At 32.7% G+C, this 67011-nt stretch overlaps 11 protein-coding genes across 15 annotated transcripts; 2 read left to right on the plus strand and 9 right to left on the minus strand.

Annotated features, from left to right (window-relative positions):
- Positions 1–237: 237 nt before the first annotated feature.
- Positions 238–4105, minus strand: LOC101218365 (protein DETOXIFICATION 16). The gene is made up of 8 exons (XM_031881824.1): positions 3678–4105; positions 2982–3526; positions 2805–2891; positions 2669–2725; positions 2285–2523; positions 848–966; positions 637–723; positions 238–544 (listed from the first exon to the last, which is right to left on the minus strand). Exons 1-8 carry the CDS (start codon positions 3972–3974, stop codon positions 485–487), a joined length of 1491 nt encoding a protein of 496 aa, XP_031737684.1. The 5' UTR covers positions 3975–4105; the 3' UTR covers positions 238–484.
- A 7128-nt stretch (positions 4106–11233) lies between these two features.
- On the plus strand, positions 11234–15448 carry LOC101218599 (alpha-dioxygenase 2). Of its 2 annotated transcripts, XM_004137287.3 has the most exons (11): positions 11234–11591; positions 11711–11852; positions 11951–12211; positions 12414–12563; positions 12789–12922; positions 13087–13300; positions 13512–13657; positions 13842–14069; positions 14416–14618; positions 14717–14960; positions 15083–15448. In XM_004137287.3, exons 2-11 carry the CDS (start codon positions 11760–11762, stop codon positions 15306–15308), a joined length of 1899 nt encoding a protein of 632 aa, XP_004137335.1. In that variant the 5' UTR covers positions 11234–11591; positions 11711–11759; the 3' UTR covers positions 15309–15448. The 2 variants fall into 2 exon arrangements, with proteins under 2 accessions (XP_004137335.1, XP_031745320.1); XM_031889460.1 differs by lacking the exon at positions 11234–11591 and having other exon boundaries at positions 11955–12211.
- A 665-nt stretch (positions 15449–16113) lies between these two features.
- On the minus strand, positions 16114–17346 carry LOC105434581. The gene is made up of 2 exons (XM_011650795.2): positions 16699–17346; positions 16114–16579 (listed from the first exon to the last, which is right to left on the minus strand). The coding sequence occupies exons 1-2, from the start codon at positions 17289–17291 to the stop codon at positions 16471–16473; spliced, it is 702 nt and encodes a 233-aa protein (XP_011649097.1). The 5' UTR covers positions 17292–17346; the 3' UTR covers positions 16114–16470.
- Positions 17347–18214: 868 nt separating this feature from the next.
- LOC101218837 (actin-interacting protein 1-2) lies at positions 18215–24083 on the minus strand. 2 transcript variants are annotated; one of them, XR_968672.2, is made up of 7 exons: positions 23520–24083; positions 22902–23063; positions 21918–22104; positions 19796–20218; positions 19109–19516; positions 18543–18951; positions 18215–18459 (listed from the first exon to the last, which is right to left on the minus strand). XR_968672.2 is itself a non-coding variant. In XM_004137288.3 (6 exons), exons 1-6 carry the CDS (start codon positions 23915–23917, stop codon positions 18694–18696), a joined length of 1836 nt encoding a protein of 611 aa, XP_004137336.2. In that variant the 5' UTR covers positions 23918–24083; the 3' UTR covers positions 18217–18693. The 2 variants fall into 2 exon arrangements, 1 of the variants encoding a protein (XP_004137336.2); XM_004137288.3 differs by having other exon boundaries at positions 18217–18951.
- A 1754-nt stretch (positions 24084–25837) lies between these two features.
- LOC105434582 (uncharacterized GPI-anchored protein At4g28100) lies at positions 25838–28003 on the minus strand. Its single transcript, XM_011650803.2, has 2 exons — positions 27076–28003; positions 25838–26364 (listed from the first exon to the last, which is right to left on the minus strand). The coding sequence occupies exons 1-2, from the start codon at positions 27739–27741 to the stop codon at positions 26026–26028; spliced, it is 1005 nt and encodes a 334-aa protein (XP_011649105.2). The 5' UTR covers positions 27742–28003; the 3' UTR covers positions 25838–26025.
- A 5535-nt stretch (positions 28004–33538) lies between these two features.
- Positions 33539–34942, minus strand: LOC101219306 (AT-hook motif nuclear-localized protein 16). Its single transcript, XM_011650811.2, has 2 exons — positions 34412–34942; positions 33539–34169 (listed from the first exon to the last, which is right to left on the minus strand). The coding sequence occupies exons 1-2, from the start codon at positions 34870–34872 to the stop codon at positions 33794–33796; spliced, it is 837 nt and encodes a 278-aa protein (XP_011649113.1). The 5' UTR covers positions 34873–34942; the 3' UTR covers positions 33539–33793.
- A 1301-nt stretch (positions 34943–36243) lies between these two features.
- LOC101211575 (pentatricopeptide repeat-containing protein At4g02750) lies at positions 36244–40524 on the plus strand. Its single transcript, XM_031884048.1, has 3 exons — positions 36244–37807; positions 38333–39926; positions 40038–40524. Exons 1-2 carry the CDS (start codon positions 36284–36286, stop codon positions 39137–39139), a joined length of 2331 nt encoding a protein of 776 aa, XP_031739908.1. The 5' UTR covers positions 36244–36283; the 3' UTR covers positions 39140–39926; positions 40038–40524.
- Positions 40525–40779: 255 nt separating this feature from the next.
- LOC101219068 (mitogen-activated protein kinase 9) lies at positions 40780–46595 on the minus strand. 3 transcript variants are annotated; one of them, XR_968678.2, is made up of 12 exons: positions 45970–46595; positions 44051–44459; positions 43845–43972; positions 43654–43713; positions 43232–43381; positions 42830–42985; positions 42599–42736; positions 42441–42514; positions 42085–42186; positions 41463–41697; positions 41107–41314; positions 40780–40969 (listed from the first exon to the last, which is right to left on the minus strand). XR_968678.2 is itself a non-coding variant. In XM_011650818.2 (11 exons), the coding sequence occupies exons 1-11, from the start codon at positions 46384–46386 to the stop codon at positions 41240–41242; spliced, it is 1944 nt and encodes a 647-aa protein (XP_011649120.1). In that variant the 5' UTR covers positions 46387–46595; the 3' UTR covers positions 40780–41239. The 3 variants fall into 3 exon arrangements, 1 of the variants encoding a protein (XP_011649120.1); XR_968676.2 differs by having other exon boundaries at positions 40780–40980; XM_011650818.2 differs by having other exon boundaries at positions 40780–41314.
- Positions 46596–49286: 2691 nt separating this feature from the next.
- LOC101211814 (golgin candidate 2) lies at positions 49287–55772 on the minus strand. The gene is made up of 10 exons (XM_011650832.2): positions 55546–55772; positions 54188–55285; positions 53664–53774; positions 53442–53501; positions 53140–53197; positions 52887–52939; positions 52662–52751; positions 51780–51905; positions 49973–50020; positions 49287–49887 (listed from the first exon to the last, which is right to left on the minus strand). The coding sequence occupies exons 1-10, from the start codon at positions 55597–55599 to the stop codon at positions 49531–49533; spliced, it is 2055 nt and encodes a 684-aa protein (XP_011649134.1). The 5' UTR covers positions 55600–55772; the 3' UTR covers positions 49287–49530.
- A 638-nt stretch (positions 55773–56410) lies between these two features.
- LOC101219787 (ras-related protein RABA6a) lies at positions 56411–59543 on the minus strand. Its single transcript, XM_004137291.3, has 2 exons — positions 59232–59543; positions 56411–56993 (listed from the first exon to the last, which is right to left on the minus strand). The coding sequence occupies exons 1-2, from the start codon at positions 59447–59449 to the stop codon at positions 56555–56557; spliced, it is 657 nt and encodes a 218-aa protein (XP_004137339.1). The 5' UTR covers positions 59450–59543; the 3' UTR covers positions 56411–56554.
- A 5700-nt stretch (positions 59544–65243) lies between these two features.
- LOC101220025 (probable calcium-binding protein CML27) lies at positions 65244–66154 on the minus strand. The gene has a single exon (XM_004137292.3). The coding sequence runs from the start codon at positions 66078–66080 to the stop codon at positions 65514–65516; it is 567 nt and encodes a 188-aa protein (XP_004137340.1). The 5' UTR covers positions 66081–66154; the 3' UTR covers positions 65244–65513.
- Between the last annotated feature and the right edge of the window lie 857 nt (positions 66155–67011).

Consider the following 67011-nt stretch of genomic DNA (forward strand, 5'->3'; position numbering starts at 1 on the left):
CCATATTCAAATCTCAAAATTATATGGGTGGAAATTACAAAATTTATTGCTCCTCATTCCCATACCTACGTGAAATTAATCATATTGATATGAAAGGATTGAACCAATTAATTTTTAAGAGATTAGAATTAAGTACTAATCAATGTTATAAACATTTGGTTGAGCAATGCTCATATGTTTTATTTTTTCTTTCAATTATATCAAATAATTTTAGGAACATTTTTAAATATAAGAAAATGGACACAACTATTTATAAGATAAGCTATAGCAAAATTTAATATATTTTTTACTGTCTAGATAGACGTCAATAGAAGTCCATCGACCATCGATATCTATAAATGATAGAAAACAATACAAATCTATCAATGATAGATGTTAATGCAAGTCTATCAATATCTAACGATGATATTTAACTAGTTTTTAATTAAGAGCGCTTTCAATCCTGTCAATCACTAAGCTCCTTCACCAAGAAAGTACTATAGTTTCATGAAACAACATTACTTGGAATTACAGTGTCGTATACTCGTTCTGTAGCTTTCTTTGCCTGAATAGCAAAAAACCGAATGGGCATTAGAAAGTTTAAGTAATGATTTACGGAACAAAACAAAGTTAAGAGATTTGGGTAATGAATTGTACTTCTTGGTCCCAATTGGTGCGGATGGCAATGATACCAAGAGAAGATGTTTGTACTATGAGTGCAGACATGATGCCAAACCACAGCCCCTATCAAGGATCGTTTACAATAGATCATCAGGAACAGAAGGACATTAAATTTATGAGTATATGGTATAATTTAGTCTAAGAAGGAATGCTACGTTTATCATAATTAATTATTGTTTTTTTTTACCTTTCCACCGAAGTGAAAGCCAAAAGCAAGCAAAATTGCAAATGGAACTCCCACGATATAATACGATCCAAGATTGACAAATGCACCGATCTTCTGCCACCCACATCCTCTAGCAATGCCTGCATTGAGTATATGTGGGACACCAGTAAAGTTATAATGTAGGGTAGGCATGTAAACCCAAGTCTAATATGAACACAAAATTCATTTGGCCTATACTACATACCTATTTACCAATATATGCAGTAAAAAGTGTGATATCCTGATAATACTCAATTAATTCTTTTATGGTACAAGTACTCGTCACAAGTGGGGTACTCTTAATTTGTCTTTGTTTTTTATGCATGAGAATGCATATCTGAGTACTGCCTGAACAAAAAATGATATCTCTAGACAACATGGTTGTTGGAACAGATATCAATTGTGGAGACTTAGTCACCATCACTTAGTTCTATCTCTACAAATTTCATTCCAATGCTAGATGAAGTCAGACAAAATAAAACATATAAAGTGGAATATATATGATACACACACGTATAATTGTAGTTAGGGGTGTATTCAATAACTCGGACTACCAAAATTATATGATAAGGGTTGGCTTGTATTACTTTAAATTTTGGGTTGGGTTGAAATTTCATTTTTAGTTGGGTTCCGACTTGGGTTGAGGGTTAATGAAAAGTTGATTAATAATATTAAATATATTTATATTAAGTTTTATAATAAGATGGTTTGGTTTGAATATTGAGAATTAAACATGTTTTAAATAAATAAGTTATATGTGAATTGATTTAGGAGAGTTGTTAGAAAAAAATTAAAGGGTGTGTGAGTTAAAACGTTAGAGTTTATTTAGTAAGAGTTTCACATTGAATTAAGTGTAGGATTTAAATTGTTGTGTTTAATTATGATATAAGTTATGCCATCACAATTCTATAAGGATTGAATGTTGTAATCTAAATCATATGTGCAAAGTAGAATACACACAAACATGGTTAAAGTATTCCAGTAATTTTTTTTCTCTCTCAAATATTCTATTTGGTGATTATTAATTTGGAAAGTTAATCATACACTTCCAACAAAGTGATATCAGAACTTGAGTTTGGAAACTAAAAAAATTGCTTTTGCAAATGACAAACAAACAATTTAGTTCAGTACCTCGACTTACAAAAGAAAAGTATAGTAGGTGATTTTAAAACTTTTTGTGAAGTAATATTAAATTAATGTTATACTTTATTGATTTTTTTTATACGTGGATTTATGTATATGATGTTATGGTTAACTTGATAACCTAACCCGTAATTTAAGAGTTCAGTCGAAAATATTCTTAGGTTATTTTGGAGTTGGCAACCCAAGTGAGTGAGCTGAGAAGCATTTCTAACCTCCAAAGTATCATAAACCTAGCCAGTTTACACCCATAATTGTAACATAGGATAGAATGATAACCTGAAAGCACATTTTGAAGTCCTGAGAAAAATTCAGAAACTGCAACTATAGGAAGCATCTTTGCTAAATATTCAACCACTTCTTGTTCGTTGCTAAAAGCATAGCCCCAAACATTACGTATAAGAATGAAGAAAGTTCCAACAAGCATCCCCTGAATAGTGACCATTGTCATAACTACACACCCAGCTAGCTTCGCTGCTGAAGGATGGCCGGCTCCTAGTTCGTTTGAGACTCGCGTGCTAACAGAATGAAATACAAACGAAGTTTTTAGTTTTCAAATTCAGGCGAGATAGAAGAACATGTGAAAGTGATCGTATATAAGTTCTTTGTAGAGAGTTAGAGACAATAGTGATTAATTCTACTGAGAAATTGTATGAAATGTACCTTCCTACACCACTCATGCCCAATGAGAAATTCCAAATTACTGCACCTGTATTAAGGCTGGTAAAGAATATGTGTAAGTGAAGTTAGAGGTGGCTAGATATGAAGAAAAAAGAACTGATGTCTCTCTGTTATTTACCTTATTGAAAGTACTGATGTCTCTAATTTTGGATTTGGTAGAAGCCCAGATAAGATAACCATCAACTCAAATGACCACATTTCCAAGCTGTTGAGAGCATTTTGTTGAACATCATGTGATAAATTAATACAACTTCATGATGATGATAAAAAGGAGTAATAGTAAAGAGAGAATTACCAAACCATGCAAGCTGAAGGAATTGCGAGTCTAAGGTAAGTTGGGATGTTTTGAAAAGCCTTCACTGAAAAGCCTGTCCAAGACTCGGAACATGAAGAAGAGAACTTAACATAAAGCATAGTTATCAACACATTGAACGAATAAGAGATGGAGCTAGCGATAGCCGCTCCTCGAAGTCCAAGTCCTACTTTATATATAAAAATCCAACAAATGGGGATGTGAAGAAAAACAGCTGCTGCAGAACACATCACCATTGGTAAAACAATGCTTTGGGTTTGTAAGAATCTGTTCAAACATTGAAGTAAACCATACGCAAAAAGAGTTGGAATCATCCAAATGGCATATTTCCCAGCTTCAGCTGCAATTTCATGATCTTGGCCAAGTAATTTCAGAATCTCTCCTGTGTTAGCCCAAATAACTGCAAGAGGGACGCTCACAAGTAAGAGAACAACCATAGCTCTCTGCATATGAATTCCCAGCATATGATACTGCTTTGCTCCATAAGATTGACCACAAAATGTATCCAAAGCACTAGCCATCCCCATCTATACATACATTCAAAATAAGACCATTTTAAGTAACATGACTAATTTTAAACTCAAATAACAAAAAGTCAATCATTTTAAATATCCCCATAAATGAATATTAAGCAATACAACGAGTTTTTCACGAGAAACAAACAGAAACCCAACTCACCAATAAGCTGAAACCAGTGACTGTTGCGAAAGAAGTGGCCATAGAAGCACCAGAGAGAGGCAGTTCCCCGAGATGACCAATGAACATGACGGAAATCATCTGCAAAGAGTATTGTAATAGACCAACCAATGTTAAAGGCCCAGCTAGCCATAACTGCCTCTTTAGTTCCCTCGCTACTTGTTGCCTTGTATGATTTTTATCATTTGTTCGTATCACCCCATTAGAAGAAATCAACCCACCTTCAGAAATGTGAAGAAGGGGTGAGTTCAACGACGAATCGGCACCTTTCTCCACCATTTCTCTGCTTGCGTAGAATGTGAAAGGACGTGGCCGGAACGATGCATATAACACGAAGGAAGGAGTGGAAAATCTCTGGAGATCCGTTCCTACATTACTATAATAATGATTTGGATCTTAATATGCACTTTTGCTTTGTTTTTATACTTGATTTGGTTCAATCAACTGGTCGGTATTCAACCATATTTCTAAAAGTCAGAAAGTTTTAGTTTGTGTCCATATTGTCACCCTACTTTTCATCAAATTCATCTTTTGTTTGGTTATTTATACCATTTTTATTATAAATCTCAATAAAAGATATCCATATCATTATTCTTATTGTTTGCATGAAAATTATTCTATATAAGTGATTATATTTAAAATGAGCAAATTATATAAAAAAAAATTACAATTATATAAATTTGAGAATCCAATTAATGTTCACATATTGGTCATCTGATTTGTTCTATTCACCTATTTAATATCAAGCACGAGTACCGAAATTTAATAATTGAAAATGTAAAAGATAAAAATTTAACAAATTTGATGAAAGGATGAGTAAAGTGGGGAAAGAAATTTGATGAGTAATATGGGTCCGTCGTTGTCTCTCAATGTTACATCAACCACGTTTCTAACGTTAAGTATAAACAAAGGAGTTGTGTATTTGCAATTTGCATTCACCAAAGTTTATTTTAAATTATATTTCATTAAATGCTTTCAACTAATTATTTATCATTAGAAAGAATTGGAAGAAATCTCACATCTCCCATCAATCATTTTGTCTTTTCAAAATTAAAAAACTAAAACTAAACTTAGATACACAATCTAACTTACACAACTAAAAGTTGTAATAGTTACCAAACCGACGAGGCCCGAGGTAAATATAACTTTTATAAATACAGTTTGACTAATCATCAGTGTATTCTATTGTACTTTTTTAATTTGTCTTTAATCTTATATCGTGACATAGTTTTATTATCGTAATTTCCTTTACTATTTTGAAATAAAATATGCACAAATAATTTAATGCTTTTTACGTGAATTGATTTTATTGTCCTTGTAATTTTGTTCCCAGAGTTTATGTTTTTAATCTTTATTCTCTCCCTTTTTCTTGCATTTGTTCATAGGTTTCTCGAACATTCATATACACCAGTTCGATTGAGTTACACGTTAGTTTTAGCAATGATGATTATTTATAAAAGTATTGGAAAAAAAAGATGTAAAATAAAAATAGAGTTAGTAGCAATAATAATAATTGAACAAAAAGAATATTGAGTGAGGTTTTTGTTTGTTGTTTGATTCCATTTGACCGTTCTTTTCCCTTTCTTTGTGATATAGGATTCCTTTCGTACTTCTGTCAGTTTCCTTTTTCTTCTCCTTCCATATTATTTCTGGGTGGAAAGGCTATATATGCTTTACCACTGACCATTCCTTTTTTATGTTACCCAACACCAACTACGGCTCCCCTCTGGAAAGCTCCAGTACTGATCATTCCCCTTTTATGTTTCCCAATACCCAATACCAACTGCTGCCTCATCTGCAAAGCTCTCTCCATATATACCTTGGGTAACCAACCCCATTTTGTTCTTACATTACAACTTCAATTTTGGTTCTGCAATCTTCTTTCTAAAACTCTCTATATTTCTTACAATTTAGATAGACGTTGATGAAGGTTTATTGACTGATAGAGATGTAGAATTTGTTGTTATTTTAGGTTTGATTGGTTATAGTTACAACTAGGCTAATTGAGTCTTTAACTTTTTTCAACGATATTAATTATTTAATTTTGATTTGGACGTACAGAAAGTTGGTAAAAGAAATCCAAATAACTATGAAATATTATTTGAGCTGGTCCATGAAATAATATTAAATTAAATAAAGAAATGGTAGAGTGTCTCCCAAGTATGTTTAGAAAAATGGGAAATATAAAAATAGATATAAATGTTGGAAAAATGTTGGGTGTGGATTTTGTGGATTCCTTTGGCACAAAAGTCTTGTTTATTTTCTATTGTGTAATTAATTACCATTGCAATTACCACTGAAAAAGAGAATCAAGTTCTTATACTTTAACTTGAATTCAATGCTAATATATTAAAAAGCACTCCATAGTCCTCATATCATAATCTACTTATTAAAACTTTAATTGATATGTAGAGTTTAATAGTACTCATGGATAGACATTCATTGTGTCATGTTCCATTCGAGTTAGGTTATTGGAAGTTTACCGTTTGTGAGTTAACCTATTTAATTAGGTTGTATGTGTACAAAGCATGAGGTTTTATATGTGGTTTGTGAGTTTTCTTAGTGTGCTTGACCAAGCTAACATGTTTGTGAAATGTTTTATTTACGTTACCAACTTGAAGTTAATTGGGCTATGGAGATATTCATGATCATATCATCTGTCCTTTGATGCTACAACTTTCATTTGGGCCGCCCCTAAAAAGGGGCATTTGCATGCATACTGCTACTCATCTGCTTGCAACCTGAAGTCCTCTTTATGAACTGCTACCATCGTCTGGGCTTCTTTCAGAGTTTGTATTTTTAGGCCCAATTCCTGAATGTCTCATGTTAATTAATTACCTCCTCCTATAAATACACTTATACTCCAACTCTATATGTTCATCATGGCCATGCCACCAAAAACCAACAGTGAGTCGCTCTCCCTTTTAGTCCCATATTCCATCATCTCTGGACGCACCCATTGAAGCATGTGTTCAAACGACACTCACACAGACTTAGAAACAATATGTTTGAGAGTAACGTACTTTGATTCATTGAGTTGAACCTAACAAGTGTTCCTAAGTTGCTTTTTCTATCAAATAATTTTCTTTCAAAGGTTTTGGTTTTTCTCGGATATGGGTTTTGATCTATAAGTTTTTTCAAAGTTTTGTTTTCAATGATGATTCTAGAATTCCATAAGTTAAATTATGATGTATGGTCGATCTTTTGTATTGCATGCATATAGTATTTAATTTTTATTAACATGTTAATATTTTCATGGTCGCATTTTCATGAGTTTGATATCAAACGTAAGAGATAAATCGATATTTTTATTATATCTAAAAATAATAATGTATCAAAATGTGAATCGATATTGTTTAGTTATTTGATAATAAAAAAAGTTTATTTACTAGTTTAGATTTATTTTTATTTGAATTCTTTGTTTTTATAGTTTTTGTAAAAGTATTTGTGGAAATCGATACTTTATGGATATTTTGGTAGAAGGAAGAGATTGATATTTTTGTGAATGTGATATAGTTTTTATTATATCTTGTTTTTTTATACCAAAGGTTTCATTCTTAATTAATAATTTCACAAAAATGAATATTGACCTCCAAATAAATAGTCTATTTCATGATTGGATGGTTTTTAATATCAAATGCAAACGCAAAAGTTGGTTCCATGCATTAATTGATTGATGAACTATAAATTTGTCCCAACGGGCAAAAGTTGCTATCAACTTTGGAAAATGAATAATCAATAATGGTAGCATGTGGATCTTACTACAAACATACATACATGCATACACACATATATGTTTTTTTAATATTAATAATTCTATTTTTCTTTTCCGTCATACGAGTATATATCATGACCTATCACTGTTTATCATTTATGTCACTTTTCTTTCAATATTCAATATCAAAAGACATTTTTCACCTAAAAATTCTCAAACTCTCTACTATCTTTTTAGTCGTCCAATATATCGTTCCTTCTCAGTTTTTCTAATGGACATGCTAGAGCATGTCTAGTAATGGTAGGGTAGATTGTTTACTGTTATCATCAACATATATTTTATATGTCGGTTGAATTGTATTCACTTAGAAAAAAATTAACTGAAAAAAAGACAGTTTTTAAAAAAAAAACGAAATTGAAGATTGTATACACATAAAGTCAAAATTATTGATTCATATATGTTCCCTCACATCCACGTAAAAGGAGAATCTTTTTGCAGATAGGAAAGCAGAGGTAAATAACTTTAAAAATAAATAAATATAAATGTTTGATGTCAACAAGATGATGATATCTATACGTACCATAAAGTCTTCGACAATGATACCCTAGTTAAGGGCATGATAAAAACTAGCACTATGGAAAGATGAATTATTTACCCTTTTCATTAAAAACATGTGTTGAAGTTATCTTTCTTATAAGTCTTAAATTAGGTTTAATGCATTTATCGTATCACCTAATTTTATCATCGTAACACCTAATTTGTTGAGACAAGTAATTATTTTATCAAAAGTTACACTATCGCGAGTGATATCCAAAAGTGTATGGTTTTTTTTTATAATAAATTTTATGTAACTAAACCTTACAAAATTATATAAATAATGGATCTAATTGTGATAACATTGGAAGACTTTTTCTTTCTTTCTTTCTTTTGTAGTTGGGAAGATAAGGTTTGAGATTTGATGGGATATTTCATTAAAGGCAATTTGAGGAGTCCAAAGAATGGCTTTGACTTTGGAAGATAATTAATAGAATGGGCCATTGGTGTTTTTATGTGAAACCTAATTTTCAAGAGTTTAGGTCCAATTTGGTGTGTATAATAGACCTTGCCTTTAATTTTATTATGTATAAAACAATAAATGTAAATATATATATATATATATATATATATATATATATCATGAATAGAAAGAAAAGCTGACAAAATATTTACGTCTCATACAAAATCTATCTTTAGTGGTTTTGTTTGATAAAGTACATTAAAATTAAATGAAATTTTAACCTAGGATAAAGATCCCTTAATTTAACTTAATTAAGAAAATAAACCCTAATTTGAGACATGAGAAAAAACAATTGTACTTTGGGGATGACATAAAAATCTAAAAGTTATTATTATTAATGAATAAAAAGAAAGTTGGATTCTCTCACGAGATACCAAGGATTTAAGAAAAATATACTATAATTTCACTCGAAACTTGTAAAAAATAGAACATTTTACAAAATATTTACACTTTATAAAAAAATTAAGTTTAATGAATTTTGTTTTGTTATAGGGAGTAAATAGTTTGTCAATTTTTTTCTATTTTTTTTAAATCTCTAATTTAATCTAAACAGAAAATAATCTCATTAAAAATATTTATTTTCATGGATCAAAATTAGTCAAATCAAGACAAAATCTATGCCTAAAAAACAAAACTTATTTATAAAATAGATTTTAAGGGTTGGTTTGAATTGATCAAAGAAAAATGTTTTTCAAGAAATTTACTTTTGTTTAAACTTTTTTTTCCTAAAAATTGTTTAAAATACACACAAAAAATTTATTTTGAGTGGCTGTTTGCACGAGGTTTTCAAAGGAATTTGATTCGTGGTGTTGTATTTGTGTTGAGTTGATGCGACGTGTTTCGGTCCCTAGAATTTGATTCTTCGATTCTCTCTCAATTGAATGCTTACATTTCGTTTAAGGAAGCAATAAAGTTTCCTACTCAACAGTGGCTTCTAAACACTTTGATGTTTTTTTAAAATAACTCACTTAATAAATTAAACACTTGAAAGTGTAATCAAAACACACCGTTAATTAATTTCATAAAATTTGTTCATTATTTGATTTTAAAAGTAAATAGATCTAATTCTTCAACTTCAAATTACAATGTATGAAATCTTTTCTTTTTTGAAAAAAAAGATCAAACCTTCATACAACATTAAACCTTTGTTCATTGACGCAATATTCTTTGCACATTTTTGTATCTATCCAAAGGTGTCACAAGTTAATATGGATAGGACTGAGGACGATCCGAAGACGCAATTCAATATGCGTGGAGCGTTGAATCTTTCTTTTTTCATTGATCCCCAACTTCATAACCACTATGATATGCGATATGCTTGACTCTCTTGCTCTGGGCAATGAATCAGTTAAGACAGCAGGAAAGGTATAAGGCTCGTAGTTTGAACCTCTAACTTTCCATTGTTGAAGACTATATATATATATGTTATTATTTAAGCATGGTTCGATCTCGTTCGTACGACTATTTTGTTTTTATTAAAACAATTCAAACTATTAATCCTACTATTTACTTTGAAGAAGATATATTTGAGTGTGTTTAAGAAGATATAAAATGTTTTTGTTTTCTTTTACAAAGCTTATAAATGCTCTTCTTTGTAGGTGGCAGAGGCAAACAAACAATCCCACTTTAGACATTCTCATTTTGAATTTGTCACCTACACCTACACATATAATATTAAATCCAAATTTAAAAATCAACCCTTTTAAATAAATTACTATTTATCCATTTCAATTTAGTTGAAAAAGTTCACAAGAAACAAAATCAAAAATGAAAAAAAGAAAATATAATTATATTCATTTAAATCATGAATTTTTATAAACTTTTATTATATTTTATTAGTGAGATATACAATTTTTATAATAGTTTCGAATATAAAAAAAATAATATTAAAACTGGTCGAAAAAATTCATCTAAAAAATTCTTTAATATATATATATAAACAAAAATTTAAGAAGGAAAAAGAAAAAGAAAATATATAGAATAGAATACATTTCTTACTTAGTTTCTCTATCGTTGGAGTTTAGAAGGAGACATTTGAAGAGTGGGATTGGAATGCCCAATGCAACCTTGGGGACAATGCTATAAATGAATCTCACTTACACACTATCTCATAATACAAACAAATAAAGTTGCACATATATATATTTCTAGTAGAAAAATAATACATTATGATGTTGCTCGTGCTACCCTCTTTTTTGTGTAGCTAGCGGACCATTGACCATTTACCCTACCTAAATATTTATGAACTTTATATATTAATGTTAGTGAAAAATGTGTTGACGAAACACTTAGTAAGTGTCAAGCGGTAGTAGTATAGCAATTAATTTGATAACAAACGCGTAAATAAGATCTCTATGTTATCTATATGTATTTAGATAAATTATCAAATATGTCTTTCAAATTTGTATCCATTAGTTATTAATTTTTTTTTAGCTCTAACACAAATGTTAAAGTTAAATAATAAAGTATAGGAATATAATTGAAAACTGTGGTAAGTATTTTGTATAATTGAACAAAATAAAACTTTTAAAAGAATACTTTTTTTTTTCTTTTACTTTAATAAAGATGGAAGAATTTGAACATTCAACCAGTGGCCCAACTAATACCTTTACTATAAGTTGATGATGATGATTAACGAAGTTTTTTTCCTTTTTCCTAAAATGATATCACCATTTGTAGTCATTTGTGATAAAGAAAAGCAAAATTATCGACAAAACATTAAGATATTTTTTGGACTTTAATTGAAAAGATAATTCAAAAACGTGGACAAGGGACTACACATTATCACGAAATGAAACTACATCATCTCATCATCAATGATTGGAATTCCCTACCACAAAAAATTGAAGAGAAAAAGAAATAAAAATGAGAGTGAATGAACGAATGGATGAGAGTATCTAAATTTAAGTGCAATTTCAATTAAGAAAACCCAAGTGGGTGTTTGAGAAAGGCCATTTTTATCACTCTTTTAAGCTTAAACGTCTGATTCTGATTGATTCCCTTCTCAAATACGGAAGAAGAAAGTGGTTAATAAGTTCTTGAAAATGGGAAAATGAAGCCGTGTGAAATTGCAATCAGAGCAGTTATGAATGAGCTATTAATGAAGGCCAATGGCGGTGGACAGGTTTTGCATGATTTCTCTTTTTTTTTTTTCAAAATATATTATAAGTCATTATATAAGTACATTCAACGGTTCATTGCTTCTCAAATCGAAAAGGGTTCTGAAAATTTTCTGCTTTACAGTTGATTTAGTGGAGATTTGAGGACGAAAGCTTTCTCAAAGAGGGGGAAAATGGGGTTCGCTTTGTTTTCTTCTCCTTTTGTTCATCCTCAACTTCAACAGATTGTAGCAAAGATGACTCTTCTGGATACTCTATTGTTTTATGTTAGTTTCTCATCTTTGTACCATACTTTTTGGGTTTTCCTTATAGGAACTTTGGGACTGAAAATTACATTTTGGGTTTGTGATTGTTTTCTTGATAGGTAGTTCATTTTGTGGACAAGCTTGGGTTGTGGCATAGGTTGCCAGTGTTATTGGGGCTTGCTTATTTGGGGATGAGAAGGCATTTACATCAGCGGTATAATTTGCTGCATGTTGGATCTATGTATGGACAAAAGTATGATCATCAGCAATTCTGCTACAGAACGGCTGATGGAAGTTGTAATCACCCTTTTGATAGTTTGGTTGGTAGCCAGGGAACTTTCTTTGGCCGCAACATGCCTCCATCAAATTCTCCTTATGGGGTAATCTACAAACTTTTGTGTTTGATTTCTTGTAGCATTAGGATTTTAAGTATACAATTTGGATTTTTTGGTTGCCTGGTGGATTTCGAAACGGTCGGTAGACTGATATCTCGATAAGCATTTTGAAGAGGTACGCGATGGATGGTACATTTTTGTGATGCTGTCTAATGGATGTTTGGGTGTTATGTGAACTTAATTGCAGGTACTTGATCCTCATCCAACAGTGGTGGCCACAAAGCTATTGGAAAGGAAGAAGTACATAGACAATGGCAAGCAGTTCAATATGATTGCTTGCTCATGGATACAGTTCATGATTCATGACTGGATTGATCATTTGGAGGATACCAAACAGGTAAGCATGCACTCATATTTAGGTAGATAAGTAAAACACTTCAAACCTGATCATAACTTAATTGGTTAAGACATTTACCCTTGACTACTCGAGTAGTCACGTCTCCACTCCCATATTTTGTTGAACTCATTTAAGTAGGGAAAAAGTCAAGGGAACTTCAACCCGACAAAGTAATTTGAGTTTGAAGAGAAGGGTTATTGAAGCTGATGGCTTTGAGTTGGACAGGTGGAACTTACAGCTCCTGAGGAAGTTGCAAATGGTTGTCCACTGAAGTCATTCAAGTTCTTTGGGACCAAGGTGGTTTCAACAGATTCCCCTTACCTCAAGACTGGGACTCTAAACACAAGAACACCTTGGTGGTGAGTATTAATGATCTCTCGAGTCTTATATTTCAGTTGACCTACTTTGAGATTGTGCTTTGATTGATGTTCGAAAAGGGCTATAAAAATAATGGTAGTTAAGATTTATACTTAAACAAAGTCATTTCAATTGAAATACGTGACTTCTGCTGTCTTTTGAGTAGGGATGGAAGTGTAATATATGGCAACAACGAGGAGGGGATGAGGAGAGTAAGGGCATTTCAAGATGGAAAAATGAAGATTGCAGGAGATGGGCTCCTTGAGCATGACGAAAAAGGCATTCCCATCTCTGGAGATGTTCGGAATTGCTGGGCTGGGTTTTCCCTCTTACAAGCTCTGTTTGTGAAGGAGCATAATGCTGTTTGTGATATGCTAAAGGTAAGTTTATCTTCTCACTCAATTAGCCCATATAAACAGCCTATAATGATGCCGATACTTTTTCTTCTTTTTCCAACGTTTTCTAGATCTGCAGAAACACACACTCCTGCTTGTGAAATCCTATCCATTGTTTCACAGATCTTTTTCGATTAATAGAAACAGTACGATATATTTCAGTTAACAGACTAGAGTTTCTGCACTTGCTTCTTAGGAGCGTTACCCGGACTTAGACGATGAGCAGCTCTATAGGCATGCCAGATTGGTGACTTCAGCTGTAATTGCTAAAATCCACACCATTGATTGGACTGTGGAACTTTTAAAGACTGAAACTCTTCTAGCAGGAATGAGAATTAACTGGTAAGACAAGTGAGGAGATTTATACAAGTCAATCTAGCTTAGAAAAATTTCTCCAAGTGCTCTGAAAATCAGAGGTAAACTTTCTTGGGGAATTTCTTCTACAAAAAGTCTTATTTGTGCCACTTGTTTAGATTTTTTTCGATGTTAAATCTGATAGAAGAACTACTTGTCATCTTCTACACAGGTATGGATTTCTGGGAAAGAAGTTTAAGGATACGTTTGGACACATTTGTGGGCCAATACTGAGTGGATTGGTTGGTCTAAAGAAGCCAAGAGATCATGGAATTCCTTATTCACTAACAGAAGAGTTTGTAAGCGTCTACCGAATGCATTGTCTTCTACCTGACACATTAGTTATCAGGGACTTGAACTCCACCAACTCAGATTATAGTGACCCTCCTATCATTGAAGAGTATTTCTTTTTTTTCCCTACACTCACCTATGCCTCTAGATTGTAGTTTAAGTTCATAAAAGCAAAACTTAGACGTCGATATAGTTTCAATCATGGAAACCAATTTCCTTCTAATTACTATCGTGAATATCATAGGTTTCATTCAACAAATCATTTTTTAATTATATGATTCTCTTGTGCTGTGAGATGCAATCAATGAATACAGCTGTAAGGCTCACTTTGGCCAATGTTGACATCATTTCTTTCTTTGGAACTGTATTTTGTATTATATCAAAACAAGGATAAGTTTCTATCCAAATTTTCACAAACTTTGAATGCTAATGAACTTCTACTTTTCTATGATTAGGGTGCCCATGGAGCAATTGGTGGGAAAAGACGGTGAGAAAAGATCAGCCAAATTAGGAATGGAACAAATGTTGGTGTCAATGGGCCATCAAGCATGTGGAGCTCTCTCTCTCTGGAACTATCCATCATGGATGAGAAAACTTATTGCCCACGATGTTGACGGGGATGACAGACCAGATCCAGTCGACATGGCTGCCATGGAAAGTAAGAGTAACGCTTCCTTTTTTGTTCATTTTGCTAGTTTATGCCACTTATAACCAAGCTTTTCGATGCTAACATCTAGATTATGTAATGGTGATCAGTCTACAGGGATCGAGAGAGGGGTGTTGCAAGATACAACGAGTTTCGTAGGAATTTATTAATGTCCCCCATAAGCAAATGGGAAGATTTGACTGATGATAATGAAGTTGTGAGTGCCCTTGAAGAGGTGTATGGAAATGATGTTGAAAAGCTAGATCTACTTGTTGGATTACATGCTGAGAAGAAGATTAAAGGGTTTGCAATCAGTGAGACTTCTTTTTTCATTTTCCTCCTCATTGCTTCAAGGTAAGCTGCACTATACTCTATTTATCTCCACAATGAATTAGTAATGAAAAACGAAAACGACAGAGATGGTTATAGCTGTTAACTGGTGTCGACCTTCGCTTGTGGGTGCTGCTTATGTGCAGGAGGCTGGAGGCTGATCGATTCTTTACGACAAATTACAATTCGAAAACATACACAGAGGAAGGCCTAGAATGGGTAAACAAGACAGAGACACTGAAGGATGTAATTGATAGGCATTTTCCTGATATGACAAAGAGATGGATGAGATGTTCAAGTGCTTTCTCTGTTTGGGATTCTTTGCCTAACCCAACAAACTACATTCCCTTGTATCTCAGACCAGCCACTTGAACAATATCTGCCTTTCACTAAACTATTTCTAAAGATGAGAAGAATGCATGAAGTGCATCTATTTTTATGTATGTACATACATAGTGAGGTTGCAACATTTCAATGTTAAATATTTATTTTGTAAGCAGTTAAGTTAAAAATAAGAACTCTTAAAAATAATAACAAATAATAAATGTTGAAATTCATTTTCAATAAAAGGAAGTAGAAAGAAAAAAGAAAAAGAAACATAATCTTATCAAAACTTGTATCATTTTTAGCTGTGATCTTCTTTAACAATTCCTTCGTACTTGAATGGTGTTAGTTTCTGGATTGTTAGAGAACAATTGCTCCCATTGCATTACCTTGCCCTGAGGATGGAACAATCCATGACATACCCATAGGGGAAAGACGATAACATGTATGGAGGTGATAATTGAAGTATTGACTTTATTTCATATATTTAGATTGGATTTTCAGTTTGGTTTCAAAAGTTGAGTTACCCAAAAAACAGTATTTGGAGTAAAAATTATTTAACTAGATAGCTATAGTACTATAATTATGATAACGATTTGTTTCTATTTATTTTATTGCTGCATAGCATAGTTAATATATGTTTATATATAGATATTGAAAGAAAATTCAAGACCAATTTAATTATAATCGTTAATGTCTGTCATCTTTTTCATTTTCAAAATTAGAAAAATGATTTTTACAAGAAAAAAAATGATTTTGGTTATCTCAAAATCACTCCCGCACACACCTTAAATGGTGTAAACAATTACTCTTGTCTAACGATGAAACGGTGAATATCAAGATCTAACCCATCTCAAGAAATTTGGATGAACTCATTAATAATTTCAACTGAGAATGATCATATAGATTGAACAAATAACTACAAAATTGATAAAACAAAAAATCACCAAAGCCAATTCTATTCAAACTAAATCATAAATGAAAACCAATATAGAAGAAGAAGAGAAAGAATTAAACCATGACAATATGATCATGATCCTCTTCATTTTCCACCCTAACAAAATCCCTCTTTCTACACTCACAGTAAAAAACCGTTGTTACCACGTATCCGAAAATAATTACCATACCGTACAAAGAAATTAACCCGATCTTGTCCCCAACGCTCACCGCCACATTCGTCGTCACCGCTGCCGTTGACCTCATCCAATGATCAACCCCATCCATAAGCCCCTCCATCTCCGACGAGATCAAACTCGACCCAACAAGAAACATCGCCGTAAGAATCGAACCACTCAATCTCCGATCCGCCATCAACCCCGCTGCATAACGAATTGCGTCAAAACCAAATCTCTCTTCGGCAATCGAAACAACGAGTCCTAAACTCGTAATCGAAATCAAATACACCTCGAAGACAAGGCCAAACACCAAAACCACAAACCTGAAAGCTGGAGATGGGGAAATGGAAGCGAGGGTGTTAGGGACAATAGAGTAGGCTACGAGAATGGCGTAGATGCAAATGGTGGTAACAAGAGGACGAGTCCAGGAGGTTTTGAAGCCGGAGAGAGAGGATTTGAGAGAAGGGCGTTTGGAATGGAAGGAGAGAAGAGTTGAGGAGACGGTGGAGACAGCGAGGAAGAGGGAAAAGGCGTAGATGGGGAGGAAGAAGGCGGCACGAAGACGGAGGAGGGAGAAAGCGTCGTTACGGGACTCGGAGAAGACATGGCGGAATTCGAAACGGGTGGGGGAATGGCGGAGGACGGATTCGAGGTGGAGGATATGGGATTTGAGAGGGTGAGAGGAGAGAGAGAGGGTGAAGAGGAGGAGAGAGAGAGGTAGGGAGAGGAGGAGGAAGATGGAGAGGAAATGGCGTTTGTTTCTGGAGAAGATTTGAAGGGAATGGAAAAGGATTTTGAAGAAGAAACAGAGAGATTCACGAGGAGAAGGAGGAGGGAGATGATGAAGATGATGATGAAGATGATGAAGATGAGAAGGAGAAGGAGAAGGAGAAGGAGAGTCTTCTCTTTCAGACATTTTCTTTTTCCTCCGATTTTCCTTCCCTTTCTCTTTCCTTTTCTAACCCTTTTTTTCTTTTAGGTCCAATTGAAACAAACCCTAGAATTCTTCAATTTTTTTATTTCATCTAATTTGATTTTACTTTTTCATGATAATAGTAATCTTTAGGCGAAAAAAAAATAAACACCAACTTTACCTTTTAATTAAAAAGATTAATTTGACCAAAATCAATTCTAAAAATACATTAATTGGAGAAATTAAGTAATCACAAAGTCACAATCATGATTCACAAGCAAAGTTGAACAAAAACCCTTCAAGCATGGAGTGAAAATGGGACCAATTACCTTTTTCTTACCTTAACCAAGCATTCCCATAATAAATTTCACCAGAGGAAAAGCAGAATTTGAGATCAACTCCACAACTTTATTGAATTTGAGAGGATTCTTACAAGATTTAAAGTAAATTTTGATGAAGGAAAGAATAAATGATGAACTAAATGTTACTAATTTCAATATCGTATTTCTAGAATTTCTCATTTCTTGATTGCAATAGATTTTACTCATTTAACTCTACACATATTACTTGTCATTTCAAATTTTGCAACCTTGCATTGCATATTCATTATTGTATATCGCACAATCCTACCTGCTATTTGCATCTTTCAAATGCAGTCTTGTCAAGGCCTAATGAATGGGTCCTCAACCCTTGCTATTATACTCTAATTATATATTCTTAAACTTGTATGCCTTTTTTTTAAAATCATAGGTTGTATAGGTGAGAACCATTCCAAAGAAAATAGTTTTTATGTAACAGTAAAAAAAAAAAAAAAAATTCCAAGTTTTCAGTAACTCAATGAGAATTAAGACATTTTCATATATATATAATATATAATGAATGTTCTACTAATATATAACAAAGGTTCTATGAAAACTAAAAGAAAATGTTAAAATGAACGTGGCTTATATTTATTTATACACTCAATATTTGCATAAAAAAGTCTGCACTCCAACAAGAGTATTCTAACAGTAAAAATTTCATACCACAGTATAATAATAATCCTAAGGAAGGTCCATGAAAAACTAATTGAAAACCAAAAAGTTGTATCAATCATCCGTGGCTCACTCAAATTCTTGAAGACACCTTTCCAATAATTTATCCATCATACTTCATCATAATCACCATTGAACTGTACAAGAAAAAAATCAACTTTAAACAACAACGGAGGAAAGCAAAACCAATTCCAAGCTGCAACCAAGCTCAAAGCATTACCATTCTATCAAAACAGCAAGGTGTCTCAACTCAAGGCTCTTAAAACTCAAATTTTAGTTTTAAGCTCACAAAAACAAAACCCACCGACTCAAAATATTCACCCTGAACATCATATTTCTGACATCCATACTCTCTCCTTATCCAGTAGATATCACTGAGGAACCAACTTCCAAACACGAACACAAGCATCCTCACCGGAGCTCACGACACTAAAGTCGTCGGTGAAGGCCAGTCCGTACACCCCACCCAAATGAGCTCCCTTTACTGTTAGACGGTTGGATGCGGGCTTGTCAATTTCATATATGATGACACATGTATCTAATGATCCAGTCGCAACCTTAGTGTTATCAGGAGACCAAGCGAGGCAATTTATCCGAGCAGTATGATACAACATATTCTTAAGTTTAACCTGCAAGGTAAATAAATACTGGTATAAGAAAAAGGCCACATCCGAGTCTTCCACTCTTCCACTTCAAGCAGTCAAGCTATAAAACAATTTAAATCCGGAAACCTGTCTAAGTCATGCCAAGTCTAGAGCGAAGTACTTTAGGAAGGCCATAAATTACCTCTCGGGATGCACGATCCCAGACGACAGCTTCTCGGTTGAGATCTCCTGATGCAAACATTGAAAGATCTGGGGAGTAGCGTATCACACTAATAGCTCCTCTGTGTTTCTCAAGAGTTACTTCTTCAGTGAGCGAGTCGCCATTGATGGAATAAATATGTAACTTACCATCTTGTCCACCTATGATAGCCTCACTTCCATCAGGTGCAAGTACAGATGCTGTCACGGTAAAACCAAGGTTGATGGTTGACACTATGCTTGAGCCACGCAGTAAGACAACTCCCGAATCAATTGAAACTAAAGCAAGTTCAGGAGAAACAGCAGCAAGTGTCAAGTCCTTTGGTTGACTTCCAACATCAATAGCCTCTGCCTCCCCACACTGACCATCCTTGATAGAAACTCTCCATACCTGGAAATTAGAAAGAGGGAGAACAAAAAAAGGATTTAGATGAGTTGATTACAGAAACTGCATAATCATTTAAGTTGCAGAATAGGATGAAGAGTCCACACACAGCCAGAATTTTAATTGAACAACAGGCCTTCATTCAATAAGGAAGAAACAAAAAGACAGGAAGTTATAACACCTTCATTTATAATTCCCTACTTTCGACCATTTCTAAGATGGGAAGAACGAGAAAAAAAGGAAACTGGCAGACTTGATATGTATTGCTCGTTTTAATGTAATCACCTTGTTGTCAAAACCGGAAGTAACAAGTTCATCTTCAAGAGCAGCAAAACATTTGATTTGAGAATTTTCTCTTCTTTGCAACTTGCCACTGTATCCAATGCCTTGAATCCATTTAATAATCACCCCATCGTAGCTAGTGGATAATATAACTTTAGGGTCACTTTTTAGAACAACTAATGAAGTGACATTCTTCATATGTCCAGATAAGATGACAGGGGACTTATCAAGATCACTAGCTGAAAACAAACTAATAGTTCCACCAAGAGAAACTGTGACAATATGTTGATTCTGCCATAAACACCCAACCAGCATATCATCAACTCCACCTGTGCCAGGAGAAGTCAAGGTTTTCTCTAACTTCCCATTACCATCATCAGATATCTCCCATACTTTTGCTGTCTTGTCGGCAGAGACAGTCAGCACCTAAAATATAGGTTCAAAACTGAACATCAGTAGATATTATACAAATATAGGTGACTGAAAAATAAAGCAACGAATAAAGAAAGAGCATAATATAATATCCTGTGTATCACAATATAACAGACACCAGAGAGAGAAATCTCAAATCTGAACTCTCACTTATGAAAAATATCTCTACCGAATGCAAATGTCAGACAATGGTAAAAGGCATAATTTATTTTTCCAGCAAATTATTACGTCAATCATAAATATAGATACTATCATTCACAAAAACACGTACCATGCCAGCGAATAACATAAGACAGAAATCTGCATAAATCCAATGAATCTCATTAATTCAAGTTACATTACCTTCCAAAAAGCTCACTTTTTTTTTTCAAAGGAAACAAAAATTTTCATTGATAAAATGAAAGAGATTAATGCTCAAAATACAAGGATACTTGAAAAGCTAGAAAACTGAAAGAGTGCAATCTCAAGAGAACCTTGCACTAGAACACAGAATTGCAGAAAAGATTGAAGTCCCCAATTAAACAAGTAATCTGGAGAGAGAAATTCACATAAACCTTAGAACGAGATCCAAATGGTTCTTACTTGAAATTGATAAAGTAATGTTAACAGAAATGGATACAAAAATGTACAAAAGTCAATGGTAAATTACCACTATAGATTGGCATAGTAGTTAATAAGAGTTAGCATAGATAGTAAAGGGCATAGATGGAATGTGTTCAGGATATGGTGGTTACCAACCTGAAATTTAATATAAGTTTTGTTGGTAACTAAATGTAGTAAGGGTTATGTCATTGTCCCGCAAGATAGTTGAGAAACACAGAAGTTGACATGGCAACTCTCAAATGTAAGAAGAATATTCTAATCTCATTGCAATTGGAAGCATAATTTTATCGGACATGACTGGCTTATTTTCTAGTCTAAAGAGACGGCGGGGAGAAAATAAAAAAGAAAAGCTTAAAGCATTTATATATCCACTGGTATAATATCTCTTATTAAACTACCAATTCACCCAAAAGCTTAGGCTGGTGGTTGAAGGCAAATTTAATTATATATCACCAACACTCTCCCTCACTTGTGGGCTTGAAATATTTGAAAGGCCCAACAAGTGAAAATCCATTTTAATTGGAGAGAAAACGACAATGCAGGGGCTTGAACACAGAACCTCTCTAGACCACCTACTCTGATACCATATTAAACTACCAATTCACTCAAAAGCTTAAGCTGGAAGGCAAATTTAATTATATATCACCAACATCTCTAATTACAAGAAAATAAGTCAAGAAGTATATAGAGAGATTAATCATCCTATGAGACAAAGATGCATATGCAAATATACTTAATTCCAAAAAAAAATGACAATAATAACATTCAAAGTTCTTTGCATTGTTAAAGTTCCAAGGGAAACTAGAAAACCGGAATAAATATTAAATGTCACAATTGATAGGAAAAAATTATGTAGAAAAAACGAATAAAACACCTATATCCAACTATTTCAATTACACAAAGATTCAGATATTGTGCAATTCTATTTCAAAGTCTAGTACTTCCAATTTAGTATTTACTTTCAACTTCACTAAAATTTCAAGAAAAGCTTGAGTTTCTCAAACAGTATACTATGAAGATTACAAACTGTCAACTTGAGAATTTATCAGTATTATATTTATAATCATACAGTCAAAAGATCTACACTAACCCGCTTTCCATCCGAACTCCAGCTGACAGCATAAATACTGCCTTTATGCCCATCATCGGAAGAGAGTTCTCCCATCTTATCCCCAGTCTTCGCATCATATATTATTCCCTTCTTGTCGGAGCTTACAGTAATAAACTTGCTGCCATCTGGAGAGAACCTTAGACAGTTGACAAAATTTGAATGGTCCCTGAAGACATATCCCAAAGGTTTTCATTGAGGGCCTTAAAAATGGATTTAAAAAAAGACATGAATTTTCAAATTACGATTGATAATAAAATCTTATCAAGAATAAACATATCACATTACAAAGTAAACACTAAATATCTAAGAATAAAAAAGAAATATGTGCATTGAACTAGTAGGGGGGTCTAAAGATAGCTGAGAGCATGTCCCGTAGGATTGGTCAAAATGTTCTCAACTAGACTTAACAACGTTTCCACAAAAAAGAAATATTAACGACAAATAAATAAACAGGTCATCACATATCTTTCAAACTTAAGAGCAATAATGTACTCATCTTTGTTCATCCCATTCTTATCACACACACAAAGAAAAATGAAGATTTGTATGTCCATCTTGGGATGCACAAAAATGAGTGTATTCTAGGATACATCTAGGTATTTTTCTTTTTTGGGTAAAACTTCTTTGTTTCTTGATCAACTCCACATCCACACTTCGGCTGCAGGAAAAGGGATCGTTAATACTACTTTTTGGTTGCAACATCCATTATTTTAGCTCCTTACAGTCTCGCCTAAAATATTTCAATATTAGATAACTATAAAGAAGACAAGACTACAAGCCAAAAGCACTACTCTAGAAACTAGCAACACAAACTTTCATGCTTCAAATGACCATTATCAGCACTAAGTTTCAAAAGTAACAGACTCCAGCTCAATGCAATTGAAGTTCGTTATAATGTCATCAATCAATATGGAAGGGGAGTACAGACGGCCTGCATTTAGAAAGAAATAACAATCAACAAACCTGAGAGATAGCTTAAATCTAAATGGTGGTCCTTCATAAAAATTCACTAGGAAATCCTCTCCGCAGGTGGCAATGCGAAAGGGTCTTGTTGGTTTAAATGCACAACTTAAAACCCGCCTAGAATGACCATCAAACTCGCCAACATTCGTACCAGAATCCCACCTAATCAAGTCAAGTGACAGTAGGTTAGCCAAGAAAGAAAGCTAAAACAATTAAGAACACTTTCAATTCCTCACAAGGTCTTTGTATCCTACTATAGATGAAATCCAACACAAGATCAGACATTCATTACTTGAGCCAATTAAAGAAGAAGATATATCAGACATGTACCAATATAGATAAAAAAAAATTGGGAGAGTGATGAACAAGAAGATTTCAAATTCATGGGAACCTTCCAATTGTTAAAGAAAATAAAAGGAATACGAATAAAAATTCATTTCAGTGAATAACAAAAACTGGTTGCAGATAAGCATGACTAAAATTTGCATCCTAGTTTTGCAAAAGCAATTTGTAAAAAACCAATGCCCACGGAGAACAACTACATGATTCACAAGACTCTCATCACTTATCAACACAAAAAATATTAAAAACCAAATACAAAAAAGGCAACAAACTCACATAAAAGCACGCACGAACGATTTCCCCTTCCCTTCACCACAAGCCACAATCCTCATTCCATCAGGAGACCACTGCAAATCATCGATCCGCCCAGACAAAACCTTAAACTCCTTCTTGAGCACGAAACCAATATGAGTGCCCCAAATCCTCACAGTCCCAGACACGTCAGCAGACGCGATCCACTCACCATTGGGCGAGTACCTGGCAACCGTAGCCGGATAACCGTGCTCGGCATAGACAGAGACCTCGAGAGGGTTGTCGAGATTAAGGATCATGACAGATCGGCCATTGGTATAAAGAACGGAGTTGGTTTTAGGGTGACCGGAGATCAAAATTCCTCGGCCTCGCTCGGTGGATGGCACACAAGCATAAGTTTCAGAGAGCTCCGGCGTGGCCATGGTCGGAGAGAAGAAGAAGAAGCAGAAGAGAAAGTAAAGAAAATGGGGAAATGGAGAGTCAATTTGAAGAAGTTAGCATTTGGAACTGTGACCGTGAAGCCCACGAAGGCGACGATAACGGTGATGAAAGGGATGACTTCCTTACACAATTGCCGGTAAAGCCGACGGAGTCGCCGCGTTTTTTCTTTAATATTTAATTTTTAAGCAGTTGTTCGATTGCTGACACGTGGCGTACTATTAGTGATATTTTAGTGGATGATTTGTGTGTTACATTATTAATTAAGGTCATTCTTCTACTTCTATATCATATTTTAATCCAATCTAATTCTTAAGCTTTCATTGTGAATTCAAAATCAAAATTAATCAAAATAAAGCCATTTTTCAGATTCCTACATTTTTATTGATATCTATTAATATATTAATATACTAATAAAAAATTTAGACGTTCTATCGTTTTGCTATATTTTATAAATATTTTCATGAATTTACTATTTATAATAATTTCCCTTTAAAAAGTCTAATTTTGTGTGCATGTATTAAATATTATAAACTAGTCTTTCAATAAAAAAAATAAAAAGTTGACGTTTCATTAAATTATTATTTCATTAGTATAAGTGGGCACGAGATATATCACTTAAAAACAAATGTTTTTTTTCTTCTTTTGTAGTAAGTGGAGTTAGAGAATCGAATGTTTGACTTTGAAATTGATAGAATACTGTGCTAGTTAAGTTCTTGTGATCTCGAGTTTTGAGCGCTTGTAGAAATTTGAATCTTCAATTCTTCAAAACTTCAGTACTTCACAACTTTAATTCTTCCTTCAACCCAAGACCTTTCAAAGTGAACAGAATTTTCATGAGGTTTAGGTAGGCTTGAACTCATTTGCTTGATGGGTTTGGACCTATTTGTCTATTGGGTTTGAGTCCATCCGCTTGTTGAACTTGGACTTGAACCCATTTGTCTTATTGGACTTGAGCTTGAATTAGACGGAGTAAACTTAATTATTCAAATCTAAAAAAATAATATAATTATCTTAATATTTGCTGTGATGATGTGATATAATTTAATTATTGCAAGATAAATAGGTAATTGTAATATATAGTAATTTTAGGAATAATGGTAAAGTATATAGCAATATTTTTAAATAATTAAAAAAAATGATAGATTTTGCTATATTTGTTATTTTAAAAAAAATTTGCTACATACGATAAAATTTTAAATTTAATAACTATGTTTACAACTATCATATCATAACTATAGGTCACAAACATCTAAACTTCTCTTTTTGGGTATATACCATAAGCATTATACCTTGGTCTCTATATAAGTCAAATGATTTTATACATTCTAGTGATACTAGAAGAAAAGCTGATTGAATATTGTGTCGATACAGAACATCATATACTCTTTATCAATATTATATATCTTGCCAATTGAATTATGCACAAATTTATTCAACTAATTCGAATGATGATCCCAACAAAATTTAAAGACTAAATTAGTGTGATTAATTTGCATTATTTCATATACCCAAACAAATGAAATAGCTACGCAAGATACAATTGGTAAAGTTGTAAATCATAACCACTATATTAATAGTTTTGTAATCATCAAAGACGAAATAGAAGATAGTTGCATAATTCAAAATCATAGAGTAAATAAAAACAATTTTTTAAACAAATATATATATATAGGAATGAAAATTATAATTTAATAAAATATTCCTTTCTTATTATATAGAGACAGAAAAAAAATGCATGCTATCTTATCTTATCTATAGCAAACGAGGGCCAGAAAATTATACACCAATGGCCTCTATCAAAACAAATCAATAGGCCCTCTTTGCACATGGAAAACTTTGGCCATTTTCACAAAAAATCCAATTTCAAGGACCTAAGCAGAAATGCTGCTTACCCATAGGTCTCATCAGGAAAGAATTTTGCATTTTTCACATCAACACAGAGAAAAAGATATCATTTCTGAAGCCTCATGAATACCAAACAACAATCACAATGCACAAGAAACCTACACAAAAAAGGGGAGGAAAAGAAGAAAAAAAATTGTCACAGTTACAAATTTCTAAGCAGAATCACTTCTAAGTTGTTCTAACCTCATAGTGTAGAAACCAACATGATCAGATTGTACATCAAAGCAGCCCAAAACAGACCAAGATACAATAGTGTCTGAGTAGGGATTGTAACAGAACTGCCAGACATCTCAGCCGAATCAACAGCCAAAGGCATCCCGTCGCTGTTGAGAGTACATGACCGAGGATCTGACCCATCTTCGCTCATCATTTTAGCTCGAAGCACTGACGTTACGGTGCGGATATACGCTGTTCGATTCTTGGCAAGAAGCCATGTTAGACCCATTAGTTGACACTCCTTGTGGTGCATCTTGGTGGTCCTGTTCTCTGGTTTGCTTGAATTCAAAGTTTCCTTCTTGTTGAGCTGCATTATGTTAATGTTTCAATTGCCAAATACATAATCATATAAGTTTGGTACATTAGTTTATAGCATTCCAACTTGTTGGAGCCACATCTAATCAAACAACAATGATCTAAACTCTAAACAATGTAAAGTATAAAACCAATACGGTTGATTGGACACTGAACTTTCCAAGTTCCTTCAACAAATTAAAAGAAACAAAACTCTGCAGTAGACCGTGAAACCATTCCCAACAAGATTCTACAGCAGACATATGAAAGCTTGTGCTATTTTCTTCCACTATTGAGAACAATAAACTTGAACTGAAAATATGACTGATCAACACCGAAGGAATTCACATGTTATTGTATGATATAATCTGCAGTTTTCATCAGCCAAACAGAGAATACAACATGTCATATTCATATAGACTTGTGAACTTGTCATGATTCTTCACTAGAGTCACTACCAAGTGGCCCATTTCCAAATATAGTTTTGTTTTCCCTTTGAGATATTCCTTCAATTAGAAACAACCCCAATAACAAATTCTCATCATGGTTAATTCTAGCAGTTCAGCAGATTAGCACATCTTCCTATAATATTCTGATAACTCTAAGATACAGAAAGGAAAGTAGAACATTTCCAATCTTTTAATGACACTTAAAACATAACAAAACAATTTAATGCAATGGTACGCAGAAGGGAAAGAGAGAGAGATGTGGGAAAAAAGTTCACCTGATAAAGACTTTTCAAGCATTTAGAACAGCCACCAAGGCCTGGAAATCCATTGACATTGCCACTACTCAAGCAATTTCTCTCCAATCTCTTCACATTTCTATTTCCTTCAAGAATACCATTCTGGTTCAGTGAAAACGCTTCAGGGCAGCTCAAAGGATGCAATCTGATCCCACAATAACAATAAACCACATCACAAGTCTCGTTAGGCTTCATTAACTCAATACCCCTTTGATTCAAAGCTTGATCCAAGTTACTGACGCAAGTTTCGGAGTCATCGGGCAGTAAGGGTAGGTCATACGACGGCGCTGTGTGACCGGGAACAACCCCACCTCGACCGGCCCTCTGCAATGCGGTGGCTGAGTAAGCAGCGTAAAGCCAAGCAGCCAAAACCGGACAGCACCGGCTACGATGGAGCTGCCCGGAGACACCCCCTTTTGAAGGACCACAAGCCGTCTTAATCCCATGGAAAAGCTCGTCGGGGAGGTCTAATGGGCAGCCCTGAACATCGGATTGTTCTGGGAACGCCGGAATAGTAGCCGGTGGGGACTGGTTCACTTGAAATGGGCGGATTGTAAGTGGGTCTGGATGGGGAAGTGAGAAAAAGGAAGGGAAAAGAGAGAAAAGAAGAGAGAAGAGGAGAAAGATTTGTGGGATTGAAGACATTGGTGAAGAGAATGAGAATGAGGGGAGGAAATTGAAGAAATGGGGTAGTGAGAAAGAGGAAGAATGAGTAAAGTTAGGTAATGGGTGAAGGAATAGAAGTTTGGAATGAGATATTTGGGTTTGTGGGTTAACAAAAAAGGAAGCAAAGGAGGAGGGAGGAAGAAGATGAAGAACAACACCAACAAAGGAAAAAGGCAAAATGGGGCTGACAAAGTTGAGGGAATGAAGGAATTGGATGCCAATTGCAATCTCAAACACTTCTCTTATACTTTGAGATAATTCAATGAGTGAGTGAGTGAGTGGCTAAATTCTTTAGGGATAATTAAACAAAACCATATGAAGTAAAGTGAGGATTATTAAGTGCTACTTTGACCATCCAAAAAGCAAAAAAAAAAAAAAAAAAAAAGTATAGTCATGTATCTATCCAAGAAAGGAAGAAAATAAAATAAGTAACAAAAGGAAAACAAAAAGCATCTAAGGGTTGAGATTTCGAGACGAGATTATGAATCACAAAAAAATCATTTTATGTAATTGTCACACTAATATAAATCTATATCATACTTAGATTTGATGTAGTTTAATAGTTTCTGTCATGTATCTAATTATAAAATGTGATAGTCTCGTCAAGTAATTTCACACAAATCTTATACTTCCATACTATTTAGTAAGATAAATTTAATCTTCATGTTGAATTTAAGTATGCAAAGTCATTATACTACTTTCTTTTTCATTTTCAATGAAAAAGTCTTGTAATCGTACTACATGATATTTTTCAAACTCATGTCTTAATCACTTCTAGAATATTAAAAAGAAAAATCATTCAATCATAGAAAATGAACTTCGAGTAAACAAAATCTCTCGGTGTGGAAAATTAAAAGGCTAGCTAATTAATTGCACTGAAAACTTAAAATTTGGATGTATGAGTGACTACACAAATAGTCATAAATAAATCAATCAATAAAAGATCGAACCTCGTTAAAAAATCTAATATGACTTAATAAAAATTTGAAAGGATAAGAGCATTTTGAATAATAGTTAATGATGAAGATGAAATATTTTGTAAACAAGTTGAAGATAGATAGATACAAAACGTGTCCTTTTGTTTTTAATGGCTGAAATTGAAAAGTAAAATATTTAGATAGAATTTATGATTGGTAGTGTGGTAGTAAATGATGTCATACACAAATGGTGACACATGAAAATTCTTGCATTTATAATATATGTTTGTTCAATTAATGTTCTCACATGTTTTGCTATTTCTTCTTTGTTCGTACATATTGCACTTTCTCCCGACACTATAACAAATCAAATTTAGCCTTTAACGTCTTAATTTCAACATTGTTGTTTATAAATATTTTGGTTCATTTTACTATATTTGAGAACAAGTTTTTAAGTTTTTATATTATTTGTATATCTATCGAATACAAAATTGAAGATTGTAAGCAAATTTTGCACTAAAAAAAGAAGAGACGATTGGAAAATGGTGAACCAAATAGCCATTGTCATGGACTCATGCATAGGTCGAGATTCTCTTATTAAAATACCTTTAATTATCAGTTAATTTTGAAGAAAAAAGGAAAGTGAATTTAGAAATGGAATTGCATTTACATCATTTGCGGCTGAATATTAAAGCAATGAAAGTAACATCTCATTATTTCAATTCATATTCCCTTTATACTGCCAACCACTTTGAAAGTTGCATTCTTTTATTTTTTTTAATGCTTTTAATTGGCTTAATTGACATTGATTTTCCCAATCTTTGATTGAAATATCATAATCATAATACCTCTCTTTTCCTTTTTATCTTCATGGATAAATTTACAATTTACCCTAACATTCTTTTTAAAAAATATTTCCCTTTTCTTTAACCAATTAAATTCATTTAACCCGAATAGATAGAGTTATAAATATAACAACTAGATTCAAATTACGTATGCAAAATTTATTATTTGAGTACATGGATAGTGTAAGAATCTATTTATTATAGAACTCTACCGTCGATGAATTTTGTTATACTAATGTCCCTAAAATTACTAGCAATCCAATTAGTTTTTTCAATTCACGTAGACGATGATCGAACTCCTTATACATCGTTTTCTATATTTAACTATGTTTCAATGGCTTGTGGGTATATATATATATAGTTGAGTTTAGTGATCATACTCTATGCAAACATGTATAGTTATGTTATCTATTTTATATATGCATGGATATGGATTTGAATATTAATTACGTAATTGATGTCGTGTAGTTTATTAACTAATTTATCAATGTTTAGATTTAATCATTCCTTATGTTCAACTAATTAAATAGTAAGTTAAACTAATTAAAATATATAATTTATCTTTAATCCTTGATCAATATATATAAACTTCGTTAATATTTTTTTAAAATATAACCCATATATTTTAATAAATTGTTGTATTATTCTCAACCATTTACCAATATTTCGATGATAAAAAAAAAAAAAAATTTCTTCAAAACGACGATAATTTAAAACAGTGTGATGATTCAAAATTTTTGTTGTAAGTTTTCAAATTCTCTAAATAAAATACTTTTTATACGCCCTTATTACAATTTTAAAATGTTAAAAGAGATATTTAATTTGGAAAGTTATGATTTATTTATTAAAATAGAAAAATAGTCTCGATAAAATTAAAAGGGTTAATTATAATGAATAATAATAACTAAGTATATAATAACATTTTAAAAAGAATTACAAATATAACAACTCTATCAGTTATATACTCTTATGATTTATCGGTGATAGACCAATATTTACAACATGATTCATCAGTAATAGATTTTATCACTGATAGATTTTGACAAATTTTGTTATATTTGTAATTTTAAAAAAATGTTGTTATATATATATATTTAATAAATTGAGACATTTTAAAATAACAAAATAAATTAAAATATTTACCCACAATAACACGATTTTGAATTTTATTACTCTCAGATAGAAGCATATAACTGTCTATTACCGTAGAATATGAAAATTTTGTTATATGTTATAAATATTTTGTTAATTTTTTATTTTCTTATAATTTTTAATTTTAATTATTATAATTAGAATTATTTCTAAACAAAAACAAAGGAAGGTAAAAAGTGAAATCTTTTTTTTTACCGTTGTTGATTTACCAAGCACGCCTTACCAGAAAAAAGCTGCCAGCAAGAGAAACAAAGAGCAGAAAAGACACAAAATAAGAAATAAGCAATTAGCATTTTACAGTGAAACAAAAGAACGAAGAAAGTAAAAGTTGGCTTAAAATATATCACAAAATAGAAGAAAGTTTTCCACTTTATTGCCCAAAAGAAAACCCTTTTTGCCTCTTTCCTCCTCTCCACTATACATACACTTTCTTTTTTGTTTGTTATTTTAATTTGCATAAATAAATTTTTAAGAAAAACCCATGATGGTAAAAATGAAAGGAAAAAAAAAAAAAATGTTTGTCATAGAGATCAAAAGGTAGATGGGATTTGGTCCACCATTATTGTCATTTTGTATCATTGCTATTGGGACTTTGGTTTTGCTCTCCCACTTCTCACCCAAACATCATTCAAAAGTAACACCCCTCAAAAGAATTTAAAGATTAAAAAGTTTTAACTAACTTACACAACTTTAATCTTTACGCCTTCTACTATATACATAGTTTTAGTCCGGTTTGTATCGTTTTGTTTTAGTTTAAACTTACTTAATATATTGGATGAAAAGTAAAAAAGTGCATTCGATAACATGATGATGAATTATTTGTACATATGACATTTTGAATGGTACGTGATAATGATTGGTAGAGCCTTAGTATTTTCTTAGATCGAAGAATGAAAGGAGAATACTATATATATATAAAAAACTTCTTTTTAAATCAAAGAACAATTTCAAGAAAATGTGGGTAATATAGTAGTTGAAATAAAAATTAGTATATTAATGTGAAGATGAGTTCATTCGAGCATAATTGAACGATAAAATTAAACACTAATTATCATTTCATCTTTGGATAGCTTTTATAATGCATTGTGTTAAGACGTACGTGTTTGATAGATTTTGATAAAATAATGAGAAATAACAATGAAAATAAAATGAACGTTAGTAAAATTTAATTTATGTACCTTTAACAAAGTTTAAAATTACTCCTTACTTATTACATTTAACCTATGATTCCTTCCTTTAATTTCCAATGATACTTGTTTGATGTTTGTTATATTTTAACATTATTGAGTTAGGACTTATGTTGCTAAATAATTTATTTATATGCAATGACTTAGGGCAAGATTTTGGTGAATCTAATGAGTGTCAGTGCTTAATCTTTGCTATCTTGACTATTAGTGAATTGTGGGCATGTGACTCTTGGAAATCTCATCCATTTTATTTGATTAAAAGAAAAAGGTACTTTTTTTTAATGGCTTTTTAATATCTTTTTTCTTAAAGAAAATGAAAGTATATATGCACTATGCACAGATCCCACTTGGTAACATTTATAAATGTGCATGTAAATTGTTAAGTTCTAGATCATAGTTTATCAATCAATTATATACCACACCATAAACAACATTTAGTATTATTTGTAAGTATATTCTAAAGGTACAAACTTTATTTAATAATAATGTTGTTTTTGTTTGCATCTCTCGTTTCAATAACTTTTTGTTTCATTTTGTATTCAATAGTTAAAAGATTTATAGTACGTATCTATGTACATGTTTACCGATAAACTTACTATAAGACTAAAGGGGTTTGATCATACACACACTAATATAGTATATTAATATCATTAACTAGCTTAGTGGTGAGTTTTGTATTCAGACCTAAGTTCAAATTCTACGTCGTATATTCTTTTAGATTATTTTTATTGATAAAACCTCTTGTTTTATTGAATTATAAAGTATATTGTAACATATGAGTAGTCATGTGTCGTCGTTCTTCAATAGTGATCAATAAAAAGAATATTTACACGTGTATGTGTTCAAATCATATATATATATATAGCTTGAGACGTTTTGGCTAACTCGAATATGATAACATATATCATGCCATATATGTCCTTGGCTAATTATACTTCATGTGATGGACCACCTACCTCAAATGACAATATGATAAAACTCCAACTCCATGATCTTATTATAATATAATGTATGTTGCACCTTTTGATTTGAACTAAAAGTATTACATGCATGTTCAAGCAAGCACACATTTAAAGATGTGCTCATTATTTTGAAACTCGAAAATTCTTGAACTTGTCAAAAAGAAAATTATGGTACAAAGTTTTGTTTAATTACTATCAAATCACCTTTAATTAATTTGTAAGAAAAGTAAGCATCATACATCTATACCCTTCCAATCATTTGACACGAAGTATTGTAAGTTTTGCTTACTTAGTTATTTCCCTTTATTGTTTTTTATATACAGTTTTAATGCATTAATTAAGGTTAAGTAAGAATTGAATTCAATTCATTCACACTTGTTTTTTAGTTGTTCATATGCTCTACTTGTTAAAAAGAATTGTTTGGACACCAACCACACACATACATTGTACTAGTAATTGAAGGTGTTACAATAGGTGTACATCATACTATATTGGACAATTTAATTTAGTAAGTTAACAAGTACGCTTAATAAATATATAATATCTTTTATATTTATAATAGAAGAACAATGATTAGGTGCAACTTAGACTGCACTATCTTTTTGTACTTTTCACTTTTTTATCACACAAAAATGTAATTGAAAAAAAAAACATTCTATTAGACTACGTTTACGATGATAGAATGATGATTGAATGCATGGTGGTGTTGAGTATCTAATTTTTTTTCCATATATAGAGAAATGGTAATTAACCTTTGAAATTGAAGTTAAAAATGCAGCCAAGCCTCTTTGTGAAATGGCCGCCACAAGCTAAGAACATTGATACAGGTTCACGAAACACATAAGCTTACAAAGAAACAGTATCAAACTTTGAAACAAAACGTAAAATTAAGTGTTCTTCTCAAAGTACAAATGCTAATTAAGCTCAAGATTAGCCAATGTGGGAAACGAATTAAACGGGGTGGTTTTTTAAGTCTTTGACATGGTTCTCCCAGCCGTCGCCCAAGAGTATAATTCCGGGGGAAGACTGCTATTGGTGATCAAATTTTGTGGCACTCCATACAGATCTGAAACATCCAGGTGGTGGTGGCTCCGCCCATTTTGGCCGTAATGTTGACTCTGCATGGTGGCTGCCACTTCTTCGTCGTCAGATGGCAGACGGTCGAATGTCGCGTTCATGAATGTTGCTGCCATGATCACAACTGGACCGGAAGCAATGAGCGCTCCCACTACGACGCCACCGACCACCTGCCCTTGTGCGCCGGACAAGTAAATTGTCAGCCCAGTGATTCCCGACGGTGCTGGTGGTGGTAAGATCGACCCCAACATTGAAAGAATCTCAAAACTGATAAAGTAAATGGATCACATACTATTGTTAAATTTACTTATGATTGAAGATGAATTCTACAACAATATAGATACATGATTTCTTAAGTTAAACCACCTGCTCTAATAATATGTTCAATCATTGATTAACTCAGGAGTACTTTAAACTGAACATAAAGAAGATGAATTTAATATAATATTACAACAAATCATCGTATTTTAAATTTAGTTAAGAATACGAATACAAGATATTAAATTTACCGGCCATGCAGAGTGACAATGGCACCAGAGGAAGCAGCTTGGCGAAGCGTAACATTAGTGACACACCCGCTACCGCTAAGAATGCAGACGCCACGCTGCTTCCTCCGAGCGAAGTTGGAGAGGCTCTCGTTGACATCACACCCAGTGCTAACCTCAATGGCATGAGCTCGTAGTGCATTAGCGCTATCTCGGGTAACAATAATGGGTGGTTTAGGCTTGTTTTTGGACCCAGCAGGTCGCCCTCGAGGCCGACGAAGAGCTTGATCACTCTCTGCAGCCACCGAGATAGGTGGTACGACCTTAGGAGAAACAAGAGAAGGATCAAAGCAAGGTCTTTGTTGGTGATTATTGGTGACATTATTATTGCCACATTTTTCAGGTTCATGATCTGAAATTAAAGAAAGTTTAGATCCAAGAGAGTGAACTGCCATATCTGCTTGATCACCTCCAGCCATTTGCATAAACCTTAGAAACAAAAAAGCCCAAAAGAAAAAAATAAAACTTTTTTCTTCAAAAGATGTATATATTTGAGAGAAAATAGGGCAATGAGAGATGAGTTTAACTGGAGATAAATATATATATATATGTGTGTGTGTGAAGAAAATTAGAAGAAGAAGAAAATGGTTTAAGGTTAGGAGGAAATTAAGTAAAAGAAAACATAAATAAAAGAATTAATATTAAGGGATGTCTTAAGTATGTTTTGGCTTTTCACTGCCTACCTCCTAACAGACTTCTTGGTTCTTCATGTTAATTGTCTTAGCTCAAAAAGATATTGATTTTTCTGATGAAGAAGTATGTATATTTCTAATTAATCTAGAAGCAAAATTATATTAATTAATTACTACTCTAGATATATAATTTTAAATTAAAAAATTATTAATAATAATATTTCTTTTCGTAGTGTGGTTGGGTTTTTGCTAGAATTTATATATTAATTAGAGTTGTGTGTGGTAACTTTAACAAGTGAATCAATTAAGTTTGGTTAATTAAGGTTTTAGTGTGGTGAAGTATTTGAATAAGTTTGGTTTGAGGTTGCAGTGAACAATATTTTCTTTAGTAAATAAAATTTTTATTTTAGTATAAATTGAGGTTGGATGATTTGAATCACAATTTCTTAGTTCAATACATATAAATTTAGTTGAGCTTAGTTATTTGTAGTAAATACAATTCTAAAATCATGGACGGTAATTTTTCTATTTATTCAAGTGCAATGTCACACTTATATGTCTCATTTATTAATTTTTAATTTCACAAATAATTTTTTTTTCTCTTTTTTAAATTTACGGACATTAAAGTCTCGATATTCATTAAAACATTATACCTTATAGTATACGTAAGGTTAAAAAATTCAAATTTTAATCTTTTGATTAGGATCATATATATTTTAGAAAAGTTCTACTTATTTTCAACAAAATAATCAAAATAATAATGACAATCATTAAAACTATAAATTTTGAAAATTTTCGAACAAAATCGATATAACTAGCTTCTAATAAAAATGTATCACTAGATATATTTTTTAAAAAGAAATATTCATACAACAAAATTTATGCGTAAAGAAGAGAAAATTTGTCTATTTCTTGAACCTTTAACATTAGAAAAAAATTATTAATTTTATAGACACGAGAGTTTTATTAAATAGATCAATTCATTAGAATTAAAAAATGATAATAGTAATAATAATAAATTAATTAGAGATAAATTAATACAAAATAGAAAAGTTGAAAAGGGTAGATTGGTAAAATTAAAGTTTATAGAAACTAAATGTGTGATTACGTAATAAGGAAAGGAATATAAAAAGGGGGATTTATATAAATTGGTGTAATGTTATTATAATCGAAATATTGAGTAGAACGATCGGTCGTCGGGGTAATGCAAGCGCGCGGGAACTGCCGTTTCAGCCTGTTTATTGGCAGCTCTTCACGATCGATTCAAACTGAATCCATCACCAATAAGCTTCGAGCTTCTTCAACTTCTTCTCCGTCGAAGAAAACATGGACCCAAAAACTCGAATCCAAAAACTCTGACTCCACAATTGTGGATTCCGATATAGTCAAATGGAACAGGAAAATCAGCGCCTACATGCGCAAAGGCCAATGCGAGTCCGCTCTAAGTGTTTTCAATGGTATGCGTCGTCGGAGTACTGTCACCTACAACGCTATGATATCTGGGTATTTGAGTAACAATAAATTTGATTGTGCACGGAAGGTGTTTGAGAAAATGCCCGATAGAGATTTGATATCTTGGAATGTTATGCTTAGTGGTTATGTGAAGAATGGTAATCTTAGTGCGGCTCGGGCTTTGTTTAATCAGATGCCTGAGAAGGATGTTGTTTCTTGGAATGCTATGTTATCTGGGTTTGCTCAGAATGGGTTTGTGGAGGAGGCTAGGAAGATATTTGATCAAATGTTGGTTAAGAATGAAATTTCGTGGAATGGGTTACTGTCCGCGTATGTTCAGAATGGGAGGATTGAGGATGCTAGAAGATTGTTTGATTCGAAAATGGATTGGGAGATCGTTTCTTGGAATTGTTTGATGGGTGGGTATGTAAGGAAAAAGAGGCTAGATGATGCAAGGAGTCTTTTTGACCGTATGCCAGTTAGAGATAAAATCTCTTGGAATATAATGATTACAGGTTATGCTCAGAATGGGCTGCTTTCAGAAGCTCGGAGATTGTTTGAAGAGTTACCAATTCGAGATGTGTTTGCTTGGACGGCCATGGTTTCTGGTTTTGTGCAGAATGGGATGTTGGATGAAGCAACGAGAATTTTTGAAGAAATGCCTGAGAAGAATGAAGTTTCGTGGAATGCAATGATTGCAGGTTATGTGCAGAGCCAGCAAATAGAAAAGGCAAGGGAATTATTTGATCAAATGCCTTCCCGGAATACCAGTTCTTGGAATACAATGGTAACTGGGTATGCTCAGTGTGGCAATATTGATCAAGCCAAGATTTTGTTTGATGAGATGCCTCAACGTGATTGTATATCATGGGCGGCAATGATTTCTGGCTATGCCCAAAGCGGCCAGAGTGAAGAGGCTTTGCACCTTTTTATTAAGATGAAAAGAGATGGGGGAATTTTGAATAGATCTGCGTTAGCATGTGCTTTGAGCTCGTGTGCAGAGATTGCTGCTTTGGAGTTAGGGAAGCAACTACATGGACGACTGGTTAAGGCAGGATTCCAAACTGGGTATATTGCTGGAAATGCACTTCTAGCCATGTATGGCAAATGCGGAAGTATAGAAGAGGCATTTGATGTATTTGAAGATATAACAGAGAAGGATATTGTCTCCTGGAACACAATGATTGCAGGTTATGCAAGGCATGGGTTTGGTAAAGAGGCTTTAGCTCTTTTCGAGTCAATGAAGATGACAATCAAACCTGATGATGTCACTCTGGTATGGAAGTTCTCTATTGACTTTTTTTTTTTCTTTCTAATTTGATCTCCATGTTGTAACTTTTAACAGATAGAGTTGCACTTACATCAAATTACTAATTTATTTCTGGATAGCAGGAGGGAAAGCTAGGATAGAAAAGAAAGAAAATAATAGACATTAATGTAGCAATTTAATTAGTAATCTTATGAAGGTTCCTAGAAGATGATGAAACTTAATTTTAAAAGCTAAGGGAGGAAACTAAGTCTTTTAGTCTGCGTGAATCAACCTGTTAAGCATGTCTTTCACAAATTTGTTTTTGCAGCTACTTGATTTCCATAGCTTGTTGATTCTCTACCATAGCTACGATCTTACATAATTCTTGACCTTGGCTGAATAAAATACTAAAACTGCATCAAATGAATTGTACTCTCAATATTTTAGCTAAAAAGATCTTAGGAAATGCATGATATTCTTTTTCTTCTCATCTTTTTACATCTAACTTTCTGGTTTTTATCTCATTTCTACCTATTTTGTCGAACATCCTAGGTCGGTGTTCTATCTGCTTGCAGCCATACTGGCTTGGTAGATAAAGGCATGGAATATTTTAACTCAATGTATCAGAACTACGGCATAACAGCAAATGCCAAACATTACACTTGCATGATCGATCTACTTGGTCGTGCGGGTCGGCTAGATGAGGCTCTGAATTTAATGAAGAGCATGCCATTTTACCCAGACGCAGCAACTTGGGGTGCTTTACTCGGAGCCAGCCGAATTCATGGTGACACAGAATTAGGTGAGAAGGCTGCTGAGAAGGTATTTGAGATGGAGCCTGATAATTCAGGGATGTACGTTCTTCTCTCAAATCTATACGCAGCTTCAGGGAGATGGAGGGAAGTTCGTGAGATGAGATCGAAAATGAGAGACAAAGGAGTGAAAAAAGTTCCTGGATATAGTTGGGTTGAAATACAAAACAAGACTCACATCTTCACTGTTGGAGATTGTTCACATCCAGAAGCAGAAAGGATATATGCTTATTTAGAAGAGTTGGATTTAGAATTGAAGAAGGATGGGTTTGTTTCTTCTACTAAATTGGTGTTACATGACGTGGAAGAGGAGGAGAAGGAACACATGCTCAAGTATCATAGTGAAAAATTAGCGGTTGCATTTGGGATTTTATCTATACCACCTGGGAGACCAATCCGAGTAATTAAAAACTTGAGGGTATGTGAAGACTGTCACAATGCCATCAAACACATATCCAAAATTACGCAAAGACAAATAATCGTGAGGGATTCTAATCGCTTTCACCACTTCAGCGAAGGTTCATGTTCTTGTGGAGATTATTGGTGATATTTCTTATCGTCATCTTCCTTTGGCGGATATGAACATTCAATTAAGATGATTAGAAATTGATGAATTGGAAAATCATTAAACCGTAAGCCGCTATCCAGAAGAGGCTTCATAGGTGAGGTGAACTTGGATCAAGATTTTTTTTTTTTTTGAGTCCTTCGGATGGAACGTTCAATCTCTGAATGTTAGAGTCACAAAAAAGTTTTGATCCTTGGAACCTTTTCAGAAATATGAGAATTTCAAAGAACTAAATATTTGGAGGTAAACAAAAATCGAGATGAAGGTTTGGTAATAGTACTTTGACAAGGACAACTGTAGTAATGGTGTCAAATCCTGAAGCTGCTGCTCTTGGAGGATACCACTACTGCTAGATTATGCAACTGCTACATTGGTGATTCGGAAGACGCAGGCATATTGTTCATATTTGAGAATGTGATTGTGTTCTTTGTAAGTATATAACTTGGGTGCCTTACACCTAGACTTGCTGCAGCAGCACAACAATTTGACGAACTTGACGAACCAACATTTTATGGGAAGTAATGAAAATTTTCAGAAATTAAACTGGAGAACTGCTCTAAACCTCCTATGAGCTTGAAACTTTTGTATGCCTCATCAGATTAGCAAGAAGTTTTGAATAGGGGTTATGGTTGATCTCATTTCTATTTCCTACAATTCTTTGGATGAGTGGAAAGGGAATTGCCGCTTTGAGAAGTGCATGGATGTTTGGAATTAGCGATGCTAAACTCAGTCTGTGTTTTGGAACCATCTTTGGTGTCCCAAGTTTCCTGTAAGTTAATTGGATGTTTATCAAGCATTTTCAAGCTTAATCTTGGGTTATGAGGTATGATCCATTGCTGATCTTGTTGAACTGCATTATTTATTGATCTTTCATTTGCAGAACCATGGGAGGCTGAAGCTGGCCCAATAGGATTCAGTATGAACGAACGACATTAAAGCTGAATATTTTTGGTGAAGTCTCAATAATTGTTTGTTACTAGTCCTTCATTCACTCGACAGGAAATTGAGGTAATGTTCCCCCAAGGAACTACCCCGGCCCCACCTTTTTCTATTAGTTTTCCCTTAGGTCCTCAATATCCTTCCTGTCTAGCTGACTTAAAGAGCTGCCATGAAAAAGCTTGGTGAGTAAAGCCGATAGACAGAGGATGGCAGAAGCTGTTGTTGAGAAGAACCTCTGTATCCATTGATTTATATATATTAGAAGAAACTAAGTTCTGATTGCAGTTCCTTTCTCCTTGAATAGTCAATGAATGTTTAACTTTATGTTGAATAATATATATATATATTGACAATGTAAAAAAGATGAGTTAAGCATTTGACTTTGAGATTAATAGTAGATTAGTAGTACAACCACAAGCACTTGTTCATGTTGGTTGAGTTATGACTGTTCTCTCCAAAACTAGAAAATGCAAATGCAAATGAGGTAATTTATAATGAGAAGATTTTACTTACCTCACTACAATCTGAAGATCAATAAAATGTGGAAAGAAAAATGGTTAATCCCTGATTTTGATGAAATTTGATAGTTTGCAGGGATTAAAAATTCACTTCATGTTGAAACTTGAAGCAAATGCCAAGGTATGCTATGCATAGTAATTTTTGTAGTATCATAAACTATTCACTCACTGAGAATATATGAAGGTAACTAGAAAATTTATCTCAATCAAGGTACAATGTTCATTTTCATCATTGATGAGTTACAAGCCTGTGAAATAAGAGGTATATAAAGCCAAACAAGGATTTGTGAAGTATAAATCCAATGCCTATTTGTTGTTCTTCCAACGTGGTATTCATTCTACACGAGGTAACAACCTGAAAGGGCCCTTCAAAATACAAATAAATCAAAATTACATAGAACCATGTTTTTCTCTTCTTGATGGTAATACAAAAATTGTACAATAAGTTAAGCATGAAATAATGGGAGGAAACCTACTGTTAGCATCATCTACCTGACTTTTAGAAACTTTGCTACACTTCGCCTTGTAGCCAACATGTCCTTTAGGAAAAAAAATATATGCAAAACGAGCAGTGTCGCTGCTTTGTGTCACTCTCTCAGTGGATCTTACAAGGTAGTGTGAATTATCAGGTATGCAAGGCTGACATCTTATGAGACACTCCGTCAACTGCCTCGTCATTCGTCTCTGAAATTGGTTCCTCCTGCCATTCAATTGAGAGCAAACATCAAAAATACTAAAGATGTGTGTTGACGTCTTAACGGCTTATTTTCTTCTTAGAGCGTCCCAAATTCTTGTCATGTTAGTCCTACAATTTGTGAAGCAGAGTAAAAGGAAAACGAACTTTATACCTCTAGGTCTTTTCTTGGTTTAACACCTATACATTTAGAGGCACTAATGCTGGCACTCTTCAACAAGCTACGAGCACTGTAATTTGGTTTGTTTTGTCCATTTTGTTCGTTACCGTTTGCATTTTCGGAACCATCCCCTTGCGACTTTGGAGGACTCTGAAGAGATGTAGCAACATTTCTTCCCTCTAAATCATTGTGTTGTCCAGCTTCATCTTTTGGTGCAGGAATCCTTTCCCTGGACAAATACAGAGCATGAAAAACGTATCAATAAAAGATTCATTGATATGAACTTCGGAGACATCAAATTGCTAAAGAAACTTTATTTGATAATTTTGATATAATTTTAGGTTTCTAATTCCAATGGCCAGGAATTTCATATCATCCAGGTTAAAAGGGAAAAAACTTCGAATTCTTAATTTTTGCATATAGTTTTTGAATCTTAGAAGAATTAAAAGGGAATTTTTGTCTCCCTCCACCGTTCACTTGGAAACGGGACAGCACTTCTCCCCTCTACAAATCTACCCTTCATATTCACATATATACTCCGGTTAGATGCATACATCGTAACATAGTTACGTCGTTTCCTTCTCTAAAGAAGATGATAAATATTTTTTAATCTTACCTGGGCAATGAAGCATGCTGTCTTTGAAGTGGAGTGCTTCTTTCACCCTTGCCATAATGTTCCTCTAGATGAGCAAACTGGCGTTTGAAGCGATCAACACCACTGAATATATGAAGGGAAGGGAAAAAAGGTTCATCAAATAAAATGAAAAATCTTCTCAACCAATTCATATTGACTTCAGTATACAAATATAAGCCCAAAATGATATATTTTTGACATCCATACCAGAGCTTTGACTTAATGAATATCTATATATTTGAAGAAAATGAACATATTTCTTAAAGGCCTTTGAATTTTCCCAAAGGTTAACAGGAGTTAATATAGTACTCATGGTTCATCGTAAAATTGATTTTCACCTTGGGTACATGAAGCTAGTTTGTTCTCCACTGCGGAGATATTCCTGTAGCATCTGAGGATGATACTCCAATATCTGTTTACGTCAAAACAAAATGATCAATGAAATTACAATGGTAACAACTAGTTAAAGCATTAAGCACTCAAATTTAGAGCAGACCTCTCGATAAATTAATTCTCTAACATCATCTTTTGTTAACTTTCTTCTCTCAAATTCGAACTCAAGTTTTGAAATTGGTTGTGTTGATGGTTCTCGATCCACGTTAGCCAAACCTTGAAAATACGGATCAGCTAATGCCTGGATACATTGCCATAGAACATTGTTAAAAAAGAACAAGTCACGTTATTCAAATATCTATAGAATAAACCTAGAAATAATAACTTCATTTACCTCTTCGGCAGTGGGACGGTCTTTGGGATCAAATGCAAGCAAGCGTTGAAGCAATCGGAGAGCTAAGGGGTCAGCATTGGGAAACTTTTGTGTGAGAGGAACAGGCTGCTTTCTCCTCATGTTACTAAGGTATCTTCTTGCCTTCTCATTCCGAATCTGTAAATATAATGAAAACATTGCCGTGAATAGACATTGCCAAATGAACTCCTAAGAAGAAGAAAGAGAGATCGAATTCTTGATGTCTCTAATGTTTAGTGAACTCCTGAGCTGATTAATTTTATCATTAGAGTATGAGGTTTGCAGAATTGCATTCAAGATAGTTAGAAATGTATAAAACCTCGAAAAACAAAAAACAAAAGTGTAGAAAATCAAATATGTGAACATTGAGATCTTATAACAAACCCTAGCAATGGACTCAGAAGAAGGTGTGCCAAGCACATCAGTCATCAGATCCAGTTGGTGCACCACGTTTTTCCCAGGAAACAGTGGCTTTCCAGTAAGCATTTCCGCAAAAATGCATCCAATGCTCCAAATATCAATTGCTGGAGTGTACTGAATAAAAAACATAAAGATTGGTCAACATTAACCACTCCTAACAAATGGAAACTCACTTGACAAACTTTACCTCAGATGGCTATATCAGTTAAATCCCAATAGCCTATCCAAATTACCCAAGGGATAATATTGAGCAGCTACCAAAATGTAGAAAGTATGTTCTTACAATAGCATCAAGCCACATGTAAAGGCCAAGGTAGGACAAGATGGGTTGCATGCTGTTGAGATATAAGTGAAAGCAAAAGTACCAACAGTGCAAAACAACTTACTTTTGAGAAAAAAGAGCCACAAAGTTCGGGAGCACGATACCACCGAGTTGCAACATAGTCCTTTAAAAAGAGAAATATTAGCAAAATAACCATGGCAAGCCTGACTCTTGGAACATATTCAAAATGGAAAATAACAAGAAAGAAAAAGAAAAAGAAATTAAAAATGCAAAAGTTTTCGTGATCAATCTTACAGTCCAGAAAATAGCAGATGGTGCATCATTAAATGATACACGAGCAAGTCCAAAATCACATATTTTCAGTTTGCAATCAGCATTAGCTAAAATATTTTTGGGCTTTAAATCACGATGAAATACATTTGCTGGAAAAAGGAAAAGAAAAGTTGATCAGTTAAATAAAAAAGCAACTAAGTTAATAGCAAATAAAGGAGTCCACTAACCTGTATGAATATATTTCAGACCACGAAGAAGCTGATACAAGAAAAACTGATGGTGCTCAGGAGTAAGATCATCATTGGCCTTAATTACTTGGTGGAGATCAGATTCCATCAACTCAAAAACAACATAAATATCTCTAAATTCTCTCCGTGAAGGAGGAAGCATAATGTGCTTTATTTCTACTATATCTGGATGACGGAGCAGCCGTAGGAGTTTAATTTCTCTTAAAATCCTTGTGGCATCAGAAACGTGCTCAAAAACATCGTTAATTTTCTTAATTGCAACCTTCTCATCAGTGTGGGTATCAACAGCGGAACCAACAACCCCATAACTGCCTTTACCGATTATTTCTTGAACCTGATATCTGCTGGCCTCTCCATACTCTGTGAAAAACTCAGTTTCCAACCCACCCTACACAACATTCAGAGTGTTATAGGAATAGCAAATATAACAGTAGAACAAAGGATTTTAGTATTTTACATGAATTTCGATTTGGAAGTTATATATCTGAGAAAGAACTTGATGATATAGATGCTATAAGTCTCACAGTTTCCAAGAGCCTAAATATATTAAATCCCACAGTTTATATAAGAATCAAGAATCCCATAGTTGTGGCCCCAGCTAGAGGCTAATTTCTTCAATGTGAATGAATTTAGAAGAAGTTTTGAATAACTCATTTTAAGGCTGAATACTCTCTTGAAATTAAAACATTGAAAGTTCCAAGTTAAGTTAACAAAATCCTATAACTAATTACTTACCCGTTTAACATACAAAAGTTGATCACATATTTTTTTTGAATGCATATATATATACATCTACTGAAATATGATACAACTCAACAAAGAACATTTTTTTCCCTTCTTTTTTAGAACCTAACAATAGGCCGGCGTATTCAAAGATAGTCCAAAAAGGAGTCAATTGCATTCATGTACATGCATCCAAGGAAGGAGAATAAAGTTCATTTCCTAACACGAGTCATAAGAAATTATATTCTAATATATTTTACAGACAAATAGAAAATCATTGATGATAGCATTTATTGATTGAGGAAGAAGACATGGGCAAGGAAGTATGGGACTCGAACAAGTCTTATCCCTTAAAATATGAAAGGACAACAGAAGGATACAGGAGACAAGGACAACTAAGTTGAGAACATTGTAAGATAGAAGACAACAGTGATGGGGACTTCATATAATTCCAAGAACCCAGTTTTTATAGAACAGTAGAGTAGACTTCTTAAATTGGTTGTTCGAAAAGTAAAATTAAAAGTCGAAGTGGACATCCTTTTCTTTTGCTTTTTTTTCTCCAAGAAGAGGGTTTCGGTGCTGAAAAGGGGGACAATTTTTTATTGGTCAAAGTTCCTAGTTTTTCTAATGCTAAAGAATCACCTTCTTAAATTGAATAGTTCCACAATTTCAACCGTGGCCCTGCAGCCAATCAAGGTGATGGGACGTAAAGCCACGATATCTACTCTACCAATAAACCCAGAAAGAAAAGCGAAAGTGTGCTTAGCTAATCGAAATGATCTTGCTCCTTAGAGATGAAAAGTTCGATCCCAATAGTTATTCTAATCAAAGAAGATGAAAGAAATTTTTATTGGAACACAGTTTCAAACAGCAATCATTTCATATTGCCGAACCAATAAAAAACTTCAGCACTCAATATTTCCAGCATGTACAAACAATTCTCAGGCATCCCCAGATCATAAAAAACGAACATACCAACAAAACACAAAGATCAAACAAGAACTCTCAAATCCATTCATCGATAACTTAAATCAATTTTAATAAGAAAAGAACACACGAAAAGCTAGAGAGCCAAACAATATCTCAAGTCCCATATGATGAAAAAACCCAAACGAAATCAAACACAGATCTCCAGATCAAAGAAAAAGAAGAATCAACAAGAAACAAACAAATACCTTCTTGTGAGAGTCCATTAAAGCAGAAGGAAGAGGAGGAGGAGGATTTCTGAAGTGATTGATCCGTTTAGGAACTTTAATGAGCTTCAAGGCAGAGTAATCAAGATCGTCGTCCTCCTCCTCAGGTAATTGCTCAAGAATCCCTCCTTCTCCGAGTTGGGTTTGTTTCCTTAGAGGTTTGCGTTTGTGGGCAATGGACGATTGAGCGCGTAAATCGCTACTCAACAATTGGTCACCACTAACACCACCATTATCAACATAATCAAACTTGTGGAGATTTGGGTAATTGAGATTAGGGTCAGAAGAATCAGAATTAGAGCTAAAATTAGAATTAGAATTAGAAGTAGAAGAAGAAGAAGAAGAAGTACGACGTTGAAACCAGCGACGAACACCGTCCACGAGAGTTCCACTCCCCATAAAAGAAAGATCAAAGAAATCGGGTTTGATTCAAATCACAACCACTCGATCGAAGCTCCAGCATTGCAATGCCACGCTCTGCGCTACAAAAATTGTTTGATCTCTCTATTATCTCGCTGGCTCTGCCATCTATACATTATTTCTTCCCATTTCCAAATATTCACTCTTCTCTCTCTCTCTCTCTCTCTCCCTCCCTCCCTCTCCGCTACAGAATTTTGATTTTATCTTTACACTTTACATCCCTTTAGTATAAATCTAAATAGATTACATTAAACCATTATTAGTTTTCTACTTTTGGTGTGGGGCACTCTATAGTTTCAAATCCATAATAGATTTGAATCATTCATTCACAATCGTAATTCATTTCTTTATCCATGTTTGAATTAATAAAGTTTTATAAATTGCTTCATATATACCGATCTTGTTCTCGTTTGTGTGATAGTGAGGTGATGTTTTTTATTTTTCACATCGTTGACAAAAGAGAAAAGATAAACTTTTCGAGTAGAAGAAAATTGCTTTTGAGAATAATTTTCAAGTTTGTTGAACTAAATTAAATTAAGGAACGATAAATCCAAAATTTTAAAATATAAGAACCAAGTCGATGATACAAAATAGGTAATTTTAATCTTTTTTTTTCTAATAGTTAATATCTCATATATATTAGATTAACAATTTTTTACCAAGTCGTGAATGGAGAATCGATTTAATTTTTTATTTTAAAGTTAATAGTACATGTTTTATACTTTAATCTAGCACGAATATTTTACAAAAGAAATGTTCCATTTGGTAAGGTAAAAAGTACCAAAACTAGATTTTCATAATTCTCTTAGTTTTATATTCTTTCTTTTTTTTTTAATTTTATTTATACTTTCTAGGTGACATTAATAAATAAAAGTTTGATATGGTAGGGGAACAGTTCCAAAATGAATGTTGTACTATTTCATTAATATTTAAACATACCATATAGTTTGTGCATTTAAAACACGTAACTAACAATAAATAATAATGGTAGGAAAAAATAATAGTACATAAGTTTCTCCGAACATGACGTGACTAAAGAATAAAATGATCAATACGCTTTTTGATCCATAACACACCTATGTGTTAGTTGGACGAATCTCATTTTTGTTAGTAGATGGTTTTTTTACATTACTTTTCTAGTTCAACAATTACAACTTTATACAACATGAAAACCGAGCATTTGACCAATTAAACGTGAATTCATACATAAAGGGTTGAATTAGCTTTTATAGTTTGGGTTGATTTTGAATTCCAACTTGTTTTAAACCAAATTGATTAAATACATTAAAGTGGGTGGAATTATTCTGCTTTCATTAGTTAACACAAAGTTTTCTTGTTGGTTAGTTTTATAATTTGGACAAAACATTTGTAAGGGGAGAGTGTAATTATAATTTAAAGATTTTTATTTAGTTTATTAAACAAAGATTTGGGTTTTAAATATGAGAATGATGGGTTGGAAAAATCATATAAAAAAAAGGTTTATTTAATTGATCAAATTGACCTTGATTGGAGGCTATAAGACTTTTTGCAAAGTATTTTAATCATAATCAAGATTAATATATGTAATCAACTAAGATGTATCAACATGATATGCCATGTCTCGTTATCAAAGGTTTGTCTGTACAATTAACAATTCCACATGAATTAGAGTATATATCACAATTCACATGTCCCACATATTTAATTCCTTCATAATCAATTATTTTTCTTATTGTTATTATTTCTATTTAATTACATTAAGAAAAACAAAATAACTAGATATTGTGTGTGATGATTGACGAATAGGATGAGTTGAAAAATAGGATGGAAAAGAAAAGGACAAATTTGACATTCAATAAGAGAGAACAACATTTTGGACTAATAATTTGAGAGTTGAATTATTAAAGAAGCATCTCTAAGTTTGGATCTGTTAATCAGATCTATTTTTTCAAAATAACAATTTAATATACATACATATATATATATAATGGAGAAATTGTCTTCATTTGAGTTGGAGCAATGTTTGTTCGACAAATCGTCAATCAAGTAATTGAAACAAAAACGAAAAAGTATCTTTTACACAAAATACATCTAAGTTTTGTAGTGTTTTAAAAATACATTTTTTTTTAACTTAGTTAGATTATTTTCAAACGTCTCAACTCCCAAAAGGTTCAATAATAACACTAAACTTGAGGGGGAAAAATTAAAACACCTCACCAATAGTGTTTTGAGAGAAATGTAGTATTGTGTTTAAAAAATATGTTTTTAACTTACAAAATATTAATAATAGAGACGTTACATCAAATTATAAAAACATTTTAAAAAACATTGTGAATATGACAAAATTAGTAATATCATAAGACTATTCGACGATAATTATAGGACTATCAAAAGATAATCACTTTTAAATTTGATACTTTTACAAATTTAAAAATGTTGTAACACACGATTTATTAGAATTTATTATGTTGCTATTTTTCCCTTAATAATAACCTTGCTTTTAAAAAGTATACATAAAGAAAGAAAATGTAATCATGTGTTTACTACTTTAATAGAGACAAAAATTGTATTAACACTCCACATTCCAAAATCAAAACAAAAAAGGTTCCTAACAAAGTGCTGATTACTGAAAGTAATAATAAATAAAAAAATTATTGAAAAACTTTTAAAATTGTTCTAAAACAAATTTCTTCCAAAACTAATGTTGATGGCCTTTTTTTGAACTTTTTCTGGAAATCTTTATTGAAACTATAAATATATTCTAAATGAAGTATAAAGTTAAAGGAGAAAAATATCAATAATTTGGCCTCAATAATAATCAAATTACTTTGAAGCAAAAAGGTCTGCAAGGTTCGAACTTTGAGTAGAATGCAAAACAAGAGTTTGAAAAAATGGGTATATGAAGCAAAGCAATTGATTGCTATCATTGACCAAATAGATACATATGTGAAGAAAGTTCACTATACAAACTTTTGTAGTTCAACCAAAATCTAAAATGCTACTAAATTCTTATTAAGTAGCCTATGGTCAACCGCAATTCGGATTTGAGAGGTCGAAAAATAAAAAAGGAGATGTAAAAAGTTGTATTAGTATAAAGTAATGAAAAGAGAGGGATCTATCTGTTTTTGTAGTTCCAAGAAAAAATCACATGTGTGAAGAGGCATTGATGTTTTCCAAGGAAATAACAGCACCAGAGTTGGTGTGTGTGTCTACATGTGAGTGTGACATGAGAATATAGAGTACCCATAAATGAAGGAATACAAGGTAAACTACTGACCACAATTTGGCTGTAGGGTTTCTCCTTATAAACACCATTCCTGCTACATATATTGCATCCAGCTGCAGGATTAATGATCCTAGGTGTTTCTTCCCCGAGTCGATCTTCCCTTCTAACATCGGTCTCAGTTTTGAACCTGAAAGTTCCCATTTCCCAGACTCTAAGTCCCTTGAAATGTCACTCATATTCATTGATTTGCTTTCTTCTAGCTGCCTTGTCACGGCCTGCAATGAATACGCAAATCAATGCTTAGTACATGTTAAAGTTAAATTTTGCAATTTAGCAAAAATGTAAGGATGGGTTCAGTACCTCAATTCTGAAGAGAAGGGTTGCCTTCTCTGAAGACAGTGCCTCCACCTAATTCATAAATCAAATTTCAATAGTGAGTCCTCTTAGTGCCTCCTATTTAATAATCTGACGTTATTCTTACACTGGCTACAACAGTATAGTAGAGTAGAGTCTAATTAAGTATTAAGAAAACTCTGACCAACGTTAAAGGATAGATTAAAACATGATGTGAAGAGTCGCCACAATATGCAATGTTTTTTATATTCCATAGACGTTCCCGTAAAATGTGGGATCAGACATCATACTAGATATATCTCACTAAAATCTAAATATTCTCCCTTGGAGATGCAAAACTTGGTTCAGTCAACAAATTTAGTGTAGCTTTTAGCTTTTTAGTAGGATGAAAAATTGGAAGTTTTGATGGATATTTAAGTTAATTGACTCCTGACACCATTTTCTTCAAGGACTGGAAAGGGAATTAGATTTAGGAAGGAGAGACTTAGAAACTGCAAGGAAATGAGAAGTTTTAGGACTAGGCAAGAATTTCATGATTCCGTTATAGTGGTGCCGATCCGATAAAATGATTGAGAACATGGACGCTTTTAACCCTTTTAATAAAAAAATTGCATTATTATTACTATTTAAATCAAAAGCCTATCTCTATTAGATGGTTTGTGCAGCCAAGTTCGCCACTCCAACAAGATAAATTATTTACGAAGGCAGTGAGAACGTGAGGTACACAAATGAGAGGATTTGGAGAACACATTGTAACTACCAACAACCTAAATGATGCATACTCCTTTCACGCAAGAACAGAAGTACTTTAAAGCTCATATTTAATCCCTAACCTTTTAGAACTGACAGTGGAAATATTCAGCACTTCCAACTACCCAGCTGATAGGAATGGCAGTTGAGGGTATTAAAGCTATATAAGTAATGAGTTAAGTAGTTTGTTAGGAAAGTTGGTTATAAATAGAGGTAGTGGGGAGTGGAGAAGGGAGTCAATATTTGGTGAGTTAATTAGAGATTGAGAGTTATCTCAAGATTGGGAAGGTCCAAGTACCTCGAACACTTGGTCTATCCGGTATTTCCGTTATATCTTTTATATTGCAATATATCTAGGTTCTATTACCAGCCTATCTGTTAACAACCATAAAGATTGCATGATACGAGACACTGCTTTTATCTTGAGGTGTTAGGTCAAAGGGGGAAAAATACAGTTCAGCTGAAGAATTTTGAACCAGATGGATTTTTCCATTCCTTAAACATGGGAAAATTCGGTACTGTTTGATATGGTTCATCTACATATTGTAGGGGAAAGTTAGACTTGCCAAACTTCTAAAAGAAATAACAAATTTTGTGAATTTAAGGGTGGCAGAGTTTCTTGACGAAATGGGCCATCTGCATGATCTATGGGCACATTTAGAATTGTCCGCCCATCCAACACATACTTTATAATGAAACGAAATGTTGCAGAATTAGTCATATCATGGAAAAAGGCGACCATAATTTAAACTAAGATTTTTTTTTTCTTTTTTACAGTTCAACTTAAATTTATCAAGGGCAAGGGCTGATGTTGTTAGCTTTTCAATCCTTTTTAATTAATGCCACCTAATGCGTTCGTTATATGTTCAGTGTTCTTGATATCTAGAGCTTCAAGTTACTGTTTGTGGTTCTTGATGTTTATATATTTTAACCTGGAAAATAGTAATTAATAACTTCATCACAGTATCTATCATGCCATGTAGAATTTCTAATGTGGAGCGATGGAACTCACTTTGAAGATCTGGCATTTAAAGTTTAGATGGAGAAACGGTGGAAGACAAACCTGAGCTTGTTTCTGAATTAAATGGTCAGTCATCTGGCCAAGCCTTCTCTTGAGTTCAACTTCAACTTCAGTTGGTTCCTCCATCTCTTTTCTCATCAACGCTATGTTTTCTTCCAACTTTTTCCCCTGTAATTAACAAGAAGACAAGATTGAGTATTATAGTTCTCTTCAACGTCTCAAGATAAACATTTATCCAATTGAATGATTAGAAAATGTAAACATTGATAACACAGATTTAAGAGGTATATAAATAGACATTAAAATTTTGGACTTACAAAAAATATTTCTGTGACACAAAATGTGCATATTTCCCCATAATTATTGACTTGACGAGTGGCAAATGCCCAGAGATGGTCAGAGAATGATGCACCCCAACCCCGTTTTGGTAAAATACATTGTTTATGGAAATAGCAGAAGATTTTTCTAACAAATATGCAAATTCATCTAGAACTGGATCAATAAATCTAAAAGGACGAATAATTAAGAATCGAAATCATACCATACTATGAATAGAATTTTCATAAAATAGTACTAATACATAAATTACGTTTCTAAGAAAAATGGGGGGGAGGGGAAAGGGATTGGAAGAATACAAAATGTCAAATGATATCTACAACAAACTAAAACAATACTCAGTTAAATTATTATCAATCTTGAAAGAGAGAGAGCAAGAGACAGAGAACAAAATGATGCTAAGCAACTCGTACCCTGATTTTGTGCAACTATCAAAACTAATATTTTATGCCTATAAATTAGAAAGGAGAGGAGGTTCTGTCGATGAAGAAATCAAAAGATCATCTGAATGAGTACACGTTAATGAAAATCCTTTGTGGGAAAAAGATAAAAATACGGGATTTTTATTTCCATTACTAGAAAACCAACCTTCTCTTGTAATTGGAGGACTTTATCAGTGATGTGAGAGTGCTCTGCCTCAAGAATCTCCAATTCAAATCCAATTCCTTTAAAAGCCAACTACAACATATGCAGTAGAAGCTATCAGAGAAGGAAAATTATCTGAGAGAGGTTGTAAAGTCTGACTTGAAAAAGGGAAAAAGTGGGAAACTGCTACAAGAGCACTCGCACAATCACAAGCAAATTAACTCTTACTGGTTTTGTTGATGTTCCAGCTTGATGAGAGCTTGCAATCCTCCTCTTCAGTTCTACAACAAAGAAAGGGCTTTCAACAAAAGTCCAAATTCTAAATAGAATACTCGATTTCAATCAAGTAGGCAATCAGAATTAGAATCCATCTTTCGGGGGCCTTAATAATTCATGCAACAAACTCTTTCTTCTGAAAACCTGGAGAGGGTTTTTTCTCACTTCAATAGTAAGACCAATTTGTACGAAATAAAACTTGTACCTTCATGAGCCGTTTCTTTCAATTCAATCTGCTGTCTAAGTCCAGCAACCCGGTTACCCTGGTCCAAGCAGATGAAACATAAAGCTTCCATTATTTTTAGAGTACAAACTAGAGGCAAAAATATTGAATGTGCCCATAAGGCTTACAGAAATACTAGAGAGTTAAAGCAAGAAAGCTCAACGTGGCTACTTAAGTTCAAAAGAGGGACTCATGGCTAATAAGAGCTAACCAGCATGAAAATAAACATATCTTCTAACACATCAACATAATATCCAGTGTTCCACTACCATTCCTTATCATACCTCCAACTCAAGATTCCATTGTACAGAAGCAAGGGTTCTTGCAAGATAGGCATTTTCAGTCTGCAAGCCACACATATTTACTTCAGTATGATAAAAAGATAAAACAAAATGCTAATGGAATATTCTTCAAAAAGTTTAAAGAAATATTGCCAAACGAACTTGGAGGACCATAAGGACAAACAGAACTTCAGAAACTGATGTCTCTGATATGGATTGTTTTACCTCAAGCTTGGCCATTATTGCAAGGGCTTCTCTACGGGTTTCATTGTGCTTCTGCTTCTCAAGCTCAACAGCCTCCATCGTTTCCATCATAGATGTCTGCAGCTCTGTAGCCTGAATTTTAAAAATACATGGATATGCATTGTAAAACAAAATCCATATTTCACACATGAGTACATGGGTATTGTTCACAATCCATTCCAAACAGAGTACACAATATGAAAAATGTATTTAACGGTGATTATAAAACTCAAGAAAGGTGCCTCATAAATAGATAGCCTTTTCCACTTACCACCTACATGGCAGAAGGTAGGCATACAGTCCAGTGTCAGTTCATCCCAATTTAGGATTTATAAATATGATTGAATACATTTTGCACATTACCAAATTCCTGGGTTTACTTTTTCTTTTCTTTGTAGTATAATAGAACCACAATTTCAAAATTCACATTGGGTAGGAGTGCATACAAAATTGACGATCAATCAAACTCATGCTAAAATTGACAAAAAAGATACGACACATTTTACCTCTTCTGCTTGCTTTCTTGCTCGATCCTCCAGTATTTTTTCAAGGCTCTGCTTCTCGCCTTCCAGTCTAGCCACCAAGTCTTCCTGTTCTTTGATAGCCTCCAAGGCTTTGGCCGCTGCTTTCTCAGCCATAATTTTCTGCCTCCTCCTTCTAATTTCTTCCCTCTCACGTTCAATTTCAGAATCAGAAGCTGAGCCTGAGTCTGAATCTGAACCAGAACTCCCATCACTAGTTGAAGATCCTGTCCACTCTTTTCTCACATCATCAGATATAGAACTACGTGAAACTTCATCTGATTTATATTTCCCAGAAACACCACTTTCTCGATGACTTTGAGCATCTTTCAGAATGGTATTTGTATCAGATATCCTTTTAGTTTGATCTGTATTTGCCACTGTTTCAGAGGATTGACCATTTTTTATTGCCAGCATAGAATCCTCTGAAGAAAAAGCCTTGGAATCAAAATTCCCACCAACTTCCCTTTTTTCCAAACTTTTTGCTTCAACTAAAATATTGCCTGCAGCTTCTTTCTTGTCCATTTCTTGACCTTCAGAATGCGTAACATTTTTGTCATTTATTGGATCTACTCTTGAACTTGTCCCCAACAAAACTGAAGCATTAGATTCATCCACATCACTTGCCTTCCTGTTTAATTTCTTTCTTTCCCCAACAGACTTGTTGCTATTAGCGCTGTTTTGAGTTTTCTTGAAATCCAGCACCGACATATTTGAACCTGCATTACTTGGTCTGCGACTTTCCCTCTTCGCCCCACGAATTGAAGATGCTCCATTACTGCGGGATGCAGGCGAAGTTGAAGGGGTACCGAGCAGTTCGGTCCAGTCACGGTCCGTTAGTGTAGGTGATTTTGACGACGGTGAGGGTTTTGATGAGGCAGAAATCACATTATCCTGGCTTCTACTCACATTCAAACTTAGATCACTTCGCAATTTCCTACGATAATCGTTATCTACTTGATTCTTCTTCTTGAGTTGATCCTTCAAAGGCAAAATATCCCCAGCTTTTCCAGCCGCTTCCAAATAATCCACAGCCGGAGGCTTTTCCCCCTTTTTAAGCGACTCCGCCGCTTGCTGATCGATCTATATCATCCATTTCACAAAAACAATAAACAAAACCAACCTCGACACGAAACAAATGAAAACATACATTCAATTTCCACTATCAACACTATAACCCGCAGCTCGATTCTCCAAAAATCAAAACACACACCTAATTCCGGATCTACAACTTTACAAACAACGCAAAAACAAAAGAAAAGCGAACATCCACACAACCTGCCACCAAATCCTCATAAATGCAACAACAACAAAAGAAAAAAAAAAGGAAGGAGGAAACCCACCTGCTGGAGAATGCTCTCGGCCGCTTTAAGCTTGGAGGAGATCCAATTAGCCATGATTCAAATCCACGATACAACTTCGTCGTTTGATGAATCGAAATCAGAAGAGAAACGTAATAAAACTACGAGTCACATTCATAAAATTATCGATAGCAAAGCAGAGTTATTGAGAATTTCGATTGAGAGGTCGCACTTGCAGTTGCACAGAATCGGAACGATGAAAGAACGATAGGAAGAAAGAAAGCCGAGAAAAGGCTACAGTGACAAGTAGGTTACGTGGAGGGTTACACGTGGATGATTGCTGATGTGTCTGTGTGGAGCCAAGGTTTTAAGTCACATTAGATTGGTGCACGATCAGTGGTCTGTCACGGAGGAAGTGAGACCGATGGTGTAACCGACGCAACCTCTTTTTTTTTATTATTATTATTTTTAGTTAAATAGAGAAATACACCGAAGTTCATTTATTTCTACGGAAACAACGATAGTTTTTTAGTACAACAAACGAAAACAAGGGAAAGACTAAGAGAAGGAAGAGCATCAATGGCTCGGAAAAGGTATTCTTCAAGTCAGAATTGTTGAATACCTAAATCTTCGACTATGAGAATTAAATTTGTGAGCGATAGAGTTGTTTTTGTAGTTAACTCAAAAAAAAAATTTGGATAGAATTATAACGATGGAGAATCGAAAATTTCGAATGAAATGATTGAAAGTCTAAACCTTGTTTGTGAATCGAGCTCTTTTAACAACAAAAATTCAGATGATTAGTGCATTTGTTTCAACCCACAAGTAGGAGAAATATTCGATCTTAGTAAAAAAAGCGGCCAAAATGAAAAATAATTTTTTTCCTTATGGTAGCATAATTTATATATACATATAATGTGATAGTATATATTTATAGTTTTAGTTGCTATGAAATTACACAATATTTATAGGCTAAAAATAAAATATATTTATAAGATAAAGATAAGTTCAAGCAAACTATAAGCTAAACTCACCATTCAAAACTAAATTTTCACAAAGAGCAACAATTTGAATTGTGTTTGGTTGGGGTTACTTCATGAATACTAATAATCTCTTTTCCGTTTGGAAAAGCAACAAGCTTTTCAAATTTTTTATGCAAATCCAATGTCTTTTGAGAGGCGATGGCGTGGATCCTACGAACCATTTCAAGAAATGCCTCTTCCACATTCAAATTATCTTTGGCAGAAGTTTCCATGAAAAACAAGTTCTCCAACTCGGCCAAATGTCGCGCTTCTTCTTCTTGTACTTCTCGCGATTGATGTAAGTCGCATTTGTTTCCAACTAGAATGATCACCATTTCCGGATTTCCAAACTCTCTCAACTCTCGTAGCCACTTCTTTATGTTATCAAATGTAGCCACGCGAGTTATGTCGTAAACAAGTAATGCTCCTAATGCTCCCCGATAATAAGAACTTGTAATTGCCCTAAATCTGTATGTAGTGTTATTACATTCAAATTAAGATTACAATATCAACATTTAAGATTTAGATGTTAGGCAACAAACAAATAAACTATATATTTTGGAAAGGAAAAACAAAAGAAACTCAAACCCCAAGGAATAAATATAAACTATAGGATTAATCAAAGTACCAATTTTTCATTAACATAAATGTTCGTAAACATACATTTCATAACTCTAGATTAAATAACGATAATACCTTAAACACATACTTCAATAACTACGGTTTAAGCAACTTTACACCATACTTCTTATTTTAAACATTCTTTAAATTATCTTTTAATGAATCAAAATATCGCTTTCTCTTATTCAATTTTCATTCATATGGTTAATGTCAAAATTTATAAAATTAATACTAATAAATTCTTTTCTCAAGTAACATATAAAATGGGGAATTTTTCAATTTTTTACTGTAAAATTGTCAATAAAAAAGAAAAAAGAAAAAAATTTGGAGAGAAAGAAAAAGAAAACAACAACAAATGAGTGAATTAAAAATTTCTTTAAAAGTATGAAAGATTTAAATAAAGGTGTCGCCTTAAAGCCCTTTGTTTGGGGATGCCCTTTACCGTACAACCTTTCACGTGTCAAATCCTCATTGGAATAATAATAATAATATATATATATATTTTAATATATAAAATAAATCAAAATATTTACAAAATATCGTTTATACAGTGTATCTATAATAGGTCATGATAAACTATTATTCTTGACTATAGATTGTAAATAATTTTAAAAGTTGTCATTAGAAAAGCTGCACAATTAATTGTTCTTACTATCAAAGATTCAATACGTGACTAAGAGATTTTAAGTTCAAATTCTTTCAACTCTAAATTGTACTAAAAAAATTACCGTTAATTTTTTTAATAATAATAAAAGAATTCTAACCTTAATTTGTTTTCAACAACCTAATATCATCTTAAGTCATCAATTGACTAAAACGTATAATATCATATCATCACTATTGATCTACATGAATTAACAAAAGAAAAGGCCTACTTTTTTATTTTGAAGAAATACAAAATTTATCATAATATATATATATATACACACACATACAATGATTGGTCCAATGAAAACAGAAGTAAATTTGGTGGAACAACTAAAAAGTTTATAACATAGTTATTAAAAAAATGTTTATATCTTTTGTAGCTGAAATTAGTAAAAATTTAAAATGATTAAACAAATTATTAAGAAAAATGTAGAAAAAAGAAAACATTCCAACACTAATTGGGACAAACTCTTTAACTTAATATAAAATGATTCTAAATCAAACAAACCTAAAAGAATGGGTTCAAATTTACGAAAAGTTTTTTTTGTCCTTAAATAATGACTTTTAAAGACCGTCATTAAAACTATCATATTTAATGTTGGACAGTGGCTCATGACTCAAAAGAATAATATTTGGTATGAAAAGAGAGATTATAGCTCCAACTTTCATTTTAAAAAAGAATTAATATTAATCAAAATAAACCTAGTTCAACTTATAAGAAATTTGATTCTTTTATTCACATGTTATCAAAAGAAAAACGAACGTATTAGCCTTCAATCAATCACAAAAGGACAAGTCTAAATTCTCCTTTTAGGTCTATGGGTCCCTAAAAAAAGATTAAAGTTTCCTCTCTTCTAAATCCCAAAAGTTTACCTAATAGGTTTAATCATTGTTGGACTAGAAACCCTAGAAGAATATTTATGTTCTTAAGCTTTCTAGGTTGAATTGTTGAACTATAAGATGATATATAAAGAGATTTTTTTTTTTTTTTTCCAATGGAGAGATCACTTCTTTATTTTAAGAAAACATCCTCATAATTTAATATAGGAAAGAAAAAAACTAAAAGAAATGATAAATGCTCGTATTTGTCAAGTTAACTTGAGTAGGAAGATAATTCATGTGAGTTTAGCTTCTTCCTAATTGATATAAAAAATTCAATCTCTTATCTTAGAGATTGTCAAACTAAGAAACAAATAATGATTTATTTGGTAAATAATTATGTTATTTCTTAAAACAAATAAATTATTTTAAATTAAAATATATTAGAAAATTTGAACATTGAACATATGGCTGAAAATTAATCAATACTTCATATTCAACCTAAATAATTTATTCGTGGAACAACACTTAGAACTTAATCGAAACAGGGAGACCGAATGAAAGAAATTCTCGAAACTAATTATTTGAAGAAAAAGATTAAGGGAGAAGAAGATTGACCTTTCTTGGCCGGCGGTGTCCCAGATTTGGGTTTTGACGAGTTTATCGGCGACCTTAATATTCCGGTAAGCGAACTCGACACCGATCGTAGGTCTAGAGTCGAATCGGAATTCATTTTTGGAGAAACGAGAGAGGAGATTGGATTTTCCAACGCCGGAATCGCCCGTAAGAACCGCCTTGAAGAGATAATCACAGTCTTCGTCCAACGAATCCGCCATTTCTCTGTTTCTCTGCTCTGCCAAAACAGAGAGCCTTTCTTAAACCTTTAAAAACTAATAATAACCCTTTTCTCCAATTTCTTTTAATGATTTTGTTTTTATATTATATTCCTCTTTTTCTTTTTGTTAAATTAGATGTTCATCTCATAATGGGTTTTGTTTTTAAATACTATTTATGTTAGTTATGTTTTGGAGTTTATTACATTTTAGTTCTATTTGTATGTCTCTAATTTTAGCATATTTAATTTCAATAATGGTTAAATTTAGAATGAAGTTTAATATTTTGTTGAGATTCATTAATCAATAAATAACTTTTAGTTAAAAGAAACTACAAATACAAGTATTCAAATCGAATTTAGCAAATACATTTAAAAAGGTTGGGATAATACCCACAATTAATATCAATTATCTTAATTTTCAATGAAATTAGAGAGTTTTGGAGAGTTCTTGAGTGAATTAATTAATTTAAAAAATATTGTTTTACAATTTTTTAGAAAAATGATATGTTTATTTAATTGTATAGACGCATGTGAACAAACATTATCAACGAAACATCATAATGAATGGAAATGAGAACGATGGTATGATTACATAGTCTAGTGTTTTTGTATTACTTTATAAGATTGGGTTAAACGTCAACTAAGGGAGAAAATTTTGATTGCTACTTGTAATTGGCAAAAAAATCTAATTATTTTACAAATATATATATAATTGAATATTTGTTATAAGATAACTATGTACCAATGAAGAAGACTAAAGTAGTTGCTATGTATTATCAATGAAAACTACTTCTTAACACAAATACATAAAATACTTATGAACATTAAGTTTAATGTTCAATTCCTTACTCCAAAAAAAAGAGAGAAAAAACACTTCCAAATAAATATATATACTTAATGTAATAAAGGCTAATCTAATCATTTCACTAATTAAACATCCTCAATTTAGGGTGTGATAATAACTTAGCTTTGGATACCCTTTGCCATAAATCATAATAATTATACCTCTTTAATAATTAAATTAGTCCATTTATTAGTTTATCAGGTACACACCTCTTTGTATTTTACACATACAAATATCAGTTGAGCTAAGTTCTTATTGGTAACATTTTTATTAGTTACTATATATATTATTATGTTTGCTTAAAATTTAATTATAATAAGTTTTTGTTTTTAACGCTTAAATCTTGTGAATGAATAATAAAGAAAATATTGACGTTAGTAATGTCATTGTAACAGTTACGTCGATTCAGGGAGGGAATCATTACTTTACTTGTTATAACTATTTTTTAGTTCAACATGTGAGCCGTTTAAATTCTATCCTTTTTATAGCTCGATTTTCATATAACTAATTAATTAACTAAACTAATGCTCTCTTATATCTCTTATATATATCAGTCACTTTTTTAAAGAAAAAATAGCAAAAATCATAAGACGAGTAAGGATCTAGCTCATGGAGTTCTACCACAACATGACTCAATCATATCATGCTAAAAAATTTTTTAATCCTAACGCAAAAGGAAGACTAACTATATGCCTAATACATATATTTTAAATAGAGATGCAACATTTGAAAACTTTCAAACTCAAGTTGTCAAAGGTTGCTAACTCCGTGAAAAAAGAGATTTTAATATGGTGATTACGGGTGTAAACGGGTTGAGTTGGATTAGGGACATTCTCAACCCAACGCAATCCATATTTTAAGCGTTTTGTTGGGTTGTCGGGACGTTGTATGATAATCACTAATATTTAAATATAGTTCATATATATATATATATATATATTACAAAAAAAAATCGAATTTATTTTTTCTTTTCCTAATTAGGACCGAACCACTAAGCAGCCCACTAGTTTAGGCCCATTTAAGAATGCTATAGCCTTCACGGGATGGGCTTAACAAACCTTTTTAGAAAGGCTTTGAGCCCATTAAACATTTGCAATCGTGTATTCTTATTAACAAACAAACCATGCTACAAAAGCAACAAGCAAAGTCAAATAAAATCCTTATTACTTATGAGAAATACTTTAAGAAAAAGTTAAATTTAGAAAAAGGCTAAAACAGATTTAGTCTTTAACTTTCTATAAGATGACAAAACAAAACCTATAGTTATATTCATCCTTTGACTTGTCATCAAAGTTAGTTACACAAATTCTTACACGTTTCTTCCGTTTCAACTTATCAACCGTCCAAATCGAAGGATCAATTAACTCCTTTTCAAAGTTTTCCTTAAGAAAAATCTTTTTTAAGTATACGTTTTTTTTCAATGTAGAAACAACGGTTGAAAATAGTGAAGATGACATTGATCTTATCTCATTCATTTGTTCAAAGACCTTTAAATGTCAATATAGATAAATTTGACATTTCAACCGTAAGGAAAATGATATAACTAAATTTTAGATACTTGGTTGTTAGTGGTTACACCTTCTCCTTCTTTCTCTATCATCTAATTTACTTATGCAAAAGTGCTTTTCAAAGTATGTATGCTAATCTCTCTAATAGTTAATTATTACGTCATGCTTTTTTATTTAAAAAAGTAACAAAAAAATATACCAAATTTTTATTTAAAGTTATATATATAAAAAAAAGCATACAAATCAAGAATAAAAGTTTGAAAAAAAAATCGAGAACCAAACCAATAATAAACTGATCCTAATAAAATCAGTCCATCGATTTGTACCCCTTAGATGTAAAATCGATTGGTTTTTTAGGTTCTTGGTAAACTTATCGTAATTAATTTTTAACATTCATATATGACGAATACATATATTAAGAACTAAAGCATGTACAATTAGCATTTGGGTAAAAAATACTTTATAGATTCCAAGACATAAGGTATAAAAATTTGGTGAAAAATGAAGTGATGAGATATAATTGTAATATGTAATAATTTGAGCATAGGGAACATATGATAATAATGAGATGGGGGTGACAAAGACCAACTTTGCCCACATAACTTTGTTTAAAAGCATATTGTAAAATACCATTTTATTTTTCTTCATATTTTCACTTTTTTTTTTAATTTTCTTCTGTTTATCAACAGTATTTTGCTTTTTTTTTTTTTAATCACTAAACACATTTATTTTATTTATAGCAAAAATCCATAATTGAAAGCAATAATTTATTTTCCCTATTGACACAATACTATTATGTTGTTGGATTATGATGGTGATAGAATTGTCACACACATACATGTCTCTATATAAAATGTCTCTCAACTTTTTCTATTAAAAAAAGAGAATCTTTTATGTCTAAACTTTTTGGGTTAATTTTGATGTTAAAATTCGAATAATGAAGAATATGTATGACGTTCAGTAACAACAAGGGTAAATTTGTAATTTACAAAAGAATGTAACCTGTAAGTTGAAAATATTCATTCAAATACTTGAGTAAAAAAAAGGTATATGTATTGCAAATATAAAAATTGTGAATCGAAATAGACTAACTTGTTAATTTTTATGAAGTGATCTTAACCTATGACGTTCTTATACAATTTTCAAGTCATATTAGGTTAATTATCCACGAATGGATTTGATATGCTCCATTCATCAAATTTAGATGTGACTTGATGGAGGTCGAGATTGAATGTGTCAGTTTGAGCATTTGACCAAAACTATCTTTTTTTTTCAAGCCCCAAATAGGTCGGATCATGTACAAGCAATGGTGAAATGACAATTCAACCCATATTTTTCATGTTTAATTTTGAGAAATCGTAAACGAAAATACTAAATGATTTTTAAAACAAAACTTAAAGCAAACAATCAATCATGATTTACGTAAACTTAAACATAATTCAACTAGTTAATTCGTAACTATATTTGTGTGGATCGAGTCAAAAGTTTGATTTAAATCCAAATTTTGCGGAAGGATATATTAATTAGAGAAAAAGAAGTAATGAGGTGGAAAGTGACCATTGGTGAACCAAACTAAAGTATTGAAGTCGTGGAAGCCATTTTTTTTGTCCCCTTGCATTGTCATTTCACTTAATCTAACCCTTACCTAATTCTTTCAACATATCTAACAACAACCCTTCAATTAAATTGTAATACATATCCTTCACTTTTGTATTTTATTTTAAAACTACTCTTCTCTTTGGTATTGATGGATCAATGGCGCTCGAATGACCCAATTAACTTGTTATATGAGTATACTGCCGTGTTGTTTTTTGTATTTAGAGAGATTGTGGAGTTTCTGTTGTATTCTTAGTGCTACTTCATGACCTATTCACGAAGTTTAATAAGATGTATGTGGTATGTAATTCTAATTTGTTATCACGTTACACAATTTCAAAATTAACAATTTCGTTTTCAAATTTACAAAAAAATAAAAAAGAACTTTACAAAATAAACTTCGAAATTTAATATTAAAAGTTTTGAAACCCAATTAAGAGGTTAGACATAGTTGAAGAGTAGATTCACCCAAAGCAATTTTAAAATTTAATGTAAAGTTAAAATCCACAAGAAAAGAAAAAGAGGCCACACCACACGTTTGGAATTGAAAAAGAAAATCAACTTTGTAATTATTAAAAAAGAATCTAACTTGGTTTGGTAATCTCATGGATTAAGGATATATATATGGTGTAATCATTGTAATTATTTCATTAACCATTCTAATTCTAATACTATCCTTACTTTCATTTTAGTTCATTAATTTTAACAACTACTTTATCAATCATGCCATTACTTGAAAGAATAAATATTACTTAAGATTTTTATTTTTTAAACTTTAGAGTCAAATAACGAATGGATTGATTTTATAGAATAGAAAATCTAACATATGTTCGATGAATGATAAAATCAACACTCAAAGTGTTTTTATGAATGTCAAATTACTATAAAAGAAAACTATTATACATTGTTAGAGGTAGCTATCAAAGATAGTCTCTATAAGTAGGAATTATAACTATTAGAGTTACTAAGAGTTGGTTGGTTGGTTGCATAAAGAGTTGATTATTTTAACCACTAAATAGATGTTTAGAGCATCAACTTGAGGTTGATGAACGGGGATTAACCCATTTCATTTTCCAACTATTATAACCTACAATTTTATCCGTTAAACCATAAAATTAGGAGTATTCGTTCGTTTTGAAGCTAAAACTGCACTGAACCAAAAAAAAATACATCCATGCATAATACTGAAAATAAAAGTCTTACAAAATTACATACATTAAATTAATTTGTATAATAATTAAGTACAAACGATGTATATAATTTTTTTTAAATAAAGCGATTGTGTTTTAGAATTAGTTTAATGTCTTAAACTAAATTGCATAAAAATCAATTTCAAGTTTCAATTTAACCCAAACAAAATTAAACTTCATCCATTAGATACTATTTTTAACTATATAATCTAACATAATATAATAAATCAACAACCTAACACAATACTTCAATCATACTATAGATTCAATTCAATTTGGACTTATTTTCTATTTTTCAAATAAAAAAGTGAATCCAAACAATTCAATACCCTTTCAAATACAAAATCAATACATATAAAGAAAAATCAAATTTTGAATATTTGGTTTTTTACTGCACTCCTACGTGGCCCAATAAAAATAGTGACAAGTTTAAGATCACGGGATAAGTTTGGAATATTCAATTTTACCCTTTTTATATTCGAAAAAAAAATCCCACTCTATTTTTTATTTTGTTTTATTTCATTTATTAGTGTTCTAATTTTACGGAAAAAAAGAAACAAAAATAGGGATGAAATGTACTCAGCACTCAACAGCAATGCACACTATGAATCCGGAAATACCAATCGATTTTCCGGAAAAGTTTCTCTTCAATCTTCAATCGGATAGAAAGAGTTTAAATTAAAGATCTGCATTAATGGCGGATGATCAACAGAAGCACATCCGAATTTTTTTTTTTGTTACATTTCGACAAAATAAGAAAACAAAAACAGTTGGATTGGATTCAGATTAAGGATAGAACACAGAGAAAATTTAAAAAGAAGAAAAAAGAAACCGAAATGGAAAAGGAACGAAGGATAGAAATCGACTTCGTTACCTCTCTCTCACGCGGCTAATTACTAAACAACTTACCAAAACCTAGAGTTAGGGCTAGGGTGCCGCCGCGGCAGTTCCGTTCTGTTGAGCGGCCTTCGATTTGGAATTATCCGTCATCATCTTCCTAAACTCTTCGAAATTCACATTTCCGTCTCCATCCGAATCAACGGAGTTGATCATTTTTTGACAGTCTTCCTTAGAACAACTGATTCCGAGGCGATTGAGAACGAGATGGAGCTCGGACTGAGAAATAAGGCCGTTACGGTCCTGATCGTAGAGGTCGAAAGCGTCACGAAGCTCCGCTGCTCCAGCTTCGTCGGAGGCCATCGGTTTCTTACAGAAGGCGGCGAATTCATCGATGTTGATATACCCGTCCTTATCAGAGTCGAGATCATCCATGACAGATCGAAGCTCTTCTAAGGGGATGGCGGATTTTAACGTTAAGGAAGTGAGAACGGCATCGAGCTCGGAGATGGAGATCTTACCGTCGCCATTCGCATCGAAGCGTTCGAAAACCTTGCGGAGTTCTTCGTCGTCCTGGAGTAAGACGGATGGGTTCTGCTTGGCGATTTGGTCGGCTTCGGATTTTGAGGTGGGAATCGGGTTGGGGTCGGTGGCCATTTTTGGAGGTTAAAACTTGATAGAGAGGAAAACGGAATGGGTTAAACTTCGATTTTTGTAATGAAGAAATAGGATCGGAAAATTGGGTATTTATAGGGAGAAATATTGAAGAATAATGAGGGGAGAAGATCCGACGGCTCACAATTTCTCCTCATTTTTCTCTTTTTCAATGGTCATGGAAAATCAGCTATTAATAAAGTTCATAAATGATTTTAAATTATTTTCATTCACTTTTTTTTTTGTTTATTATTATTATTGTTAATAATAAATCAGCCGACCTTATGCATCAATTTATGGACAATTTTTTAATAGCAAAATAAAACTTTTGATTATTATACAAATCCAAAAACCCATACTCTAATTAATCCTCTCATGTAATTAAAATAAAATTATTTGGTAGGAAAAGAATTTACTTAGCGTCTATCGCATATGATGTTATGAAATCTTTAAATCATCGAACTGTTTGATATATGGTTAGAAGTTAGCCCTGAGTTTAGTAGAGGTTGAGCAACTTTTCCTAGGGTTGTATGTTTTGAATTAATACATGCACATAAAATGTCCTATTAGCTATTTGTTAATCAATGATATTGAATTTGACCATGTTATGCATGTTAATTTGGGTCCTCTCCATCCTAAGAGCATTTTAGTTGTAAGGGTGTTGCTTTTTATGTACCTCGACTATAAATTGTTAACATCTACTGAATTTGTTAGATATTAAAGTGAATTTTGTGTAGATAAGGTTTTAAAATTTTAATCATATGTAGTTCATAAATTAGATTGAAATTCAATGGTATTTATTTCAAAAAATTAAACATAAAAACTCTACTTTAATTTTCTATTGCTTTATTTGTTTCCGTGTTTACCTTTTAATTAAACTTGTTTTAGAAAACTAATTCAAGTCTAGCTAGAAGAAATGTTTGTATTAATTTTT

This window comes from Cucumis sativus, chromosome 1 (assembly GCF_000004075.3).
Source record: "Cucumis sativus cultivar 9930 chromosome 1, Cucumber_9930_V3, whole genome shotgun sequence".
NCBI lineage: Eukaryota > Viridiplantae > Streptophyta > Magnoliopsida > Cucurbitales > Cucurbitaceae > Cucumis > Cucumis sativus.

Coding starts and splice junctions, on each gene's coding strand:
- LOC101218365 (XM_031881824.1), bottom strand. CDS start 3,974: ATGGTGGAGAAAGGTGCCGATTCGTCGTTGAACTCACCCCTTCTTCAC. Junction 2,726..2,804: donor ACATCAGTACTTTCAATAAG/GTAAATAACAGA, acceptor ATTCTTTACCAG/CCTTAATACAGGTGCAGTAA. Junction 724..847: donor GCTTTCACTTCGGTGGAAAG/GTAAAAAAAAAC, acceptor GATCCTTGATAG/GGGCTGTGGTTTGGCATCAT.
- LOC101218599 (XM_004137287.3), top strand. CDS start 11,760: ATGGGGTTCGCTTTGTTTTCTTCTCCTTTTGTTCATCCTCAACTTCAA. Junction 11,853..11,950: donor TGGATACTCTATTGTTTTAT/GTTAGTTTCTCA, acceptor TTTTCTTGATAG/GTAGTTCATTTTGTGGACAA. Junction 14,070..14,415: donor GACCCTCCTATCATTGAAGA/GTATTTCTTTTT, acceptor TTCTATGATTAG/GGTGCCCATGGAGCAATTGG.
- LOC105434581 (XM_011650795.2), bottom strand. CDS start 17,291: ATGTCTGAAAGAGAAGACTCTCCTTCTCCTTCTCCTTCTCCTTCTCAT. Junction 16,580..16,698: donor TCCCCATCTCCAGCTTTCAG/GTTTGTGGTTTT, acceptor TTCGTTATGCAG/CGGGGTTGATGGCGGATCGG.
- LOC101218837 (XM_004137288.3), bottom strand. CDS start 23,917: ATGGCCACGCCGGAGCTCTCTGAAACTTATGCTTGTGTGCCATCCACC. Junction 23,064..23,519: donor TCGTTCGTGCGTGCTTTTAT/GTGAGTTTGTTG, acceptor TGACTTGATTAG/GTGGGATTCTGGTACGAATG. Junction 22,105..22,901: donor AGATTTAAGCTATCTCTCAG/GTTTGTTGATTG, acceptor ATATGTCTTCAG/GGACCATTCAAATTTTGTCA.
- LOC105434582 (XM_011650803.2), bottom strand. CDS start 27,741: ATGTCTTCAATCCCACAAATCTTTCTCCTCTTCTCTCTTCTTTTCTCT. Junction 26,365..27,075: donor GCTTGAAAAGTCTTTATCAG/GTGAACTTTTTT, acceptor AACATAATGCAG/CTCAACAAGAAGGAAACTTT.
- LOC101219306 (XM_011650811.2), bottom strand. CDS start 34,872: ATGCAAATGGCTGGAGGTGATCAAGCAGATATGGCAGTTCACTCTCTT. Junction 34,170..34,411: donor ATTGTCACTCTGCATGGCCG/GTAAATTTAATA, acceptor TTACTTTATCAG/TTTTGAGATTCTTTCAATGT.
- LOC101211575 (XM_031884048.1), top strand. CDS start 36,284: ATGCAAGCGCGCGGGAACTGCCGTTTCAGCCTGTTTATTGGCAGCTCT. Junction 37,808..38,332: donor AACCTGATGATGTCACTCTG/GTATGGAAGTTC, acceptor CGAACATCCTAG/GTCGGTGTTCTATCTGCTTG.
- LOC101219068 (XM_011650818.2), bottom strand. CDS start 46,386: ATGGGGAGTGGAACTCTCGTGGACGGTGTTCGTCGCTGGTTTCAACGT. Junction 42,515..42,598: donor GAGAATTAATTTATCGAGAG/GTCTGCTCTAAA, acceptor TGACGTAAACAG/ATATTGGAGTATCATCCTCA. Junction 41,698..42,084: donor CAGCATGCTTCATTGCCCAG/GTAAGATTAAAA, acceptor GTATTTGTCCAG/GGAAAGGATTCCTGCACCAA.
- LOC101211814 (XM_011650832.2), bottom strand. CDS start 55,599: ATGGCTAATTGGATCTCCTCCAAGCTTAAAGCGGCCGAGAGCATTCTC. Junction 53,502..53,663: donor CAATAATGGCCAAGCTTGAG/GTAAAACAATCC, acceptor TGTGGCTTGCAG/ACTGAAAATGCCTATCTTGC. Junction 52,752..52,886: donor CTGGAACATCAACAAAACCA/GTAAGAGTTAAT, acceptor CATATGTTGTAG/TTGGCTTTTAAAGGAATTGG.
- LOC101219787 (XM_004137291.3), bottom strand. CDS start 59,449: ATGGCGGATTCGTTGGACGAAGACTGTGATTATCTCTTCAAGGCGGTT. Junction 56,994..59,231: donor GACACCGCCGGCCAAGAAAG/GTCAATCTTCTT, acceptor CACTACATACAG/ATTTAGGGCAATTACAAGTT.
- LOC101220025 (XM_004137292.3), bottom strand. CDS start 66,080: ATGGCCACCGACCCCAACCCGATTCCCACCTCAAAATCCGAAGCCGAC.